This window comes from Aplidium turbinatum, chromosome 2 (assembly GCF_918807975.1).
Source record: "Aplidium turbinatum chromosome 2, kaAplTurb1.1, whole genome shotgun sequence".
Classification (NCBI taxonomy): Eukaryota; Metazoa; Chordata; class Ascidiacea; order Aplousobranchia; family Polyclinidae; genus Aplidium; species Aplidium turbinatum.
In genome coordinates this window covers 11960367-12032455 of record NC_137473.1, presented here as the reverse complement: position 1 = coordinate 12032455, position 72089 = coordinate 11960367, and the positions used below count along the sequence as shown (strand labels likewise).

The 72089-nt window shown below is 38.9% G+C and overlaps 1 protein-coding gene across 1 annotated transcript; it reads right to left on the bottom strand.

Annotated features, from left to right (window-relative positions):
* Positions 1 to 31258: 31258 nt before the first annotated feature.
* On the bottom strand, positions 31259 to 60931 carry LOC145788328 (adhesion G-protein coupled receptor G7-like). Its single transcript, XM_082600106.1, has 13 exons — positions 60841 to 60931; positions 59947 to 60062; positions 58562 to 58729; positions 57970 to 58185; positions 55175 to 55390; positions 52936 to 53070; positions 42938 to 43078; positions 42727 to 42836; positions 41504 to 41714; positions 40783 to 40924; positions 35575 to 35747; positions 35063 to 35233; positions 31259 to 33786 (listed from the first exon to the last, which is right to left on the bottom strand). Exons 1-13 carry the CDS (start codon positions 60929 to 60931, stop codon positions 33592 to 33594), a joined length of 2085 nt encoding a protein of 694 aa, XP_082456232.1. The 3' UTR covers positions 31259 to 33591.
* Positions 60932 to 72089: the final 11158 nt, after the last annotated feature.

Sequence of the window (72089 nt, the reverse complement as noted above, 5' to 3'; positions counted from 1 at the left end):
TGGCAATGGATTCTAGCCAATGTTAATTCGATCACGCATTTGCCCTTTATTTATTTATTTGCCTATTTATTTGTTTTATTTATTGTACCGTACCACAGAAATGTTGTATTTATGTTGATTAATGTTTGAAGCCTTTATCGCTGAACTAAAAATATCTTTTTTGAAGTTTAATCCTTAGCTACTGTTCCCGACAATTATTCACCAAATCAAACGTCATATAAAAACCGATATGGTCTATTGAATCTTATCGTATCACGTCATGGAACTTTTCCTAAAAAATGATGCAATCTTGGCTCATTGTTCCTAGACTGATAAAATATTGCATCAGCCGCTTTGAACTAGGGACGGTACATTACGGGACGCGCAACTCCGTTGTTCCTTCAACATTAGAAGGGTCAATTGCCAATTTGACATTTTTTTTACGCTTTACTGCTGGCTTGCTTTCAACTAAAAACCTTAAGTGACTTTTAAACCAACTTCACTCTTCTTATATAACTCATAAAAAGTAAAATATTTTGTAAATTAAAAAAAAACGTAACCCTTCTAGTGTTGCGGATAAGCCAAAAGCGGATGAGGTTTCGCATCCCTATGATCTACAATCCCTACTTTGAACACCTGTTTGAATGACTTCATAATTGTCTTTCATTATTGCGTCACAGTACTGCGTACGTGAGTTTGAGATATTGCAAATCGTTCTGGTTATTCGTAAAATTGTTTGTTGGAAGTCAGTCGCATATTTAACTGTTTGCTTGGTGCTAGCTAGCTGGACAAATTTTCCGTCTTTTATCTAAGTAATCTGTTCTGTAGTGACAAGTTTTAGTGGTGTACGGCGTTGCATCCAATTTTGACAGCCAGGTGGCTAATTTTACAGAAATACAAACTTGACTAGACGTTTCGAAGGAGTGTTTCTTTTTCGGTCATTACATGCAGACGAACGGATTCGGGAATCTTATGTTACAATTTTCCCACGAAGAGATTATGGTTTACCGCTGTGACCATAAAAAATAAAAGACGTCGCTTGTTAGCTGGTAGGCCAAGAAGAACTTGAAGCAAGAAATATTAAAAGACTTTACTCTGTCTAGTGTTTGGTACTGCAGCAAAAAAAATAAAAGACGAAGTTGTTGGTTGGTAGTCTACAGAAGCAAAAGAAAATTAAAGACTTTTCTTCTCAGTTGGTACTGAAGAACTTCAAGTTAAAAATTAAAGGCGTTTCTTTGTTGGTTCTGAAGAAAAAACAACATTGACATTCATTTGAAGAAAAAAGATTAAAGACAATCGATCTGTGTTTGAAGATTCAAGTGAACGAATCCAAGCAAGTTTTGTGGAACTCTAGGACTTAATATACCCGTACAACTACGGTATTGTGCATTTAAATTCTTTTTGTATTTTTTACGGTCTTTGGAGTTAAGTTTTTTATAACTTAATTTTGTGTGTTTGTGTAACTTAATTTTTTTAATTGTTAAATTTAGCCCCAACATTTAATATGTCTACACTCGGTGGTGACAAGGACTCGACCGCCGTAGACTCGACTGAGTTTAAGCCTGATGATGTTCTTTGCGGTCGGTCAGGCCATTCTGGGGAGGGACCCAGTAACGATGAGGCTAAGTCAGTTCGAGAGGCCCGGCATCCTAGAAGGGATATTTTGACTCAAATTGGGAAACTTTCTGTAGCCCTAGGTTCTTTGAGTGATAAGCAGGAACTGTTAATTTTTAGATCTAAGTTCTCTACTTTGGAAGAGGATTTACGGCATTTCCATGCACTTTTGACTAAAATTTTTAACTCTGCAATCTTGGCAGAACTTCGTGATAGGGTAGATCCCGAATTTAACTCGTTAAAAAATAACTTTGAACAAAAAGTAAGTGAGTTCTCAGAAATGTTCTCAGATATGCTGACATACATCCTGAGGATAGCGCCTCAAATGTAAGCACTAACAGGGGCGTCCAACCCGTGGCCCGCGGGCCACATGTGGCCCGCGAGAAGATTCTGAGTGGCCCGCGTGATATTTTTTGAAATGACATATATTATATAATCAACTCAATCGCCAACGTAATTTATGGCAAACTTACATTCCGATAAATTGGCATTTATTGTTTGCTTTTTTTCTCTATTACTCTATATTCCCTAGTGCGTGGGGTGCGAAACTGTTCAAGTTAATTTTATTGTATCACAATGCACATTGTTACGCATCACATTTTCCACATTGTTACGTCCACCCTTTTCCACACAATAGTACTGGTGCTTCAAGAGTCAGTCAATCAGCAATATTTCTTGCTTTTTGTGACATCATTATTCGGCAGCACTTACTTGTGCGAGCAAGTTTTTCGTGGATGAACCTAGGGACAGCCGGACAATACATTACGGGACACGCAACTCCGCTGTTCCGGCAACATCAGAAGGGTCAATTGCCAATTTGACATTTTTTACGCTTTGCTGCTGGCTTGCTTTCAACTAAAACCTTAAACCACTTTAAAACCAACTTCACTCTTCTTATATAACCCATAAAATGTACAAACACATTTCTGAGATTAGAGTTTGGGTGTGAGGGTTTTAATTAAAAATTATCAGACAGTCATTTTTAAGATTACAAATTAGCAGTAAATACTCAAGTGGCCCGCGCAACTATTCGTAAACTACATGTGGCCCTTTGGCCAAAAAGGTTGGACACCCCTGCACTAGGATGTCTACGAGTTTGTCTCGGATAGTGGCACAAATTAACCTACAGCTAAGACGAGAGGAGCTCCAGATACAAGCCGAGGCCGAAGCGAGAGCTGCTGAAGCCATACGAGCTGAAGCCGTACGAGCAGAGGCCGTCGCGAGAGCTGAAGCTGAAGCGAGAGCTGCTGAGGCCACCGCGAGAGCTGAAGCCATACGAGCTGAGGCCGTACGAGCAGAGGCCGTCGCGAGAGCTGAGACCGAAGCAAGAGCTACTGAGGCCGAAGCGAGAGCTGCTGAGTTTGCACTCAAAGACGCACAGTTGAGGGCTGAACAACGTAAAGAGGTAGCTTTGGCTGAATATCGATCAGATGTGGGCTCCCGGCGTAGCTCCAAGAAGGGCTCTTCTAGGCATTCCAGAAGTGAACATCAAACTCGGTTAAATTTACATAACCTTTTCCAGACGCCTGTTTAATCCGTAAGTGGACCAGTACAATCCACATCTATTCAAGCTGTTTCAGGAGGTCTCGGGGCCGCGGCTAAGTGTCTTCCGAAGGCTGTAGGGCCAAGGCCTGTGACTTATAACCAGTGTTGTACGTTGACGCCGTCAATTTGACGGCGTCATTTGACGGCGTCAACTTTTAGTTGACGCTGAGGCTAGCGCCGTCAATTTATTTTTCAGTTGACGGAAGTGATAGCGCCGTCAACTATTTTGCCAATTTTAAGCGTCAAGCGCTAAGCGTCATTTTTTGTTTTCATGGAAAATCTCGTTTCACAATAAGAGTTTCACAATGTATTTTGACCAGCGCGACTCATCCGAATTACCAGTTTTTGCGTTGGTTGGAATGGCTCCCTGGAATACAAGCGGAAGAAGTTCGCCAAATGGTGATCACCCATGTATTGAGAACGAGGGATCAGAGACTGCAAGCGAAAAATCCATGAATGGTTTCGCGGACGTTGAAGATACTTTATTTCAAGAGCTCTATGCCCCTGAAAAGAGCGATGTTGGTGCAGTGGACCTCGTTAAAAGATTTATACATGCTAAACCAGTGTTTCCCAAACTTTTTTTTAATAGCGCCCCCCTGGACAACGAATAGAGTATCAAACGCCCCCTTCGACAAAAAAAGTAAAACCAAAGTTATTTTCCATTCATCACAACTTAAAGTCCAACTCTAATGAGACGGATGTGGTTGGTGCAATGCCATCAGCCTCTTGATATTTTCAGTTTGGATAGGAACAATCTTAAGTCTCCCCGTTTAACTATATCTAGATGGTTTCTTTTGTTATCCAGAAGCGTTGTTACGGCACTGAAAGCACGCTCCACCAAGTATGAGCTGGGAAAGGCAATGATAAAAACTTTGACCCGATTCCACACGTGAGGGTATTTTTTTTTTTATTTGGTTCTGTAGTCAGAACGATTGATACGAGATATTCAACTTCGGTTTGAGTGCAAAATCGCTTTGCAATGTTATCAGTTCCTCCTCAAGAATTCCATGTTTGGAAATATCACAGAATGGGTCGATTATCCAGTCATGGATTTCTAACTGGAATACATCCTGGAATCGAACTCCCATTCCTTTGTGTACTTCTTCAAGATGATTGCTGTACGTTTCTACATCAACATCAGATATGCCTTTGTCACCGGTATCAAGTTGATGCAAGCTTGAGAATTGGAAAAATTCTCGTCTAGCTAAATTTCGCTGACGAGCTTATTTCGTTACCCTGAAGGGATAATTTTAATCCATTAAATTCGGAAAATATGTCTGACAAGTAGACAATATCATTTTTCACAACAACCAGGACGTCATTCGCAAGGCCAGGGTCACAACTATTTAGAAATTCCACGGTAGTTTCAAACAGGAAATAAAATCGTGCAAGCCAATTTCTCTTGAAAAACCATCGTACTTCGGTGTGGAGTAGTAAGCGCCCAAAAGCTTCATCATTCTCATTGCACAATCGTTTGAATAAGCGTGTATTCATAGCGTGCGCTTTAATTTTATTCACTGCTTTGATGACAGTCTTCAAAGATAAATTAAGACGAACGCTAGATGACGAAAATACTCTCGGATTGTAAGATCGGATTTGCGTAATCGCAGTGCTTCAAATTGTCATGCGTTACGTTACGACCTCAATTAACTTGTAAGGCAATGCGAAGCGACATTGCCACAATATCTGCCACAGAGCTCTTATACAGTAGTCACCGTCTTCTTTTGTATTTCTTTGAAGCGAAACATGACAAAAAATGCTTTGCCATGATGCCATCCTCTTCTTGTAACTGCCCTGATTTACTCTCAGCGCCCCCCAATCGCCCACTTTATAGCCAGCGCCCCCTTCATGGTCGCAAACGCCCCCAGGGGGGCGCTGGCGCCCACTTTGGGAACCACTGTGCTAAACTATCACAGCACGCTTGGAACAGTGATACCTTTCCGACTAAACGTTTTCAACTTGTTTTGAATACACCACACCAATACCAACCAGCGCTGCTGTGGAACGCATGTTTTCACTTGGAAAGGACAATATGCGCAGGGGCGCCGGAAGCGGGGGGGAGCAGGGGAGCGGATGCCCCCTGCCCTCAAATTTCTGTGGATGGGGAGGGAAGAGGGGGCAATGGTGCCCTTTTAAGGTCATATAAGCTACTGCACACTTTGCAATATAACAATTTATGCTATTCGCTTTTAGCCTAATTATAATGTTCTATTTTTGCCTCAAAATCATATTCACGACACAAAATTCTCCATCACAGTAAGTTATATTACATCATTATAAAATAGCATGATGCCCTTCCGTGCCATTGTTCTTTGTATAGCGGACGCTTGTATCATTATTCGATAATGAGCTGATGGATGAACATTATCGCTATATCTTATCTTAAAACTTAAAAAAAAAATGGCCTTTCAGCAACAAAAGTGCCCTTTTTTCATACTCCTGCCCCTCCAGTCAAAAATCGCTCCGGCGCCCCTGAATATGCGTCCCAAACGCAGCAAATTGTCAGACAAACGTTTTGAAATGCTTGTTTTTCTGCAAGGAAATAACTAAATATATAGGCTGAGCAGCTAATTACAATACAGTGTCAAAACATAATACCTGCTCTTTATTTATAGCTATTGTTAGCCTGAACTTGGTTGAAATATTTCCGTTTTATGAGACGCTGGCAAAAAATAGCGCTACAAATTAGCGCTGACGCTGACGCCGTCAATTTCTTTAAGAGCTTACGCAGTCCTTTACGCCGTAAAGTTTTTAGGCAATTCGCGCTGACGCTGACGCCGTCAAATTATTTCAATGACGCGTACAACACTGCTTATAACCTAACTCCTCCCCCAGAGCGTACTGGTCACGGGGCCGCTATCAGAAGTAATCTTTTGCCCCTTCACAGTTTTCTGCGCCGCTAGTTTTTGATCGCCCAGGTACACGTAATTTGGGTGGCTTCGAGAGGCGTAACGCGTCTCCTGATTTTAACGTGTGTGAGGATCTTGATCGAGCTGTGCATGTGACTGAGCCCCCTCAGCCCCTTAAGGGATATAGTTTGTCTTCTCCCGCTAAATCGAGTTCTCAACAACAGGATTGCTTTTTTGAATCCAAAATAGTAGGACGTTTTTCGATAAGGCGGCCTTGATTGGTTACGATGGTAATAATATGCCATTTATCTTCTTTAAAAATCGTGTTACGGCCTTAGTGGCAGCTTCACCCTTTAAAGGGACTCGTTTGACTTTGTTACAAGCAGATTGTGTTAGAACAGCTGCGCAAACGATTGCTAATTTGGTTTCTGACACTCCTGGCTTGTCAGAGGAAGACAGGATAGAAATGTCGTTAGCTCGCTTGCCCAGCGTTTTGGAGTTCGTGGAGGTCTTTTCGCCGAACCGGAAATTAGAAAGTATCGCTATGGTAGCAAATTGACTTCGACCTATTCCAGTGATTTGAAAGAGTTTAAAGATGAATTGTCGCAGTGTCTGCTTTACGCGCAAGCTTATGGTCAGCGTGATAAAACGTTTTGTTTTGGATTTGGCTAAGCGACTCCCGTTTGACGCTAAGCAGCGTTATCTTGACTTTTTAGGTGATCAGTATGGTGGTACTGATGAGCCTACTTTTCAGAGTTTGTTTGAATTTGTAGTACGGGAGGAAACGCGCAAGTCGACTGATTTTAGCATTATGCTAATGGGCGATTCTGGTGAGTCGCAGCATTTTAAAAAGTTTGGCAAAGGAAAATTGCCTTCATGTCCGGTTAGGCAGACGTCGGTAAAACCCCATGATAATGTGATTTCAGAGAGTTCGCAGTACTCGACTGCTGTTGGCGCACCGCGCGGTGGTGTGGCCAGACGTAGAGACATACCGGCATGTTTTTATTGTTCGTCACGTGGTCAAGTTGAATATCATTTTTTGTCTAATTGTAAAGAATTTTTGCGCTTGGCACCTAAAGATCGGAGAGATGTCATTGTGAAAGCTGGCAAATGCTTGAATTGTTTGCGCCAGCATATGGTTAGGGATTGCGTTCATGCAAACAACTGTCGTAAGTGTGGACTTAAAAACGATAGGAAACACTATTTTCTTCTGCATAATTTTTATGTGACGTCACGTGATTCTCTGGATTCGATTGGCAAAGATGATGCTGATGCCAGAGTTCCTGTGCGTAATGTTAAGATTGGAAATGTTAAAGCAGCTTTTAACCGCGTTACTGCTGCTCGTGTTTTGAATCCAATGACTGGCAAATCGAAGTTGGTGTATTGTCAGCATGATCCTGGTTCGCAGTTGACTTTTGTTTCGAGTGATTTGGTGGGCGAGCTTGGCGTTAAACCGTATGACAAAGCGTCGTTTAAAATGAATACTCTGGCTGGTCAGAAACCTACTTGTGCTAACCTTGTTAAACTCAACATTCAGTCGTTAGAGACGAATGAACTGTTTTGTGATATAACTTCGGTGGTTAACCCAGCTTGGGCTGACGATGTTAAAACTTTACCACATAAGCAGGATTTAAGTAGTTTCCGTCATTTTCATGACGTGAATATGTTTCATTTGAATGATTGTAGTACTGTAGATGTACTGATTGGAAACAACAACGCTTATTTGATGTGTGCTAAAGAAGAGCGTGTTGGTAAAAATCGTAGTGAACCACATGCTTTGCTCACTCCTCTCGGTTGGTTGGCTTGTGGTGGTAAGTCAACCTTAGTTGAAAGCGTTGCTAAAGTGTGCAGAGTGCAGATGTCTTCAGAGTCGGATGTCATCTCTAGCTTTCAGCGTAAAGTTGAGTCTCGTGATATGGAAATAGCAGACCTGAATAAAGTCATTCAGGATTTGACCTTGCAAAATGAAACCTGTGAATTGTCTCGCAATGATAAGTTGGCTAGAGAACTTGTTGAACCGAATATTGAGTTGAAAGATGGTCGATTTGAGATACCTGTACCGTTGAAGGAAGATATTGATTTACCTAACAATTTTGTGCTGGCGTCAGATAGAGCTGCTGCTTTAAGGAAGAAAGCTTTAAAGTGCCCCTGACAGGTTGGATCCAAGTATAGTAACTTTTTAAAGCATTTCCTAGCGCAGAATTACACTTAGCGAACGTTTTAATCTTAACCTCGTAGCTCGACTGGTTAGGGCGTAATTTAATCAAACGACTGCTCCGCAGCGCCACCACAGGGGAAACTCCATATTTCACTGCTCTGGGACGACTTTGGTGGTATTACGTCATCCTAAGTGGACGTCGTTAGCAACGGATGAAACAAACGCTTCCTAGATGTAATTGGTGGATCACAGTTTGGTCGGAGTTGGTACAAGCGGTTGCTTTTTTCGAAGATTTATTGCTTTTTGCAGTTTAATAAAACTGTACTGGATACGTTCCTACAAAACCTAAAATATCCTTGCAGTGAAAAATGAAGAAATCGTACGAATCATCATTCATATTTAATTCATCATCACTATTCAAAAATAAATAAAAGTTCTCTTTCTCTCTCTCATAATGTGCCTTCAGTTGGCCATTGAAATCCTGTGTAACGGCCTTCTGGATCTGGAAAATTGTTTCGGATTCGCCAAACAATGCATGACGGCATCACAATCCGATTGTTGCTACCGAGAGCATCACCTTGTAGTATACACTCCAACACATGCCTGTAGGCATTTTTACTTGAGTGGTATTAACAAAATCATCTTCAGTGAAGTGAACATATACGACTAGTTTTGTATGGCCCATCCCACTTTCGAACACTTGAAGAAAACTTTGACCATTTTCTTCTCAGTACCTTGTTTTGTGGGAAAGTGGGAAAAGAAAGCACACGGTCTTTGTCACTGACAATGTCACATAAACAGCAATTTGTAGGCATTGCCTCAACCATAAATTAAAGGTACTGTTTGTGAGATACTGTTGTTACACACTGCAAATGGCTTTAGCCAGATTAGGACAAATAAAAAAGTATGAAAATTGTAGCCCTATGAAACTGCAATTTCAATTGAATTGAGATGCTGTTTGATAAAAGTAAACTCAACCTATTTGATCGAAACCTGATAGTAATAATAAGTTCACTTTTTCATTTCGGTAATTCTTAATCTGCACATGCTTTAGACCAACAGAGCCCCACACATTCACATTTTGTAGTAGCCGTACTATACTTTACCAAGTCATCACAGAGAACGAATGTATCCTTCCCGCTTACTGTGACGTCACAGCGGTGTTGCCGTTTTTATTTTCGCAATTGAATGAGTGCCAGATTCGACGATGTCAACGAAAGTTTGCAAGCGTGTAACTTAGTAGCCTGTTAATATTTTTTACGATTTGCTGGTCAGGGAAGTTTGTTAGTGTCATCTTTTTGGTATCTTAGGTAAATTTCGCGAATTTATTTACCTGTCAGAGGCACTTTAAAACAACCTGAACTTCGTGATTTCCTTACCGACACCATGAAAGATCTTAAATCTAATGGCTATATTGAGCGTGCTGGTGAAGCAGAAAATGTAAAAGGATTTCAGTGGTATTTACCATACTTTGTGACGTCACAATTAAAAAAAAGCATTGTTTACGATGGCAAGTCTGAATTTCGAGGAACTTGTGTTAATGATGTAATGTTTTCGTGTCCTGATTTGTTAAACCCTCTGGTAGATCTCTTGGCTAGATTTCGGCTGAGTAGATTTGGTTTCGTGGCCGATATGACCAAGTACTTTTTTCACATTTTGGACTCTTCAATACGTAAGCCCAATTTTATTGAATTGCTTACGTACACAGGCAGTGCCGTTCGGATCGTGAACGAACGCCCTTTGGTACCTTTGAGTGACGACCCTAGGGATTTTACTGTCATCACCCCTGCCTCACTTTTGACCCCATACTTAGACCCATACTGTGCTGTTGGGAAACCACATGATCGTGACCAATTAAGAAGGGATTATCGGTTCAATTTGTCACTTTCTCAGCAGTTTTGGAGTAAATGGATAGATTTTTACTTGCCAGGTCTTCAGGGCCGGAAAAAATGGCTAAAAATGGCCGAGAATTTGGAGCCTGGTCAACTTGTAGTGGTGGGTTCTCTCTAAGACATTGGTAAACGTGGGAAGTATCAACTTGGGAGGGTGCATGAGGTAGTTCCACAAATTAGGAAAGGGAAGCCTGTGGTTCGTAGAGCTAAAGTTGCCGTCTGCAACTATGATGAGAGTACGGGGAAAGTGAAAGTAGACTACGTGTTGAGGGATATTTCGTGCCTCGCCCCCGTAAAGAACACCTAAGTGTTAGGGTTTGAGCCTGGTTTTGTCTGCGGTGGCCGACACTTGTCTGAGCCCAGAACAGTCGGTTATTATCGCAACCATTGTATATAGCGTCATTTTAGCGTGTACCTATGGTATCAATTTCATGTATCGTCGTGTATTATTCTTATTGTTGTTCATTTTTGCATGCCCTTTGTATTTACGTATTAACTTAAACGTGAATGATTCAAACAATTTGTGTATCGTGTGTTTTTATTCATTGGCTCACAATTGTCGTCAATTCTTTTTTAGTTATGCCATGTCAGACTGTCATAACTGGGGGCCGCTATGTTCCCGACAATTATTCACCAAATCAAACGTCATATAAAAACCGATATGGTCTATTGAATCTTATCGTATCACGTCATGGAACTTTTCCTAAAAAATGATGCAATCTTGGCTCATTGTTCCTAGACTGATAAAATATTGCATCAGCCGCTTTGAACACCAGTTTGAATGACTTCATAATTGTCTTTCATTATTGCGTCACAGTACTGCGTACGTGAGTTTGAGATATTGCAAATCATTCTGGTTATTCGTAAAATTGTTTGTTGGAAGTCAGTCGCATATTTAACTGTTTGCTTGGTGCTTGCTAGCTGGACAAATTTTCGTCTTTTATCTAAGTAATCTGTTCTGTAGTGACAAGTTTTAGTGGTGTACGGCGTTGCATCCAATTTCGACAGCCAGGTGGCTAATTTTACAGAAATACAAATTTGAATAGACGTTTCGAAGGAGTGTTTCTTTTTCGGTCATTACATGCAGACGAACGGATTCGGGAATCTTATGTTACAATTTTCCCACGAAGAGATTATGGTTTACCGCTGTGACCAGCTACTTCGCGTAGCCTACTAGTAGAAGCTTTAAACTCTTCACCCATTGTGTGAACACATAAACAAATTACATGATACCTAATAACAAGGGTTGTCATTTAAAAATTTCAGCATTAAACTTTGTTGTGTCTTGAGCTGTCGTGTCGTTGTTGGTAAGCATTGCCTACACTAGGTGTCGCTAAATAGATACATGACTTTGCGTCACGGTAGGCACTTTGACATAGGACAGTTTTCCTTGCGAATCAGCTGATTTCAGTCATGCGATTCAGCAGGTAATTTTCTGGGTAACGACTAGAACATCACACAACCACGGCGAAAGAGAAAATTGAAAAAAGAAACTAATCGGGAAATAGTTAAAACATCGCACTTTCGAGTTTTTTGGCTTTTTTCAATTTTCTCGTTCGCCTGAGTTGTGTGATGTTCTAGTCGTTACCGATTTTCTGACCGATTTACTCAAGGGTTTTTGATACAAAGAAAATTAAGTAAATGTATCGCCACAAGCAGCGTGGCCTAACGGGTTAAGGTTAGGGCAAGGAAATAGTCATTTCAATTGCGTGGGTTCGATTCCCACCGTCTGGCTTCTACTAATGTTCTTTTTTCTTTTGCAACTGAACTGAGTGCAAGAAGTATCTTAATGACTGTAATCAATTGAGTTTATAAGGAAAATTGTCCTACCTTTCTTAACCAGTAGCTGGTTTGCACGGAAAACTGTCCTATGTTAAAGAGCCTAGGCTACCTTGCGTCACTGCAGCACATGAAAGTTAAATCTTGTTTTTCATTTTGTTTTTCCTAGTTTAATGACGTTTTCCCAGTGTTTGATTCAATAAAACACTGCACAACATTTAGACAGACTATCATGACACGCAAAAGCAACCTGACCCGCGCCAGACTATGGCCGTTACACTTGAAATATTGGAACTTTTTTAAGCTCTTTGTTCATGGAAAAATTGATTCAGAAATCAAGTTAAAAATCACAAGAAATCATTTAGTTGTGGCAACTCGATTAGTGGTTGCAAACCTACCATTAAATTCGCAAGCTGTTTTACGTTACGGTGCATAAAATGTTTAAAATCGGTCTACACAATACCGTACACGGAAGCCCATTATACAGATTTTTGATTGCTCTGCACTTGAAAACATTGCCATCAGCAAATTGTCCCAAGAACCACATTGGTCATTGGACAACATGTTTGCACAATCTGGATTGTTTGGCGCAGCGTCAGCGCGAATTGCCTAAAAACTTTACGGCGTAAAGGACTGCGTAAGCTCTTAAAGAAATTGACGGCGTCAGCGTCAGCGCTAATTTGTAGCGCTATTTTTTGCCAGCGTCTCATAAAACGGAAATATTTCAACCAAGTGTAGGCTAACAATAGCTATAAATAAAGAGCAGGTCTTATGTTTTGACACTGTATTGTAATTAGCTGCTCAGCCTATATATTTAGTTATTTCCTTGCAGAAAAACAAGCATTTCAAAACGTTTGTCTGACAATTTGCTGCGTTTGGGACGCATATTCAGGGGCGCCGGAGCGATTTTTGACTGGAGGGGCAGGAGTATGAAAAAAAGGCACTTTTGTTGCTGAAAGGCCATTTTTTTTTAAGTTTTAAGATAAGATATAGCGATAATGCTCATCCATCAACTCATTATCGAATAATGATACAAGCGTCCGCTATACAAAGAACAATGGCACGGAAGGGCATCATGCTATTTTATAATGATGTAATATAACTTACTGTGATGGAGAATTTTGTGTCGTGAATATGATTTTGAGGCAAAAATAGAACATTATAATTAGGCTAAAAGCGAATAGCATAAATTGTTATATTGCAAAGTGTGCAGTAGCTTATATGACCTTAAAAGGGCACCATTGCCCCCTCTTCCCTCCCCATCCACAGAAATTTGAGGGCAGGGGGCATCCGCTCCCCTGCTCCCCCCCGCTTCCGGCGCCCCTGCGCATATTGTCCTTTCCAAGTGAAAACATGCGTTCCACAGCAGCGCTGGTTGGTATTGGTGTGGTGTATTCAAAACAAGTTGAAAACGTTTAGTCGGAAAGGTATCACTGTTCCAAGCGTGCTGTGATAGTTTAGCACAGTGGTTCCCAAAGTGGGCGCCAGCGCCCCCCTGGGGGCGTTTGCGACCATGAAGGGGGCGCTGGCTATAAAGTGGGCGATTGGGGGGCGCTGAGAGTAAATCAGGGCAGTTACAAGAAGAGGATGGCATCATGGCAAAGCATTTTTTGTCATGTTTTGCTTCAAAGAAATACAAAAGAAGACGGTGACTACTGTATAAGAGCTCTGTGGCAGATATTGTGGCAATGTCGCTTCGCATTGCCTTACAAGTTAATTGAGGTCGTAACGTAACGCATGACAATTTGAAGCACTGCGATTACGCAAATCCGATCTTACAATCCGAGAGTATTTTCGTCATCTAGCGTTCGTCTTAATTTATCTTTGAAGACTGTCATCAAAGCAGTGAATAAAATTAAAGCGCACGCTCTGAATACACGCTTATTCAAACGATTGTGCAATGAGAATGATGAAGCTTTTGGGCGCTTACTACTCCACACCGAAGTACGATGGTTTTTCAAGAGAAATTGGCTTGCACGATTTTATTTCCTGTTTGAAACTACCGTGGAATTTCTAAATAGTTGTGACCCTGGCCTTGCGAATGACGTCCTGGTTGTTGTGAAAAATGATATTGCCTACTTGTCAGACATATTTTCCGAATTTAATGGATTAAAATTATCCCTTCAGGGTAACGAAATAAGCTCGTCAGCGAAATTTAGCTAGACGAGAATTTTTCCAATTCTCAAGCTTGCATCAACTTGATACCGGTGACAAAGGCATATCTGATGTTGATGTAGAAACGTACAGCAATCATCTTGAAAAAGTACACAAAGGAATGGGAGTTCGATTCCAGGATGTATTCCAGTTAGAAATCCATGACTGGATAATCGACCCATTCTGTGATATTTCCAAACATGGAATTCTTGAGGAGGAACTGATAACATTGCAAAGCGATTTTGCACTCAAACCGAAGTTGAATATCTCGTATCAATCGTTCTGACTACAGAACCAGAACCAAACTGTAGAAGCGATTTATATCTATGTTTTGAACGCATAGGGCAAACTAAATTTGAGCATAGTAATTTTTTAAAGCCTGCGCTTCGTGATAAAATTGCGCAGCATCGTACTTACTGCTCATGGATAAAAAAGAATATAATGTTCTATTTTAACTTTCAGTGGGATGCTTTAAATGTTCGTGTTTCTATAATGAATAAAATGGTTTGTTCAGAGTTCAAATGATTAATTAGTGGTTAACTAATTTGACGTTTGGCATCTTTGTCTGGAATTTCTTTGCCGATAAAATCGTTCAGATGAAAACCACATTTTGGAATGTCCTAAATTAAAACGTTTCTGAATCCAAATAACCTCAATGCTTCCACCGTGTAACAATTCAAAGTTCTCAACATGAAGACATAATCACAGTTTGTATTTTAATTGGAATTACAGTGTGATAGTATAGGCCTACTATGTATACCTGTATACAGGTTTCCAACAAACTAAATATGATCCTGTACAAAGCACGATTTAACAGGCGTTCATAAATCACCATAACTTACTGTAAGATGCTTTGATCTAAGTAAGAAATTTCAAGTGCGTCTGTTTATTGCCGCTTTCACTGAATATAATGCCAAAAAATGATGTTAAATGGAAAACTCATCTCTACAAAAGAGATTGCAAATGCTACACGGTTTGCAAAACTTTGTGTTCAAATAGTCAAGTTGAAGCTTAATTATTAGATTGTCGAGCAACTTTTCCAGTTGTTAGAGTTTTAGCATTCTAGCTGAAAATCTTATTTTCTAAAGCAAGGGTCCTCAACAATGGGTAAACCTAATGATTTTATTTATGAGGAAGTTAAATTTACTATACAGCAGGAAAATAAGCTGCATAAAAATATCCAAATTCAAAAATATCTGGTGGGGTAAGTTATTTTTAAATCCTAGGAGATGGGTAAAAGAGAGAATAAGTTGAGAACCTATTTTCCAAAGTAGCCTAATATTTTTGATATTGGGAAGTATATTTATCAGTGTAGCGTACTGCATGAAAGCAATCTAAACATGTGAAGTAATATGACGTAAAATCTAGGTTAAGAAAATTTTGCCTGTAATTTTGACTAATTCAAAAAAAAATCGACCGAGTTTGAATTCACCAATTATTAAACATGAATAAAATTATTATTGATCTAAATCTAATGCATCGAAAATACTATCACTAATAACAAAAGTGAGAAAAAACTTTAAATTTAATAAAAGTCTGTTGTTTTGACACTTGAAATTTCACATTTTATTGCGCTCGAGCCCGAGCATCAACCTTGCGTACAAGTGCACTTAGTGTAGTCATCTAAGCTCAAAAAAAGGGCCAACCCGGAAAAAATTCGTAACTTAACAAATTTGGTACCAAAAGAAGCGCAATTTTATGTAGATCATCATATCCAAAATCCTCTTCAATCGGCTTTGAGCAAATGGAATGGGGGGCATTTGAAATTTGCGTCTCGCGCCCCCTAACGGAAATGAACTATAATCATCTTTTCTAATACTTCCATACTGATTTCTGACTTGTTTTTTCAAATATTGCAATCTGTACCTTTGTGAGAACATTTTGGTAAAAAAAATTGGATGTGACGTCATAAGAATTATTGGAATATCGTAATTACTCTTCAATATTCCGTGCTATCAGAGAACTTAAGTTTCACTTAGGGGAAGGTGGGGCAGGACGGGACACTTAACTTTAATCGATGTTTTGCAGAATTCTATTTTATCAATATCGGTAACTTTGGTATCATATTATTTCTATTGCACACCACTACCAACCAGCAAGATACAAAGACTCAGTTAGTATCGCATGACCTTATAATTAACAAAAACAAAAAAAATTAATTTGTCCCATCTTGCCCCAAACCTGGGGCAGGACGGGACGCGTATTGTTCATATGAGGAATCACCTGTAAAACCACAAATCTACTGATAATATCTTGTAATTTCAAAAATGACTTGCATTTACAGCACACGTAATTACATCAGGGCAAAATGACAGACTACTTTTTTCCATAAAAATTACATACAAAATTGCCACGCCCATTATAAGCAGAACAGATGTCCCATCCTGCCCCAAGCAGCTCTGTCCCGTTTTGCCCCAATGACTGACATTTTGAAATTTTCTGTTTGTTTATTATATATGCAACTCACATCTAAAAAGTCAAATACCCCAAAAAGCACTTTTATTACTGTATCTCCAGACCACGTATCATCTTCCAGATTTTTCTGAAATCATGCTAAAATGTGAAAAGTTTTGATAAGATTTCTTATAGCAACTAGCCTCTAATCAGTTATCTTGTTGCCACGACCACGTTTTTTCTCTGAACATCTCTTTTTTTTGCAAGTCATCGAGAATCATGGTGTCCTTTAACATCTAAATGGGTAGAGGACGCTAAAGCTAATACTTTTAAAAATATCCACGGTGTCCCGTCCTGCCCCACGTCCCATCTTGCCCCACCTTCCCCTATGTATAACTCTAGAAAAGAACATTGACCTTCTTTGGGAAATGTCGTTTACTTTTTCTGATGTTACCAGACCAAACTGGTCGGGATTTATGCAGACGCATCGCAAAGGTACCTACCCAGGAAAGTGTGACGTTACCCTTCTACCTATTATCAATTTAAATCCAAATGATCACAACTGTATTTACTCAACATTATCATTTGTGATTGACTAGTCGAGGAAAGCCAACACGGGAACACCATGCATCACCTTCGACCAGCCGTTGTGGTTGAAAGCAGTAGAAATAATAACAGAAAAGTTCCTGAAGACTCTTTGCCGTCTTGGAGGGTTCCACACTTTGATAAGTTACTTAGGAGGCATTGGTAATACAATGAAAGGATCCGGTATTGTAAAATGCTTGCAAGTGGTTTATGGTGAAAATGCGGTTCAACGCATGATTTCAGGCAAGGCGATAGCGAGAGCAGCAAGAGGCCATTTTCTCTTACAAAGTGCTCTTCAATTAACAATCATTGGCAGACTCCTACAAGAAAAGATCATATCGGAAGACGATTTGAAAAACCTGAAGGCCATCTACCACAATCTTATCAATGATGAGATCCCATCTGATGAAATCAACAACTGTGAAGTATTGGAGAAGTTAAACAGTGCTATGGAACAGATGATGAGTAGACTTGGTGCTCTTTCCCGTACAGCCAAGCTTTGGGTACAATATATCCGCTGTATCAACACCGTTAAATTATTCATTGCTGCGGAAAGGACTGGTAACTGGCAAAATCATCTAGCTGCTACTGTACAAATGTTGAATTTATTTGCTGCAGCAGGTCATATCAACTACGCAAAGAGTGCCAGACTTTATCTGCAAATGATGAATGACCTCCCATCAACATTCCCAGATTTGCATGAACAGTTCACGCTCAACGGATATCATGTTGTCCGACGAGGCGCTCAATTTTGAAACGGAATTTGGACTGATCTGTCGATTGAACAAGTGTTGATGCGCTTACTGAAGACACGTGGTGGCTTAACCCGTGGAAGAGGGATGACAGAAAATGTAGTGCTGACCTGGGTAGGCCTACACACGATGCATGTTTGCGCTTCAATACATGACGCTATGACAACATTAACTGGGAACACACATAAAACAAGCAATCAACATTCAGAATTAGGAACAAACCGTATGAAGCGAGACAATGATGATTTAGTGAAGATTCGATCTTGGATTGAAAGCCATAACCCCTTCTATGAAAGTGCGCCTGTACTAAGAAATATTCCAACAGGAGTTACAGGAACAGAAGGAGATGGAATCAATTGTGATGATGCAGAAAGTGTTGGTGAAGCAATCCAGCATCAACTAGACGGTGTTTCGTATTCAGAAGCAAAAATTAAGAAGAGAGATCAGATCAAGACGCTAAGAAGCACTAGAGATTGGTGTAAGAATCGACAAGGAGAAAGTGCATGTTGACCCATTGCTCCTATTGTTCAGGTTGCTTGTGTTGATTGAGAGGGAAGAGGATATACAAAGTTATTTCCAGTATGAGCTGACAGCTGTTCCTACCTCGCTGTTTCAGAATTCGATGATGCGAAAATCAAGCAAAGCAAAACTGGGACAGGCTTTAAAGAAAGATGTCACATCTTCCACCTACGTATGGGATCAATCATTTCATATACTTGATGGAGGTGCTCTGCTGCATAAAGTAAAGTGGCTCAAAAATCGTCCATATCGGTCAATTTTGTATCAATACACAAAGTATGTAAACAAGAAATATGGACGATCGTGTATAGTTTTTGATGGATATGATAATGGTCCCTACGTAAAAGATCATGAACACAAACGAAGAACAGAGAAAATGAGTGCCTTTGTAAGTTTGGCTAACTTAGAAATGATCCCAACATTCAACCAAGAAGTATTTTTGAAGAACGAGCAGAGTAAATCACAGTTCATATCTTTCCTATCAGACGAGCTGCGGAGAGAAGGTCATAATGTTCGAAACAGTTTGGGAGATGCGGACACTCAAATCGTTTCAGCAGCATTGGAGTATGCAGAAGATAACAACAAAGATGTGGTTGTAGTAGCGGCTGACACTGATATTCTAGTGTTGTTGATGTTTCACTGGAAAAATGATATGCATCTCTACATGCTTTCTGATGCTAGCAACAAAGTTGACAAAGAAATCTGAAAAATTAAAGATTTGGTCAAATCAACTGGAGATGTCATTACAAGTCATATTTTGTTCATCCATGCTTGGTCGGATTGCGATACTACGTGTGCATTGTTTGGACAAGGTAACCTACAATTTGTTTTTGGCAACTAGGAACTTTCATGATAAACTTGGTTTTACTTGCTTGAATGATGTAAATGTTACTTTACGAAATATTGTATTTAGATAAGCCTTATCGTATTCTTTTTAATATAATTGTACACGATGAACATATTCGGAATTGCCTTCGTTCTTTACTAAGTTTTCGGTTAAGCTATGCCCAGGCTACTTATATCTATAATCTTTTATGTCAGGAAAAACTAGTAGCCTACCCTGAAGAAGTTTGGGACAAGGGAGGTGCTCCAAAAAACTGCTAAAGTATTCGAAGACGAAACAGCCACTGCCGAGGAAGTAGAACAAAAGGACTTAAATTGTTAATGTTTAGGTAACTTAAAAAGTTACATTAGTATTATAACGATAATGTCAAGTTCCTACCACAAAATCATCAATAAAAGTTTAAGTAGTGTGTTCAGTTTTAATATACAATTTTTATCTTTTTAGCTATGGTGGGAAAGAAAACTGGGCGCTACCATCAGTTTATGAAGACAGCAGCAACATCTAAAACGACAATCAAGCCACAGTCTCTCGCTCCAAACAAAAATGCTGCAAAGTATCATTTTCTTCGAATCCATCTGCAGGTGATTGAATGGAAAACACTGATGAGCGTTGAACTAAATCCGCTCGATTGGGGCTGGAAATTATCCAATCGGAGTTACGATCCTATTTTGACAGATTTGAGTACGGCTCCTGATAAGATTCTTCGCTTTGTACGATGTAACTGTAACGTCACTAAGAAAAGTCCTTGCAGTACCAACGTTTGCAGCTGCAAGTGGCACGGGCTACCATGTGTTTCTGCGTGTGGTAATTGCAATGGAGTGGATTGTGAAAATTATGACAAAGACGAAGTTTCATCAGACGAAGACAGCGTTGGAAGTGACGAGGAAGCGGATAGAAACATATTTGATGTTGAAAAATAAATATCAGATTCAAATTTGGTCAAAATTATTCAAAATCTAGTTTTTTGAAGCGTTGGTTGCAAAAAAAAGCGATTTACAAGTCAGGAAAAGAAATCATGAAAACAAAACTTTTGAAACAATTTTAATTAATTTCAAAGGCCTTCTACTGATATGATATGTTTGGTTTGACATGTAGATTATTGTTCATAAGCATTTGCAAAGATTGATATTGAATTTTACTATTTACCTTATAACAGTGATATTCGTGATCGTCCATGAAACATTCCTTTTAACCAGTGCATTATGACGCCATTGCTACTGCAAGTATTACAATTTTTCATTGATTTTCTAAATGCTCTGAAAGGTTTACTAAAGTAAGTGAACACAAAACAATATGCACAAACCAACGATTGCATTCACTGGAAATTCTCGATTGTCAACATTTACATTTTCTGCACTAGATGGCGCAACATGTGTTTTAAGTAGCCCACCACTCCCCATTAAACTTATTGTATTCAACAAAGTAAAAAACAAAAAGAAAAAGTGGCTTTACTGGGAGTATTCTTGCATTCCATTCATCTACTAGTATTGAAGAGTAATTACGATATTTCAATTATTCTTGTGACGTCATCATGACGTCACATCCAAAATTTTTTACCAAAATGTTCTCACAAAGGTACAGATTGCGATATTTGAAAAAACAAATCAGAAATCAGTATGAAAGTATTAGAAAAGATTATTATAGTTCATTTCCGTTAAGGGGCGCTAGACGCAAATTTCAAACACCCCCCATTCCATTTGCTCAAAGCCGATTGAAGAGGATTTTGGATATGATGATCTACATAAAATTGCGCATTTTTTGGTACCAAATTTGTTAAGTTACGAATTTTTTCCGGGTCAAATCCTAATATGATTGCACTAACTAGCCTTGGTCTACAGCTCAGCCGAATATGCCTCAGCTGTGTGGAACCGCAGCAGACACACAAAAAAAATGGATGTATGCATTAACGACACCTTGCGCATCATTACTGGCTGTCTCCGCCCCACACCTACTGCTTATCTGCCAACTTTGGCTGACATTGCTACTGTTCATGTCCGTAGGGAAGAAGCCTCTCACAAACTGGCTTTGTGGCAAATTTTCAAAAAAAAATTCAAAATTAAGTTTGTTAAGTTCCGACCATTTACACACATGACTTTTAGATGACTTAAATACACACATGACTTTTAGATGACTTAAATACACACATGACTTTTAGATGACTTTTAGCATTGACTTTTAGATGCATGTTGCAATTACTAATACTAGCTAACTTTAAACCCTTGACCATTTCGTTCAAAGATCTATCAAACAAAACCACTATTCAACAACACAACACAGTTCAATGGGATTATTTATCACACCATACCGTGCAAAGCAGCACAAATGCGCAAGTCTGTTTTGGCCAAATCATCTTGGTCATCTCGAATCAAGCCGTTCACAACGCCTTTCAGTCTGCCAATAAAGCGCTCGATTGTTGTTGTTGATCGTACGCCAAAACACTGATGGAGATGAAAAACATACAATGCATGGAGCCATCTTACTTTCTTCGGAGAAAAAATCACGTAAGTTGCTACGCTTCAAAAGCGTCTGCTCGATATCAACGTTTCTTGGAAAACTTTTCTATCTTGCCGCATCAGCAGCAAAAGGCGGAGCTTCAGCGTAAGAACTTAAAGCAACGTTTTTAGGGCTCAACCATTGGGATGCATGCTTAACGAAATGTTCAGAACAGCGTTGAATACTGGTTCATCAACAAATTTATATGCAAGTAATAAATCTCTTGTAAACAGTACAATTGAGGGACCTTCAGCAGCGGAAGGTTTAAGATGGATGACTAAAAATGCTTGCAAATAAACACATATAATGAAAGAAACGTTGAAGTTTAAGGGTTGACGTTGAAGTTTAGGGATATCCTAAGGCCCAACACATTACCCAAAAATCAGCATTCTTAAGTGACCACTTGCTGTTGTTATCCAACGCGCATGGGACACGCTTTCTTGACGATAAAAAAGTAGGGGTTTCAAATTTCCTGGAACATCCATCACTAAATGAGCTGCCAGAGCAAGAAGACACATATGGTCGCTCCGAAAAGATTAATCTTTAGCTTCTTTCTTGTGCTCAGAAAACCATAAGATCTTGGCTTTTAAATGATTTGCAGCTATAGCTGTGATGGAAACTTTACAGTCTTGTCGGATTTTCAGATGTTGGGGCTTAAGTTTTGGTATTTTTTTAATTATGTTGATCAAACCATCATCTTCGTATGCATTAGGGCCTTTCAATTTGCCTCCCAAAAAGCTTTTTGCGTGTGTAAAATAAATATCATTTACATGGAAGAGACATTCAAGAGTGTGCACCAGTACTACACTAGCTAGCCTACTACCACTGTACTAAATTGTCAAACAAGGTGGCTCAGCTAAACAATCGAAATAAAAGCATCAATGTAGCAAAACCCAAGCAAAAATCCAAACTGCCTTGTTTCTCATTTTTTTGTCCAAAATGAGCAAAAACATGTTTTTTTCAAAATAACCCCTTTTCTGTTGCAGTTAGCGTTTCATATTGTATTGACAAAAAACAGGAAATCGTCCCTTCCGGCCATTTTGGCGCAAGTTCCAACGCTCTAGCTCTTACCACATTCGTGATAAGGCCAAAACAGCAAAAATCCGCTAGCTGGCACATCAAGATGACGTCATAATAACATCATTTTTGAAATCAGTGACGAAAATCCAGTCAGAATTTGACCCGAAACTAATTTTCCTGAAAAGTCGCCTAAAATTGGAACACCCTAATGTACACAAGCCTCTAAGCTCCATTTAATGGTTTCTGAAACTAAAAGGGCAGGTTTGGTCGCCGGCTTTCGCAAGCCAACCCTTCTCCACACACAATCGTATTTCAAATTTTTTTGACTAGAAATGACTAAGCTCTACATCTAGGCTATTGGAGAATCAGTGCATATAAATAAAACTGCAGATTCTATTTGAATAAGACCTTCTGATGATCCGTTAGGTGAAACAATTTGTAAAAGCTTCAGATAGTAATAACTATATTTGATTTAAATACAACTGCAAATATGTTTCAGGGCCGGGCTTGCGTTGTTCTTACCCGAGTGAACGCAAAAACACGACATTAATAACAGATTTCTTAAATACACGAATTTTCTATTTTTGCTGCCGCAAAGAAACTCTGGCAGGCCGGGCATCGCTTGGTCGCCCGAAAAATTAGAGGTCAGAGGCCTGTATGTATAGGCTAGTTGTATACTAGGGTGTTTCATTTGCTCCCTTTATTTGAATTTTGATCTGTCCCTAAGTTAATTCTGTTCCATTTGGGAAAAAAATAACCTGGAAATAATTTTTAATTTCATGGCCCCCCGTTTACCCCCCCCACCGCGACTCCGAAATTTCTGCCTACTCCAATCGCCATAACTCAAAAACCACTTTAGATAGACATGGGTTGTTGGGTATCAAAGTTATTGCCATACCCCACTTTAATTCAAAAATGCTGTCAAAATAATAATCTGAGCAAAAAAAATTTTTTTTTCATTTTTGCACAACATAAGAAAAGCAGTTGGCATGAATATTGAATAGCCAAACATACGATGTGAACAACCAAACATAAGTGGCAGCAACTGACACAACACCAAAATTAATCACATGACACAATATTATCAAAAACCATCTATGAAGTAATAGGACATCACAATAAGTAATAGCACAGCAGGGGCTCACACAACCTCCATTAAGCAGGCAGCAACGTGGTGTGTTGTGCTTAGCGCATTGGTCTTCGCACCAAAGAGTGTTTACATTAATTTCAGCTACTGAAACCACTGCGTTGTTGTTTTCTTGTGCAAGAAAGGTCAAAATGATTGCCTCCATCCAGTAATGGGTAGTTAAAATAAATTCCAGTCATACTAATGTAAGTCACTGGAAACAGTGTATTACAGGCAACTCCAAAGCGAGTGCTGCAAAAATTGCCTATTATGTGCTGTGCTTCAATGATGTTTTTCCGTCCTGGAGGATAAAAATTCAATGACGACAATACAAGTGGGACATGAATAGTAACACAGCAACAGCTAATGCTGATTAAGTAGGACATGGATAGGATACTAAGGCCCGTATTTTAAGATCCAACTTGAGTTCAAACTGAAACTCAAATTTGGCTTGGTCCATGTATTTGGTATACCATAACCCAAGTCCAACTTTCTGATGTATTCAGCAGCATGTATCAAGATAGTCTGCAGCGTCCCTTGTAGTCTGCCTGTAGACACCATAGTATAATGGAAGTCACTCTGTCTCGAATTTTTAATGATCTAAAATTTCAAATTACCAAGTCTCCTGATGTTACGCTGTACTGCTCAGCATAGTTTCCAGAGGGGTGATTAATTACTCTGTCATATTTTCCTGGAAAATTCACTGCAAAATTCAATAACCTTCAAAAACCCAGGAGCTTTGCATAAAGCCAGATGGACGGCAAAGCTGATTTACTCCATTAAGATATATCTTCTGGGAAAGTACATTGGAGAACTTCCACTTGGCACTGTTACTACCACTCAACAAACCTCAAAGATAAGAGGCTTTGTCAACTTCGTCACTTATGTCATGTGTATTCTCAGTGGTGCTTGACATGTCCATCGCCCACTGATGCTCCATGGAACGATCTAAAGTTTTACAAGATGCTGTTCACTTACAGCAACATCAATAACTGTATTGCTCTGAAGGCATTAAAGAGACACCTTTGGTACTTGACAGAGGAAATTATTTCTCTTTCTTTATTCAGAGAACACACCCCTGTTGAAGAAACTTGGTTTATTGCTGATCGAATGCTACAATGCATTGATACATAGCTACATACACACTCAGCCATCCCAAAACAGCGACATGGATCTGGGTTTGAAAAACCAAAATTTCCAAAGTGTTGTGGATTTGTTTTTGAAAAACAAATCCACAACACTTTGGGCCATCAACAAGGATTGGTGATTTAGTTGGACAAGATTCATGCTATTTTATCAACTTGTTAAACCTGAACCATAAATTTTTGCACCTGTCTGTTAATAAATGGCATGATAACAGCATCTTAAACGAAAACCTGGTAAATGTCCTAGGAAGCAATGTAATTAATGACTGTGCTGAAAGGTATATAAAATTAAGCTCAGACTTCTTGGGATCTTCTCACAGCGAAGAACATTAGGCCTACCAAGACACCCTGCAAGTGGCAGAAAAACACAGAAAGTGTCAACCATTCCTTCGCAAAAGAAGCACCCACTGTTGATGATGCCCAACTGCCTCTTTGACGATTATATGCATGCATCATCAATCATGATAATATGTCAACCAACTGGCTTGGATACTAATCGTTCTTGCAGTTTTTGAAAAAATGTAACTATTTGCAGGATTATAGATAACTTAAGCCCGTATTCTAAGATCCAACTTGCGTTCAAGCTGAAACTCAAGTTTGACTTGGTCCATGCATTTGGTATACCATAACCCAAGTCCAACTTGTGTTCCAGCTTGAACTCAAGTTGGGTCTCAGAATACGGGCCTTAGTATCCTATCCATGTCCTACTTAATGAGCGTTAGCTGTTGCTGTGTTACTATTCATGTCCCACTTGTATTGTCGTCATTGAATTTTTATCCTCCAGGACGGAAAAACATCATTGAAGCACAGCCCATAGTAGGCAATTTTTGCAGCACTCGCTTTGGAGTTGCCTGTAATACACTGTTTCCAGTGACTTACATTAGTATGACTGGAATTTATTTTAACTACCCATTACTGGATGGAGGCAATCATTTTGACCTTTCTTGCACAAGAAAACAGCAACGCAGTGATTTCAGTAGCTGAAATTAATGTAAACACTCTTTGGTGCGAAGACCAATGCGCTAAGCACAACACACCACGTTGCTGCCTGCTTAATGGAGGTTGTGTGAGCCCCTGCTGTGCTATTACTTATTGTGATGTCCTATTACTTCATAGATGGTTTTTGATAATATTGTGTCATGTGATTAATTTTGGTGTTGTGTCAGTTGCTGCCACTTATGTTTGGTTGTTCACATCGTATGTTTGGCTATTCAATATTCATGCCAACTGCTTTTCTTATGTTGTGCAAAAATGAAAAAAAAATTTTTTTGCTCAGATTATTATTTTGACAGCATTTTTGAATTAAAGTGGGGTATGGCAATAACTTTGATACCCAACAACCCATGTCTATCTAAAGTGGTTTTTGAGTTATGGCGATTGGAGTAGGCAGAAATTTCGGAGTCGCGGTGGGGGGGGGTAAACGGGGGGCCATGAAATTAAAAATTATTTCCAGGTTATTTTTTTCCCAAATGGAACAGAATTAACTTAGGGACAGATCAAAATTCAAATAAAGGGAGCAAATGAAACACCCTATTGTATACATATGTAAAATTGAACATGGTTTAGACTTCAGAGACAGTTACAACATCACTTGACGCCCTGGAAGAGTTTTCAAAATCGTGAATTGATGGGAGAATAAAGAAACTAACGTAGTTAGAAATATTACAATAACCTCTGATAGAAGATAAAGTTCACATTTGCCTGTACAACATTTAAAGCTATAACACGTCAAAAAAAAAAAAAAAAACATGTGAAGAATTGCGTTGCAAGTCTCCGGATTCAGAATGCAATACTGTAACAGCAAAGATCCACCACGTAACGTATAGAAGAGTTGAATAAAAATAACAGGCAGTAATACATCGTGTTCGCACAAGGTAGACGGAATTAAAGGGGACCTGAAATGAAAAATTAAAATTTTTTTGGTGATTCTTTAGTGTTTAAGTATTATATTTTTCGAAAATTTTTTTTGATATGCCTTTTTGTTTGGGAGATATAACCAAATGAAAATTGGCCACCTTATGGCGCTATGTGTCTTGTGACGTCATCGGCGGGCAACCAAGTAAACAGCTTCATGCCTTTGCCTCAGAAACGTCGCATAGGTCATTGTATATTGAGTAATAGAAGATCAGCATAAACAAGATGTCGTTGTTTTCTCCCTTTTAATTGCTATTCGATCCAAACGCCCGATCGTACTCACAGACCTGTACCTAGGTCGATCGAGTTTTGTGGGTAGCCTACTGTATTGACAGTGGCTTTCACATATCTTGAAAAATCAAGGACAGAAGAAACAGCTTCAGGGGTGAGCAGATGTCTGGACTTGGTGCCTTGTAGCTCTGCCTGTAGATCACGTTGGTAATCGCTGGCCAGAAAATTATTGCTGCACACACGGCAGTGCTTGTTTACAGGTGGGTTTTTGAGTTTCATCGCTGAGATCCATTTTTTCAGCTTGTCGTCATTATTCAGAGGTAAACGATGAAAGGATACCCCTTTGACGATTCCCCGGTTAGTACAACCTGGAGCCATACAAGAAGCCACCATTTTAACGGCGTAAAAACTCCCTTAGCCAAAATTGTTCGCTGTTTCGGTAGCCTACGCGATTTGTTCCTTGTGTTTCCACGCAAAACAATAGACCTTGGATGCGGGTTTGCCAGCCAATGACGTCATCAAAAATTTTGACCAATCAGAATCATTCAATTCAAAAAAGGTTTTTTAGGTTTTTTAATTAATGGTAACACAAAAAATAAAAAAATTGTTGAAAAACGTTTTATTTCAGAAAGATCTACAAATACAAAAGCCATGTATTTTCGTTGCAGTGCACCTTTAACAGCATGTAGATATTAAACTTTTGTCAAAATGCTGGGCCAATAGTTAAACTAGACCGTCAACAATAAGGTAGCTCGATTAACAACACCGTCTGATGACGTTGAATTAATGCAAATAATGACAAATTTTGCTTGCTGGGCTGGGCGGCAAAATCACACCAAAGACCTTTCAATTACAAGTTGATCGCTCTCTCACAACTTCTAACGGCGAAACATTCGTTAGTATTTCCAAACAAACTTTACCGGACCAGTTACATCGGTGCCCAGTCAGCAAAATTGGTCTTTCAACGTTTGAAGACGTTGAATTTATGTAAAATTAAATCAGAAGCTGGCGGAATATCATATCATATATCCGAGTGTTTTTTGCGAAGCAAAATGTGTACTTTTTAAAGTTAAGTATAAAATATGAAGATTTGATAAAAGAAATGCAAGGGGTTATTAACACCTTGCAGGGTTTGCGTAAAAAACACTACAGCCAGTAAATCAGTCATTTTTTCGATGCTTCTTAGTCGTGTGAGCCTCTTGGGCCAAGGATCTATCTTCTTACTACCCCAGATTGGCGACGTTAGGGTTAGACTACACTGGAAGGCTACTAGAGATCAGCCAGTTTTTGGTTTCATCATCCAAGACACGCAGAACTTCAACTTCATCAGGTTGCTTGGATTGTACTATCGTTGATGATGCAGTCTGTTCCTCAGCATCACATTTACAAAACGAAAAGGCCATTCCCGATTGATGGATGATTGAGCGGAAAGCCCGACACCCGTACAAAGACGGTTGTACATTGTGAAGAAACGTCAATGCAGTGAATGTAAAAAATGACTGATTTGCTGAATAGGTCTAGACCAGTGGTTCTTAACCTTTTGCCTTGTCAGCACAACCTTGAAATTCCCAACCCGTTCTTGCACCCCCTCCTAGGATTGGATGAAAAGTAATGAAAAGAAATGAAATGTAAATCTCATAGACGCCTAAAGTTCGAAATTTTTGTTAAAACTTGGTAAAACAACTTTGGTTCTTACCTCATATTATAACAAACCTTGATAATTCAGCATCCCCGCACCGCCTAGGCACAGGTCTCGCACCTCTTAGTGGTGCGTGCACTCCTGGTTAAGAACCCCTGGTTTAGACTCTGGAGACAGAATGAAATAAAAAGATGTTTAAGGAAGGAAAAGTTCCAAGTGCAGCAAGTTTAAGCAAGGAAAAGTTCCAGTGCAGTGAATTGTGTAGGAAGGATCAGGAAATGGTGGCCGACTTGCTTTGCGCCTCAAACTTCACTTCATTTCATTTAGCAAGTAGGAGAAAAGTCCCGCAATAACTATGACTCGAATGGCTAAATAAAACAAAAAATAAATGTTATGACAGAACTTTAGGCTTGTCATATGTGACTCAATGCCAGGAAATATTCACACTTGATATAAACCGACAGCACAAGCTACTTAGCGATCTGCACAAAGTCGGAATAGCATTTCACAGACTAGGCAATCCCATGACTTGACCTAATCGCTATTTTGGGATGTGACTCAGCCTACTGTAAACAACATTATCGGGTAGGCTGCACAATTGACGTAGCAAACGCAGTTCCAACCACATAAACTTATAATTAAGAGCATGTGTTAATGTGTTATGCCTCAAATACTACGTAAAACACCGCTTATCTAACTTAGGGTCAGTGGAATATCGGGACGACTCGCTTTACTGATTTTTCTTGCAATATTGACAGCTGGAGGGTCACTGCGAAATTTAAAAATTGGCAGAACTGCAAAAAGTTTTGTTTGCTTTTACGCAAATTTATTTTTAACAAATAAAAAGCTATATTTTGCGCGAGGTTTAGGATGCTAGAACATCGAAACAACCTTGCTACAGCAGTGTGAGGTTAACTACTGTTACCACTGTAGCGCGAAATCTATTGCTGCATTATTATGACTAGTATAGCATTACGTAAGTATGATATCACACATTTTCATACGTTTATTTTGGCAATAAACACTTTGTACACTCGTAGACAGGTCAAACATGATGCACCTGAGTATGCGACATATGGCAGTAGACCTCAAGCTGTAGTTGCACCAAATTTTGTCATAAGACTATGACCCTCCAGTTGTCCACCTTCTTTTTGAGTGAGCTTTTTGCTGTGTCTTTCTTTACCGAAAACATTAGGTTCCTTGCTCCCTCATTAATATAGGCTACTGTAATCTAAATCCTCAACCCTTCTTAAGCATAAGACAAATTATGAAGACAACTACTAAATGCGAATTAAAAATTAGTGCAAAAAACGTGTGCAGCAATGATTGGCGAAGAAAAGACTTTGGAATGGTATTCAGTGGTCGTCAGTTGTCATGCGATATTGCCCAAGTGCCTACGAGATTAATACAATCTCGACCAGTGATACCAGACAGGTTGGCTGGAAACAATTGTCTAACCAAAGTAAGCAGAACAGTTGTTTGGGAAATTGTGCCCGAGAAACTGCACTTGAGCAGTGTTTGAAATCTTACATCACACCATAAACGCAGGGGCGTTGACAAGGGGTTCTAGGTGATACTTTTGGACCCGGTCCCAGAATAGTTGAGGGGCCCGGATATAAAAGATTCCCCGTGACTTCAAATATTATCAAGATCTTAATATAATCAGATCTAAAGGAATTGCCATCAGAGGTTAATACAGCCACTTCAGCCGTCAGATGGTAAAGTACGGGCCCCCTTCCCGGTAGGCTTCCGGCCAACTTCAGCTTTCTGGTGGTAAAATAGCCACTTCAACCACCAAACAGTAAAACAAAAATTTAGCTTAGTCTAGTTACTAGTATGTAAAAACAGAATATATATATATAGTACTTAGGATGTCATGTTTTTGACTGTTTGAGCGTAGACATTACATTTATCGATACAATACATTGTAATAAAATCTTTTTTTTTGTATTAGGAACTAGCAAAGCATCCGTGATCCCTCTTAGAAATGGTTGGTCAATGGTCAGGCAACAAATTTCATATGTAGTACTGGCAAACGCTTCGAAGAAACAAATTTTGGTTTCTAAACAATAAGCTTAGTCTGCTTTGCAGGATAAATGACTAGTGTTTAGTCTACCGTATAGTGATTTCCCTAACCACGAATATTTAGTGAAATAACCCAAAACACGTATTTCAAAATAAACAGGCTAATGTTTGGTTAAACTCAAAAATTGAAATGGCACAGGTGAGAAGATGCTATCCCTATTTCTGCACTAAAAATTAGACCAAAACAGCTTTTCAAACCAAATCAAACTGAAAACTTTCTGACCGTCTGCACTAACTTTGCTGTAAATTCTCTTCTGGTGAGCCTAAAATGACCAGTGAAACATCAATGGAATCAAGACGTAATACTCTAGCGCCATGTGACAAACAAAAGTTCAAAAAAGCAACCGCTAGGTAGAGATAGTAAGTTTTGTGGTTCAGGAAGTTTTAAAATTGCGCAAGATTTGTTAAACGACCATGCTTTTGATATATCGGGTTTGATCGAGCAAAGAATAACAAAAAGCTCTACATCTGAAAAGACTGACACTACAAACAAAAGCAAGCTACTGCATTACAGGCTACCAGCAGCGCTAAGATTGTGATAAGTGCATGGTATGTAGAAAATTTTTAATGCCTTTGATAATATATCAATACAATTTTGGTAGAGAGGTGACTTTCTTTAACCAAAATATTAATAGCCTATAATAATATATGATATTCCTCTTAATTTTATACTTTGAACGGCATGTGTCATCCTCATTTTAACAGTACATCAATAAAATTTTGTGCACAACCTTTATATTCATAACATTGTCGATGAAGGGGACCCAAAATAAATTGGTACAGGGCCCGAGAAATCCTGTCAACGGCCCTGCATAAACATTGCAACAAACTTCTACCTTACAATAATTTAAGCAAAGTATAAAACTTGACTCTACTTACAATACATCAGATTTGCACTTCCGCCTGAAATGAATACAGTTACGGTCAACAGTCATCACAATATCGCATTGCTCGCAATATCACAACCTTATTTTATATTTAGAATGTTGTCTAGCTGCTTTATTCATAATGAAACAAGCGCATTTTTGCGTTTATTTATGCATCTATTTAAGAAGAAAAATAGCTGGCAAAGCGGCTTCATTGTTGAGACTATAAGAAATAGATCTAAAATAAGATGTTGCTTGAAAAATCATAAACTCTGAGTACAGGAAACATGCGCAAATTCTTAAAATAAATTAAACAACAAACATTCTTCTCAACGTGGTTTTTCTAAAGTTGAAATTGAAGATTGATAAGAGACTGAATAATTTGTTTTGTCTTGTACAAAAGTAGAAGACAAACGTGTCGCAACATTTGTTAATTTTATAATCACCTTGAATATCATGTCAAGTATCAGCCGACCAAGCAATGCTTGTTGCTTCAAGAAAACCTCAAAAACGTCAACCCAGTCTTTGTGTTAATAGATTATTACGTTACTTTTACAGACATAAAACTTGCGTTTATTTGAATTCATATCTTTCTTTCCACGGAGTTGGTGGTCCATCGGCTTGTACAAAAAACAATTACATTTTAGCAATCCATTATTCTTTCCCAAAAACAAGTTTAAATAATTGCTGTCAGTTTTTAGATAAGAAACTGGGTTTGCAAGGGCCTGACTCATAAAAAGGCACCAAAGTATTCTGTAGTTTGTTGCTTCAGAAACGCTATTTTTAACTTTTACTTCTGTAAAAAACAATTTTATGTCTTGTGGGCTGAAAATTAATCGGCGTTTTTCATCATCCATTTAAACGTTGGCATAGCATGGCTAACGTTAATTCAACGTCTAAATATCATTTATCTGAATGTGACTGTAAATACTGGTTAAAGCGGGCGATCACAACTCTAATTTGAACATTAGAAGCAGAAGAACGGCGTTTAAGTAAAATGGATATATTGCCACTGCGCTGGCTGAACTGTTCAAGTTACAGTGCAAATGAAAGACATATTTCATTGAATGCCAGGCTCGCTATAAACTTACCGCAAAAGTAAAACAATATTTACAAAACAATTTTAACTAGCGATGATGGCTTTGCAAGTTACTGTAATCAATCAATAAAATGCTAATTGAAGAAAATACTACTTCTCAGAGCAATACAACGATTAAGCAAAAATGTAATGGAAAAAAGTGTTGGTCTTTGTGGCAGTGCAATCAAGGACATATGCCATTGCCATGCTACCCCAGTGACAGTTGAAGTTGCTACGTGTTATACTCTGTGGAGTTCTGCCAACTTTTCTTGGTTCAATGGGGTGTTGGTATTAAAGGGGTGTACTGTACTTTTGCATTTAGAATTTATTTTCATCTTGGACACGTTAGTGAGAAAAACAATAAGGCAAGATTAAAATTGTTTCAAACGTAATTTTGTAATCTTGCACAAGAATATGGCTTGGAAAGTAACAGCATCTTTAAATCTTCTATACTTCATTGTAATGCCGCACAGGCAGAGCAAATAGTTTTTCTTTGCATATTCTCTGTCTTTCTCAGTTTCTTTGTCATTTCATCTTTCTGTTAAATTGAACTTTTAACTGCATCAGGGCATCCTTTTCTATGCCATTAGTCACTAATTCTGTGGCAGCGGTTTTCATCGTTGCATGACTATACTGTATTTGGCATTCACTGAACCATGCAAAATATCTGTGCAAATACTTTCCTTTTTTTTCTGAAAAAGGTGGTGAGCCACAACGTTTACACAACGTTATAGTTTAATGACTTGTAAGAAATCCTTTCTCTGCCAGATGTGCCTGTATTGTGAAAATAAATTTATATTGAAACAGGGATGATTTTAAATATTGTTTGCAATGTATTGAAATAATTTTTCAGAAGAATATGTTTCTTGGGTTATGGCCTTGTTAGGGCTTGAAACAAAGTTTGATAAACTGTTCTTAAGCCCAAGCGGATTATATTGCGGTACTTGATTTGTTTTTAGAGTAAGAGACATTTTTGTTTTCGGTTGTTTTTGCTTGATTATTTAGTTCCATTACAGAAAACTTCGAAGATCCATCCCTGCTGGAGAAGACGCTCATCAGTGGATGGAACCAAAACTCAAACATATCACGTCGTCTGATGCAAATCAAATAGAAAACAAGGATTCCCTGAAGCAACAAAAAGATTAACTTTGTAGATGTGATGTTTTTAACATGAAGCCTACTGTGAAGAAGGGGGCGTTCTTCCCGGCTATCCTACTGCATAGCTATCCTACTACTAAGCCTACTGCATTAGGCTAGGTGCGACATGCATGATTATGTAGGTTAGTCTTCTGTACAAGTGTACAAGCAATACAAGCATAAATTGATAGGAAAATAAAATTGATTGACAATAAAAAATTGTTCGAATTTAATATAAGTTTGTCCCTGTATCAAAGGAGAGGTTTTCAAATTAAGCATGACTACGCCTTAGTGCATCGTTGCCATTGTCCATGGGCATCTTTCACCACAAGAAAGTAAAATACTATATTATTCGAAGAATAGCCTGAAGAAAATGCTCATCATATTCTCGTACATTTTACTTGTTGTTATAACACTGTAGTAGGCTACACGATTTACATGACAACCGCAATGTGCCATTATTGCTTATTTTACTTAGGTACGATAAAAATTTAGGTTACAACTTCTATTCAAAAAATACAAAGGCTGTATTGAATTTATATAAAATATAAAACTTAATGAAGTTAAAATATTGTACGATTTAATGCAAAATTATCATTAAAGCCACAATTGGTCTGTGTTCTTTGTAATCATCAACCACCACTGAAAGCATGCTAACTCGCAAACTTTACATATTATCACAACGATCGATGAAATAGCAATATCCAGTCGCAAGCGGTGTTTGGAATTTTGGGTTTATTAATATTGCAGTTATGTTGAAGCCAAACACCAAACACCTATCTGTTGTATCATTCTTAGTACAGTATAAAGAGATGCTTGCAATCGTAAGCTATACATCATACTGATTGTAGAATAGCCATATCCAGCATTGCTACACGGCTATTGTCATCGCGTACTGGTGTACTATACCTCTGGTAGTGGCTGTTATCACTGTGAGAGTTGGTTGTTTAAAGAAAAACGCCACACTTTGCACATTGGTAAGTAGGCTACTGTATGTGTTTTTGTATCATCACTGCATGCAACTTTGTCCTTGCTAATTTTGTCACCAACCATCACTGACGCATCGCAAGTTAAGCATTTTCTTCTTGAATGAGTCACACCGAAAAAGGTTTGAGAATTTTTGAATCAAATCAAACAGTCTAACAAAGTGTCATTTCACGTTGACTGCAACAGCCTGCAGTAAATCTATGGCAGCAAAAAAAAACAAAAAAGTTGCTTCTTAAGGTACGTGTCTCAAGACAACCTCCAACAACAAATTACTCACTTGGAGTGACGTAAAAAGTACAAAGATCCAGCTGAAAATTTTCTGAAATGTTGGTTCCGGTGTGATGAGTAGAAATAAGCCAACAATCCAGGAGAGACCAAGTGTGATAGACATGGTAACAACCATAAAGAGCTGCTTTGCCTTACTTTTCTTCAATGCCGTTGACCTTATCTGGACGATTAAGGAAGATCAAAATCTAACTTTCAACAAGATAACTTATTCAAGTATTCAAGCATTGTCAGTTTTCAAATCAGAAAGAACACATTTTGTCTTCTTTTTACAAATGAAGATCAATTAATATCTTGATAAACATTTTTCGACTGGAAACATTTTTTCGTTTTGACTACTAAAATACCAAGCTGTAAATATTTAGACTCTGGTTCTCTTACACAGAAAATAAATATTACCGTAGTTAAAAAAGTTATAGGGCTAAAGTTTGGTATATAGGCCTATACGAAAAATATAGATAAGCCTAAATTTGAGCCACATTCAGTTACGTTGTGGTAACATACTTCCAATCGCTTAAAAATGACTTTCTTCGCAATGACAATCACCACGATCAAATTATTTGCCATAATAATACAAATAATAGCAAGGAACGATGATAAAAGAGTTGTTCTATCCAACCAACACATATTATCAGCCACATAGTAAGACCTCCATCGCACGGGTGTTAAAGTTCCAGCTATAAAGTAGACAATCAATTTAGTCAAGCTGCAATGAACAAAACAAGATTAAACTAAACCAATTGACGAAAACGGTAATTTGACTGTACGCTTGCAATTGAACTATTATCTTCATTTTGCGGTTCAGGCAAGGGGAGATACAGTGCTGTGTGAAGGGGGGCCAAGGGGCCAACCATCGCAAGGGGACTACAGATAACATACTTTTATGTTTCGCTAACAATATGTTTTCTGTGCTGTTTTAAACTTTAATTCTGATAGGAGTGTGGTTTGGTCAATCATTTTTTGGAAATTGTTTGGTGCAGACATGGGCGCCGATCGCTCTCTAAAATTGGTGGGGACATTTACTAGGAAAGGTAGCAAGGGGAGACGAGCAAAGCGAGCTAGAAAGATCGGGAGTCTGTTCTGACAAACAAACAAATACAGTAGGTACAAGTCTAATGCGATGCATATATATTTGAATAATTGTCAGTGTCAGCATTGGACAGCAGACGTCCAAACACTCGGCAGCGAGTCTCCGGCGAATTAAAAACGAAGTCCTTGGAGAGGTCATGGAGGTTGATCGAATTCAAAACTTGTCCACATTGCAGACCATTGCATGATTTAGCCGTTTCTGTGTCATGGTAGATCTGTAGATCTTAACCAAGTTTTGATACGTCGCAAAGTTGAAAATGATCGTTCAGTTGAACACGAGCTGGCTGGTGAAATGAGCAAAAGTCGCTCAAAAAGTTTTACTTGCGGAAACCTTTGCCGAACAGCGGATGGCATCTTCTTGAATATCATTCAAAAACCTTCCACCGACTTTTCATTGCACTGCTTTCGAAAGAAGCATAGTTCTTGTGCAGCATAGTTCTGTGTGAGAGAACTCAGGATAATCGTCTACCACAGGCAGTGTTGTACGCGTCAATGAAATAAATTGACGGCGTCAGCGCAAATTGCCTAAAAACTTTACGGTGTACAGTACTGCGTCAGCTCGTAAAGAAATTGACGGCGTCAGCGCTAATTTTTAGCGCTATTTTAGCCAGGGTCTCACAAAACGGAAGTATTTCAACCAAGTGTAGGCTAACAATATTTATAAATAAAGAACAGGTTTTATGTTTTGAGACTGTATTGTAGTAATTAGCTGCTTTAGCTTATTAGTTATTTCTTTATAGAAGCACAAGCATTTCAAAACGTTTGGGACGCATAGTGTCCTTTCCAAGCGAAAATATGCGTTCCACAGCAGCGCTGAATGGTATTGGTGTGTTGTATTTCAAAAACAAGTCTTGAAATCGTTTACTCGGAAAGGTAGCCTATCACTGTTCCAAGCGTGCTGTGATGGCTTACCATATAGGCTATAAATCTTATTTTAACGAAGTCCACTGTACCAACATCGCTCTTTTCAAGGGCATAGAGCTCTTGAAATAAAGTTTCTTCAACCTCCGCGATGATATTCATTGATTTTTCGCTTTCTCTCTCTGATCCCTCGTTGTCGATACTGCTCACGATATGAGTGATCACCATTTGGCGAACTTCTTCCGCTTGTATTCCAAGGAGCCATTCCAACCAACGTGAAAGCGGGTAATTCGGATGAGTCGCGCTGGCTAGAATACATTGTGAAACTCTCATTGTGAAACGAGATTTTCCGTGAAAACGAAAAATGACACATAGCGCTTGACGCTTAAAATCGGCAAAATAGTTGACGGCGCTATCACTTCCGTCAACTAAAAAATAAACTGACGGCGCTAGCCTCAGCGTCAGCAAAAAGTTGACGCCGTCACATTGGCAAAAAATCGTCAACTCTTCAAATCCAAAATTTTGGAGTCAAATTGGCCGCATCAACGCACAACACTGACCACAGGTCATTGCAGCTTTTTACTAAAGAGTGGTTCCGTTCTTGTAGAATTTTGTAGTGCTCAAAATCGGTCGACTTGAAATAGTCAGTAAAATTTTGCTGCGCGCTGTCAATGACTGCGAAATACTCTGACCGATATTTCGTCTCTGGTGTTTGAAGTTGAGGAGGTTGACCATGGTCATGTCTTTGCTAAAGACGATTTGGGATCTTTTTGGGACGTGACAGTCTCAATGACTTAGGTTGTAATCCTCCATTAGCTTCTCAGCATTTGCAAAGACACAATAAAATTGTTCTTCACTGCGTAAATGGCGAAGTTCAGCACTACAAAGTTCAGCACCTTCAAGCATGCCAGCCACAGTCACCGTGACACCTTACAAGGCTTTGTTAACACGTAACTCTAGCATTCTGCACTGTTTGGCCCTGGCGTAGCCCAGTGTTGTACGTTGACGGCGTCAACTTTTTGTTGACGCTGAGGCTAGCGTCGTCAGTTTATTTTTTAGTTGACGGAAGTGATAGCGCCGTCAACTATTTTGCCGATTTTAAGCGTCAAGCGCTATGTGTCATTTTTTGTTTTCATGGAAAATCTCGTTTCACAATGAGAGTTTCATTATGTATTCTGGCCAGCGCGACTCATCCGAATTACCCGCTTTCGCGTTGGTTGGAATGGCTACTTGGAATACAAGCGGAAGAAGTTTGCCAAATGGTGATCAGCTGATCACTCATATCGTGAGCAGTATCGAGAACGAGGGATCAGAAAGAGAAAGCGAAAAATCAATGAATGTCATCGCAGAGGTTGAAGATACTTTATTTCAAGAGCTCCATGCCCCTGAAAAGAGCGATGTTGGTGCAGTGGACCTCATCAAAAGATTTATATATGCTAAGCCATCACAGCACGCTTGGAACAGTGATCCTTTTCCGAGTAAACATTTTCAAGACTTGTTTTTGAAATACAACACACCAGTAGCCTACCATTCACCGCTGCTGTGGAATGCATGTTTTCACTTGGAAAGGACATTATGCGTCCCAAACGCAGCAGATTGTCAGACAAACGTTTTGAAATGCTTGTGTTTCTACAAGGAAATAACTAAGAAGCTAAGCAGCTAATTACAATACAGTCTCAAAACAAAACCTGCTCTTTATTATAGCCACTGTTAGCCTAAACGTGGTTGCAATACTTCCGTTTTGTGAGACCCTGGCTAAAATAGCGCTAGACATTAGCGCTGACGCTGACGCCGTCAATTTCTTTAAGAGCTGACGCAGTACTGTACGCCGTAAAGTTTTCAGGCAATTTGCGCTGACGCTGACGCCGTCAATTTATTTCATTGACGCGTACAACACTGGCGTAGCCCAAACAAATACAATTTGGGAGATGCACTAGGGTTTCCTCACATAATAAATCATTTCTACTACGGTCGAGGTTTCCTCGCATAAAACAAAAATGTTGTCTCCCTCTTTTCAGTAGATTTTAAACGTCTGACTAATAAAATTGTGACCTTCGGCTAATATTTCCTCTGTTATAAAAATCATGTAAAAAGATGGTGGGGACATGTAAAAAGATGGTGGGGATATGTCCCCGCTGTCCGATAGGGATCGGCGCCCATGGGTGCAGAGTCACTTGTAGTAAACTACTGACTGAAATGGAACGATCATGTGTTGGTAATGTTAGCAAGACAGATGATGGCACAGCGTTAGTTAGTGGTTTTAGTATGCATGTTCTTTGCTCTCAGTGTTCTCTAGTATTTTTTTTCGATCAGTGATCAGTGGTGTTAGAAGTGTGGTTGCGGTTGTCAGTTAATGTTTTTTCAGTTTATTGTCTTTCGGTTCTTCATTTGATGTTTGTGGTTCGGTACAATGTTAGTAGTTAGTTTTAGAATGTATGTTCTTTGCTTTGAGTTTTCTTTAGGTTTATTGTGCATGAGCTTACAATGGAGTGGTTGAAACCTACTTAACAAAATAGCCTAATAACCACTTGGTAAAAGTGTTGAAATGTTCTTTTTGTTAAAGCCAATTTTTGTTGCCCCTCCAAAGTGTTTTGCTCTGTTACGCCTAAGTATTTAAAAAAAATAGGTTAGTAAAATTTCGAATAACTGTAATTTTAGGGAAAAGTCGTTTTCAAATGGAGCTAAGCAAATTAAATCTCGTAATTTGTCAATTTTCGTCCGATTAAAAAAAAAGATAAGTTAATTTAATGAGCATGCCAAATTTTCATGCTAGCTTTTACTGTGTGATGTACCTTCTGGGTTGAATGACCCCTATGTTCATGACCATTGCTAGTATTTTTTATTAAAAATCTTGCTTTTGGTTTTCATTCCAAGCAAAGGACGTGTGGCTATGACACAACAAACCTTTGTTCGCTATCACTTAGCCAAGCCTACATTTGTACATTTGTGCTGTTTTTCAAACTGGCCAGGGAGTCTAATGAAATAAACCACCTTTTCACATCGATGCAGTGAAAATACACACTATATTATCAGAGATCTTGCCTGTAGGAGGCTCAAATTTATTTTGTCCCCTGGACCAATAAAGGGCTTAACACAGCTATGGGGGGATATCATATTATTACCTTTCTTTTAAAATTTTCAAATTATAATACGATTTAAGTTGTTTTTTGAAAAACGGAAACGTTGTGCTTTTTTTAACCAACAGTTAAGAGATTTTAGATGTTGTTTTAAGATTGCAGTAAAGGTGTATAATATAAAGCTAGTAGGCTAAATTAATTTAACAGTTTTAGTAAGTCTTGTTCATGCAGAGGTTGACTTGGAAATTACTACTCAGTTACATAACTATGCAAATCAAGCGCTATTTTTAACCAAGGTTGTTGAATCGTGGAGTCGGAAAGATTTTGACGTGTCCAGAGTCAGAGTTGTCAATACAAAACAATTAACAATACAGTAATATTTTTGTTTAAAATCATTCTTCAAAACATTGTGTCTTGTTCTTCGTATTGCATTTTAAAACTTTACCAAAAAATAAAAGTATATGTTAATGTTAGGGTTAGTTTTTGTGTACATCGTCGTTTCAGTTTCGATCACAACTTAAATGAAAAATAAATAAAACTTCTAGAAAACACTGCAGCTGGAGAAGGCCGGTTATAAATCAGGCAAGCGGAGTCGTATATTTTTCACCCGACTCCACAGCCCTGCTTTTAACTAACCCTACCAAACCTTAAAGACAATGCCATAAAATAATTTATAACAACTTACGATCAGCACAAAATTGTTTATTTTTAGAGGGGTCAAAATGCCCAAACGTAAGTGCAGCAGAAACTGCAATGATTAGAGCAGGAATTCCATATGCGGCAACACCTGCCTTTATCATGTAATGTTCAGAAGATCCGGGAAACACCTAAATCAGCAAAAACAAGTAGTAGTGAAACTTCACATCGGCAAATTAATTGACACACAACAATCTGCAAACGAATACTACAAGATCAAACAGCAATGATATTATTTTCTGTCTGTGCGATGGAACAACGTAGCCTACTCACTACTACTGAGATGCATTTCTGTTCAGTCGTACGGTACCAAAAGAATTGAAAAGGTTGCAGGTATGTGACACTTCAATTGCATATTGTAACTAGAACTTATATAAAGTGTTAGAACTTAAGCTTAGAACTTATAAAAAGTGTTATATTAGAGCTATACTTTTATGAAAACGTTTTTTTGTTTTGTTTTTATCACAGTAGGCCTACGGTATTAAAAGGTAAGTTAATTACTGGATCATTTCGTGATAAAGGTCTAGGCCTACATTAGACAAGTTTTTATAACAACGTACATCAACTGCTAATTTTTGTTATACATAAAATGATACTGATTTCCATGTAAGGCAAGTATTAACCTTTTTTGGTCTTAACAGGAAAGAACATCTTGCTTTGTGTAACACCAAAGTAAGCTAGTGACTAACCATGCTAAATAGTACACTCACCATGACCAAAGACCTGTATAGCTTCCAGCTGTACAAGGTCATCCAAATGAAGCTCACAAGAAAGGTGTAGTGAAGTAATACTGTCACAACAGCACAAGATGTGAAGTTTTGAACAGCATTGTCAAGTCCGGCCAGAAATATCACGTATGCTACGATAAGGTTGGAGAAAATGTGGATCTGAATCTTTGTCGCTATATGTGACCTTAGTTTTCTGCAAATTGTAAAATATTGTTTTAACGCAGAAGGTAACCCAATAATAGACCTACTGCAATAGAAGCACCCGAAATATATGGTCTAAAAACTACAAATTACAGCAATAGAATTGTTTTGGTAATCAATTTTGTTGATAAAGTTGTGCATTGGGTTGTAATGATTAGAAAATTTGCAATAGAAGTACCCAAAATATATGTGGTCCAAAAACTGCAAATTAGGCTACAGCAATAGAATTGTTTTAATAATCAATTTTGTTAATAAGCTGTGCATTGGTTTATAATGATTAGAAAATTAGTGTGAAACTTCATGCTTTAGATAAAACTATTTTGATAGATGGATACTTCTTCTGAATGCACAGAACGTGTAAAAAGATTTGATGCAATGTTGAGCTGAATTCACTGTAGGCCTGTGCAATAGCCGAGACTCCTGCCTGCTCAAAATTGATTTTGTCTCCCTCGGAATAAGATCTTCTAAAGCCTTCGAGAGTTAAACTTCACCTCAAAAAGGTTTTTTTTCAAACGCTTGGTCTCTTCGAAGTAAAACAACTCCCGCGTCACTGACTGGTAACAGTAGAATTCTAATGTTGTTAAAAATTACATCAATGTTTTCCCTATAATAGAGTTTCTTTCAACACGCTCTTTACAAAAAGTAGTGTGAATAATTATTGATGTTACAAAAATATATTTTTCTTTTTTTATTTGTGAAAAATTGCGTATAATTTTACAGTGTTCTTGGAGCAGTGTTTCTCAAATCAATTTTGCTACGGTCTAAAATTCAATGTTTTTTTTTGAAAATTACCTTCGCAGCCCTCATGCAATCTTGCCATGCTTTTAGCTTCTGTACAATTCCTATGCAATCAAAAGTTTTGCAGCCCGAATTCAATTCCTCAATGGCTCAATTTTGAATTGATAACCACACAGCCAATGAGTTAAGAACCACTGTCTTAGAAGAATAGCTAGTAACGATTTACTTTTAACAAGTAACTACTAGTAACGACTCAAACGACTTACTTGTTCAACGAATAAAGAATCACAGTTGCCGTGAGTGCAATAACTGTCAGTATGCAGCCGACTTTGCCAAAAATGTTCAGTACTATGTCAGCAGGCTTTTCGTAAATGTTCTGCAGAAAATGGAATTGGTCTGTGGTCTGCTGTAGATGGACCGTAAAGAGATACCAGGCCAGACAAATGTATTTCGTTTAGCAACCACAAGTGCACTTACCAAAAGTAGAGCAAAGTTGGTGGTATGTTCAAACTTGCACACTGGAGGTTTGCCATCAGAAAGGATTACACACGAATCTTTGTCAGACCAACTTGATGTGTTGAAATCCCAAAAAACACACCTTTTATCTTGTTGTTCATTCTAAAAAAAAAACTGTATTTCAACTGTGGTAACATGCTGTAGGTGAGAGTTGTGAAGCCAGACAAAGAACATTCGACTCGGTTATTACAGAAGCTCTTACTGATGTTCGAAAGGAGGGGGGTTCGACACCGCTCCAGAGCGCGCGGCTGTGTCTCGCAAAGACACTTGGCAATTGACATGCCAAAATAATAAGAGCAGCTGACTCAAAAACTATGCATCCCTTCGCTGCTTCCTGTTGTATTGCATCTGTGATTGCAGTGTAGGCCTACTGTATGTTGTCGCAATGGGTAGAAAATAAGACATGATTATTATTACTCGGAGCTCAATCGAAACACTTCATAATGCTGTACATGAAAAAGTAGTGTTTGTCGTAAACACTTCTTAAGTAAATTTATGACGTTTACGTCTTCAAATATGTATGGGATTGACCAGCAATAAAATAGCAGGAAGTATTGAATGTAACTGCAGACACCATTTCGGTTTATTGGCCTTGTCAGGCGCAGTACACGATAGTAAACATCAGTAAAGGCCTTGCCATTCTCCGCGTAAAACTACGTAAAAACTCAATAAACAAACAACAAAACTCTCCAAAATTATACTACTATCAGTTATTGTCAAACTCCCAATTACAATCCGACTACAACGTAGAGGTCAATAACAGGTACGCTGCCCTCTGTGACTCAACTATGAGTCAAGAAAGCTCGGACGACTTGTCTTCAAAATGGACAGCTCTTTTGTACTGCCATCACAGCATCGGTCGAAGTAGTTATATTGCACAAAGCAAAAGCTGCCAATCAAGAATAGATAATAATAATAATAATAATAAGAACATTTATATAGCGCCACATCCACAGTCAAACTATGCTCCTGGGCGCTGTACATGACAATGGTGATAATTAATACGGTAATTTCAGTCATAATGTTCATTGAAGTAGAACGTCTTCAAGCGAGTTTTGAATTCATTTAAATTTTCTGCTTCTTTCACACAAATAGGCAAACAGTTCCAGCAACTGGCAGCAACAACTGGGAAGGTACGATTTCCATATTGTGTCTTATATGAAGGATGACTGACGAAGTTCTAAAGCTCATAGATAAGAGAAGAGATTCAAAGAAAGATCTAAGAAATTTCAACTCACTAAATAAGGAAATCAAAATTCGATGTAAGCAACTGACAGAACTATGGTAGAATCAACAATGTGACGAGGTTGAGCGTAGAACAACCATTGCTCACATCCAAGTGAAGAAGATGCAAAAGAACTCTGTGCACTCTTGCATAGGCTGAATCAAAACCAAGAATGGTAACATCTTGCTGGAGAAAGATGATATCCTGAAGATATGGGCCGAATATATCTGGAATTTGTTCGACGATGCTCGTGGAAGCAAACCAGCGTTATCGATAGAGATGGATGGTCCACCGACCTTAGAAAGTGAAATACGTCATGCTATAAACAGAGCTAAATTGAAAAAAGCTCCAGGATCTGACGCTGTGCATGCAGAAACCCTTAAGGCTTTAGACGATTTTGGTATAAAAAAGTTGTCTAAAATCGCGAATGAATTTATGACAAAAGAAATATTCCGAAAGACTTTTTAAAATCGATCGTCATCACATTACCAAAGAAGTCCGGGCTATTGATTCCTAACTACATCGCACAATCATTCTAATGAGTCATGTCATCAAACATTTTCTGACCGTTTTACTCCATCGACTACGCAGATGTATCAATCCCGATATCTCAAATGTGCCATGCGGGTTTGTGAAAGACAAAGGAACTAGAAACACCACATTAGTAGTAAGTAATACCGCATCTCGGACCCCCATGCCCCATGCTGTGACGTCAAAAAAGAAACAAACCAAAAACCACTCATGCATGACAATGAATTGTTATTTGTTTCTATCATGACGTCAAGGTGTTGACATCACAAAAGGTGTTGAAGCGGAACAGTCTCACTTTTGCCCCATGCTGTGACGTCAAAAAAGAAATAAACCAAAAACCACTCATGCATGACAATGAATTGTTGTTTGTTTTTATGATGATGCTAAGGTGTTGACGTCACAAAAGGTGTTGAAGCGGAACAGTCCCACTTTTAGTGTAAATTCACCCGCCAAAATTGAAATGTATACAAAGAAATTAAAATTCAAATGTATCAAGAATAAATAAAGAAATTAGAGTATAGTTCAAGATCCAGGGTTGCCAGATGTATGGTAAACATGTTCCACATAAGTGTTCAAGTTTGACAAGAAGCACTCATGTGTGACAATGAATTATTGTTTGTTTCTATGATGACGTCAAGGTGTTCAAACTTCAGAGTTGCCAGATGTATGGTAAACATGTTCCACATGAGTGTTCAAGTGTGACAAGAACCACTCATGTGTGACAATGAATTGTTGTTTGTTTCTATGATGACGTCAAGGTGTTCAAACTCCAGGGTTGCCAGATGTATGGTAAACATGCTCCACATGATTGTTCAAGTGTGACAAGAACCACTCACGTGTGACAATGAATTGTTGTTTGTTTCTATGATTTGTTTTGCACTTGTTTCTTTTCACCTGCATCATTTCAGCTTTTTGTGCTTTGCGATAAAATTGCTAACTTGTTTTTTTTTCCTTAAAGAAACTTATTTCTTTTCACCTGCATCATTTTAGCTTTTTGTGCTTTGCGATAAAATGAAATTGCTAACTTGTATTTTATTTTTTATTGAATAAATTTCGAAAAAAAACTTGTTCCTTTTCACCTGCATCATTTTAGCTTTTTGCGCTTTGCAATAAAATAAAATTGCTAACTTGTATCTTTTTTCTTTTTTTATTGAACAAATTTCGCTTTTTATCTGCATCATTTTAGCTTTTTGCGCTTTGCAATAAAATAAAATTGCTAACTTGTATTTTTTTTCCTTTTTTATTGAACAAATTTCGAAAAGAAACTTGTTTCTTTTCACCTGCATCATTTTAGCTTTTTGTGCTTTGCAATAAAATAAAATTGCTATAACTTGTATTTTTTTCTTTTTTATAGAACAAATTTCGCTTTGCACCTGCATCATTTTAGCTTTTTGCGCTTTGCGATAAAATAAAATTGACAACTTGTATTTTTGTTTTGTTTTTTTCTTATTAGGCAACAACAACAATATAATTTTAAGTGCAAAGGTAGAATAAAAAAAATGCATTGAAAGGTGAAGCAGGAAGAATTTTTTTTTTCTAATTTCATACCCAAAGAAGAAAAAAAAGTTGAGATAAAAATGAAGCAATGGTGTAATAGACATGCATAGGCTACATAACAAAAAAAACAAACAAAACAACGAAAAAAAGAACAACATGAAATTGAGGTAAAAATGCAACAACTGTGTAATAGACACAAATACATAATAAAAAACAAAAAAAAAACAACTAAACAAATGTACAAATTAAATTTTTATTCTATAATGCTGGCGTACAAAGTCTTCAATAGCACGATCGTTTGCATTAAGATTTGAATGAAAATTTGAGACAATCGCCTTCATGGATACATCGCGACAGCGTTTTAATAGAAAATACATGCAATAGTGACCACAGACAAGCGACAAAGGTCCTTGAATTGTGGTGTGGTTCCAAATCCAATCGATCGAGTGGAGATGCATGAAATCGATAAATTCACGCTGGTAGGGTCGGATACCAAAAGAATCGAAAAATTCGCCTTGCTCGTGACCATTCAAATAAACAGCAACCCAGTGTTCACCCGGTTGATCGCTTTCGTCGGTGTTGAAGACAAAGGCGGCAGGGGGAGATACGTCTTGGGGCAACATGTCTCTCGCGTACACACCCTTGAAAATCAGCTTTAGACAAGAGTCGTTGAATAAAATCCTTGAAATCTGGTCCGAGTTCATGCCAAATAGTCGAATATGACACTTTTGTTGCGATCAATTTCTAGAAGATTGTCGTGCTCTGCATAGACGATGACGTTGATAATAGTTTGCTGTAAGGCTGTCGCAAAGTGAATTTCCAATCGCAAGTTGCCATGCTTTATTAATTCGAAATGACTTGCCCCCGAACCAAGGTCCGGTGTCAAATCAAATGCAAACAGGGTATATTCGCCTGGATATTCTGCTCTGGAGATATCATTGCCTTTGTCTGCGTATTATTGACTTGTTCCTGTAAATAGGGAGAGGTAGCTGCGTATATACTTTTGAAATTTGAAATCAAACGGATTTCTAGCCGACAGACCGTTGAAAGAAGCATTGTCCACCATGCCGATCACCACTCTTCTTGGTAACTGACCGAGAAAGAGATTTTCTTTGGTGACGGTGAGATTGCCTCTTGGCACGGTAAAAGCTTTTGTTTCTACACGGCGGATTGGATACTTGGCTGTTCCAGACTGGAGCGCCTTGATGTGGGCGATTCTTACAGGGTCACTGGGTTTGACCTTTCTACAGAATAAAACCACTTCTTGCAGTTTGACCTTTCCTTCCCCATGAGACAAAACGCGTCAGAGGCTCTATTCAATTTGAGTTTCATCTCGACTCCGTTGAGTAAATATCGATTCTGAAAGGTCATATCCAGATGCAATTTCCCGATCATGTCCACCGATCGACTTTCTCGGGTCAACGCCTTGCGTCGATTGAAGCCTACATTTGCATCAGCGAGCGTATCAAACTTATCCTTGGAGTCCTTGTACCATAAGTTTGCAGAGAGCTGTGAAGATTTTGCAGGTCCTCCGAAACTGAGGAGAGTCTCCAAGTAGGCTCTGTAGGGAAACGTGTGATTCGATTGGGAAATCTGGCTGTTGTTTAGGCTTAAGTTGATCTGTGACCACAGACTGTGCAACCAATTGCAAACCGGAGCAACGGCATCGTCTGCTTCTAAATTTGTGCCGTCGTTTTTGACCACTTTAGCACGAACGTAGAGTAAGGTGTTGCCAAATCGATGTAGTAGTCACCTTCCTCGACAATCAAAAATTCGACAGGACCGCTGTCGGTGAGAGTAGATTACGGGCGATGTTCCACGTAATGTCGTAATGTCCACTTTCCAAACTGGTTTGGGTAGGCGGAACAGCAAACAAATCCAGCTCGGTTTTCAACCCTTCACAAGACTTTTCATGAATCAAGCTAGCCATCGAAAATGTTTTCTGATACGACTGCTTTCCGTCTACGTTTTTTCAAACTGTTGGATTTTTTGATTTTCTTTCGCCTTTTGGCAGGCGGAGATGAGAAAAAGGTCTCGTGTGGTGGGATTTGATGGACCGGGGCTGCGACGCGTTTCATTAAATTGACACCAGCCTGCTTCGATCTTTGTAAAGCTGCTTCTTTTGCACTTTTTCCAGATAACACATCTGAAGCAAAATGTGCACCTGACCTGAGAACTTCTTTTCCAACCGTCTTTGCTCCTGACTTGATCAAAGGCAAGATTGCTTTTCCGAGGCTAAAAAATATACTCCCCAAACCATAACCGTTTTGATATTGGGCACCGGAAAAAAAATGCCTGGTGAACCGTGACCAACCTGGGAGATGTAGTAGTTTTCGTAGGCTCTTGCGTTGCAACAGAACGCGGGCTTGTGAGGCATTATAGTTGATGAAGAAGTCTTTTCCGAAAGTGAAGCGTGACCACTACGTTTCCCGTCTCAAATTGAACTGGCTTGCCCTGATCGTCTCGCAACGATATATGTACCGTGTCGAAGTTTTTCAGTTGAACGGTGTGATAATGCACTTTCTCACTTCTTCGATAAATGTAATCACCATCTTTTCCTTAACTATACCCAGCAAAGGAGCTAAGGTGTCGCCAACCACCCGGGGTTCTACCACATCGCAATACAAGTACATGGCATAAAAACCTTGGTGTATACTGTATATGTACGTGGCGTCTTGCTTCATATTCACCGCTTTTAAAACGCTTTCTATGGAACTCCAACAATCCAGCAAGTCCTTCACCCATCGTGATGTGGGCGCCGCTTTTGACCAACAAATTGATAAGCCCTGTGTAAGGATTGTAATACAAGTGTAATGACAATTGTGTTCCAATTGTAGCCTACGCTTTAATTTCATTTCCAAGTATTGAAGGATGGCTGGAGGATTAGGGTAGTGACCAGAATCCAAGGCCACGACAATGTCAATTACACCGTCTACATAGCGCAACCAATTATTGACCGAGTTGAAGATGTTCCTCCAGGAGTGTGGATATTGGATTTCGGCGATACCAACCTCCCAATCTCCTTCCAAGTTGATCTCATTCGGTAGTCTGACCACATAATCCGTCAAGGTGTTGGAGGCGAAAAATTTCATGGAACTGTTACTCGGCAGGGTTAGGTAAAACATTTTTCTTTGGATATTTTATTTTGGGTTGGGGCATAACCAACTCTAAACAATTGGAAAGCAACACGATCCAAAGTTTGTGCGGATCCTCTTCTAAAGTCAGATTGTAGAGACTGAACGATATCACAATCAAAATGACAACCATTTGAAAAAAATAGACTATTTCACTTCTGGGAACGTTTTTTCCACACATTTTCCACTCAGCCATAACGCACAACACTCGCTTCATCAATCCAGCAATTGAACTTGTCCGGGTAACCGAGCCACTTTACAAGGATCTGTTTCTTTCGATTTTTTTTTCTCTTCCCTAGAATCGCTTCTACCTTGTAGATGTCGTGATCAAATCTGTTTGAAATTGTTTTGCGATGCAACCGACCACCACAAGACTAGTAAAATCAATCGTGCTGGCGCCATGTTATCTTCTTTTTGAGACTAGGAAAAGAGCGAGTATCACCCAACTCTTCTTGTAACTCTTTCAAACCGGTCGGTTGAAAGTTTTTGGATTTATGAACAACAGCCGAAATCAAATGTTTTATATTAGAGTTAGGAATCGCCTGTCCATGAATAGTAAGTTCGCCTGATTTGTTCCTACCGAGAGAAGAATTGTTTTTCATGAAGTCCACAAGACCACGACTTTTTTCCGAGGTAGGGTTTTGCAACTCCTGCCAATATGTCATCCTCAGTAAAATGTCGTTTCTCTTCAAGAACAATCTTTGTTTGAGTGTCGACATATTTTTCACGATAAACAATGTACTGCTGCAAGATTTGATCGTAAAGTTTCACTTTTTCACTCGTGGTCAGATCAGAACGAGAAAGAATGTCATTCATTTTGGAGTCCAACTCACTCATCGCGTTCAGCAAAGGAGGTTTTTGCATGTTCTTTTCTCGCATCGATGTTAGAAGGCGTGGTTCCACAAGGCTCATCTTTTTGACACTCTCCATTTTGTTATTTTGAAGCCAAAGTGCCGATCAACCCAGCGATCGCAGGAACAACGGCGGATAGGAGAGCTCCCAGAAAGCCTCCGTGTTGATTAATCTGTCGTTTTGTAGTAAGACTGGTCTTCTTTTTGGCCAGCTCACGCAAAGGTTTCTTGTATTTAAGCAGATTTGCCTTTTGCTTTGAAGAGATGGGGACGTTGCCCTTCAACACGTTGTAGCAGCAATCACAAACACACTTAATCAATTCGTTATCTGCTGACTTTATAACCCCCTTAGCAACATTAGGATTCGCTTTGGAAAGAAGTTCATCAAGGAATGGGGATGTATACAAAATTGGTTTCTCCTGGAAAGATGTCAGTTCGCAATCAAAATTTTTCCGGGGTGCTTTGTTTAAAATCCAACAGTAAATAACCGAAAGGCTTAGATGTTGGGTCTGCAAAAGCTTCTTGAAGAACACCCGTTTGCCTCGGATAAGCTAGCTTTGCCAAATGAAGTATCTGGGAGTTGTCTCTAGGGTTTTTAAACACCACAAAATAATGTGCGTTGAGACTGATCGTCCAGTGTTCTACTCTAATTTCTTTGTTTATTCTTTATGCATTTGAATTTTTGGCTGGGAAATTTACACAAAATGGGACTTCTGGCAACCCTGGAGCTTGAACACCTTGACGTCATCATAGAAAAAAACAACAATTCATTGTCACATGTGAGTGGTTCTTGTCACACTTGAACACTCATGTGGAACATGTTTACCATACATCTGACAACCCTGGAACTTAAATCATGCTCTAATTTCTTTGTTTATTCTTTATACATTTCAATTTTTGGCGGGTGAAGTTAGACAAAAAGTGGGACTTCTGGCAACCCTAGAGCTTAAACACCTTGACGTCATCATAGAAACAAACAACAATTCGTTGTCACATGTGAGTGGTTCTTGTCACACTTGAACACTCATGTGGAACATGTTTACCATACATCTGGCAACCCTGAAGCTTGAACACCTTGACGTCATCATAGAAACAAACAACAATTCATTGTCACACATGAGTGGTTCTTGTCACACTTGAACACTCATGTGGAACATGTTTACCATACATCTGGCAACACTGGAGCTTGAATCATCCTCTAATTTCTTTGTTTATTCTTTATACATTTGAATTTTGGCGGGTGAATTTACACAGAAAGTGGGACTTCAGGCAACCCTGGAGCTTGAACACCTTGACGTCATCATAGAAACAAACAACATCATTGTCATGCATGAGTGGTTTTTGGTTTGTTTCTTTTTTGACGTCACAGCATGGGGCATGGGGGTCCGAGATGCGGTATTACTTACTACTCACATTTTTAATCAGGACACTTGGAGAGGTCGATAGAACACAGGGAAACCTGTACTTCTGCTTTCTGGACTTCAGTAAAGTTTTGAACCGTGTTAGACATGTATTCTTGATGCCCTTCTGTTTCTTTGTCTGATTACTTTTGTTTGAACTTTGCTATTACCAAGTAAATGTCACATTGTAACGGCTCATTTTGCCAATATAATATCGGCAAAAAGTTTCACTATGAGGATATCACAAATATGCTTATACACCTACTTCTTTACAACGAAACTTTTTATACTCGCCTACATTGCAGATTTTTTTTTGTAGACCAGTTGACTGCAGTCGTTGTGACTCTTCTGGGGGTCGGCCAGAGAGTTGATTCTTGCTTTGAACTTTGATAATGAAGAGAAAAAGTGGTGGTGGGGGTGAAATCGAGCCCAGTACCTCGTCGAGGTTGCTGCCTTCCTAACTCTGGACCGCTGGGCTACACTGACGACGGCTAAAAGTTCTCTCTAGTTTCTGTAAGATGTTTCAAGAGCGCTTACAATATCACGAGCATGTAGCACTTCGTCTGCAGCGGCGGCCTGCGGGTTGCATATACGCCTACGATTACAACTAAACGGGACGCTATTAACTGAATACCAGCATTGTCTACGTGACTTAAAAAAAAGCCTTTAACAATATGTTTATATTTCTAAGCTGTTTTAGTAATATCTAGTGTATCGTTTTTTTGTTTTGTTTTTGTTTTGTTTTGTTTTTGTTAGTCTTGCAAGGACTGGTGCGTTGCGTACCACCAAGAATTTGGACTAATGATATTGAAGACTGGTCAGGACTTAATTACAAAACTGCAGTAAAAACATCTCACAACAGAGAAACTTGGCGTCTCATTGCCTCTAACTCTCGACGAGAGGAAGGAACTTAATGATGATGATGATAAAATGTTAAAAGAAAAAAATCACCAACTTATTTTTCTCTTTTTTTTTTCAATTTTTTTAAAAATTCTAATAAGGTGTTGCGACCGCGCCGTATTTTAAACTGATTGTCCTGTTTTAGTATCATGCACGTTATAACGTGCGCGCTTTGTCGCTTCTACATTTCTAGACCTCTGCTATATTTGACATATATTGTTTTTTCGTTGTGATGGCCAGAAATGAAAACAAACTGAACTGAACTTTTCTTATTACTTAAAATTCTTAAGTAGCTTAACTCGAGTATATTTTTAATCTTTACTTATTACTCAAGTAAACAAAATTGCTTTACTTGAATCCAGGCTTAGCCCTAATATTGAAAGAAACATTATTCTGTAATTGATTCATTGTTTTCGCTTACCACAGTAGCAATGTCCTCGGTTTTCCTGGTGCCGTCGATTTGGCCGTATTTTGAAGTTTCATTTCTAAATGCGATTTTTATCGAATCCTTTAATTTATCCAATGTGGCGTTGGTCTCTATTTTGACGGATAAAATCTGGTAAACATAAGAAATATTTGGTGCATGACGTTTTGATAATGTAGTTTAAATTATAAAGCTTTGGTAGAGAGTTTGCTTTGTTGAACCATAGACAGACAAAACAAAGTAACTTTAGCTGGTTCATGTTTTATTACTAAGAGATATAACATATCAAAAATATCAACTCAAATGTTTTCGACACGTACGTAAGATTTAAGTAATTCCTGATGAGGACACACGCACGTATCTCACCAAATAGTCAGCTCACAGCTTTATTCTATACTCCACAAGCATCCAACAGTGCCACCGACGCCATTTTTAAATAAAACAAGCTATTACTGTCAAACTGTTGCAGTTATGCTCTTGCCTAGTCATAATAAATAAGACTATAGGCTACCTATTCACAGCGGCATCGCTAAATATTTGATAAAAATGATGAACAATGTTTTCCTCTTTATGCAAAACAATAAAAAATTTCTTAAAATTTGACATATTTTTCTCAAGCTCCCAGTGGTAGCTAGGGGCGGATCCAGTAACTGCCTTAGAAGGGGAGGGTGATTTCATCAGAACGCAATGATATAGAAGTCTACATGTACAATGTACATCAATCCTATCATGAAAATACACCGTGAATAAAGTTACTTTCGTTCACTTTAAAGGTGAACAATCGCCTCCCTGCATCCGATAATGATTGTAATTGAAATATCGTTGGCCACGTGGCTTTATCTTAAAACCGTTAACCATATCTTAATACGAGCTTATTTCGTACGCGAAAAGCACTTCACAGGCTATCTTAGCCCTGTGCTAATTAATCGCTCATAACGGGAGCTATGAAAATCACAGAGCCAAACTATTTTACAAGATGATAGCCATGTGTATTGTGCGTATAGAAATTAATTTTTTAACCAACAAATTTATTGAAATAAATTGTTGGAGATGAAAAGACTTCAGAAAGTCAGTTTTTATTCTACTTTCCCGAAAATAGCTTCAAAATTGAAATTTTTGAATTATCACATAAAGTAATGCTAAACTAAACAAAAAAATACTTTTTCTCATAAATATAAGGCATTTTTACATTTCAAAGTTATTGCACTAACATTTATATTGCACTTGCATTAAATTATACATATCTAGAATTGCAGGAAAATGTCTAGCCACCTGAGACGAAATACTTATTGTGAAGGGCAGGAAGGTAGAAAAATGACCAGTTAGGTTTAGAAAATTTGCAAAGAATGAAAACTAAAAGTCAAGAAATTTCACATTTCTAGCATATTTCCTTCTATGAAATATTTCACTACTAGAGTGGGGCGTCCTCATAAAACCCCGTGTCGCTACAGATAGGGTTAAAGTGTAAAATCAAAATGCAATGCCGTGAAACCGGAGGTTGGACACAGCGGAAGACTGGGTACTGTTGAAGGATTTCCCTACGTGACTGGAGTGAGAGAATCCCATAGCCTATACGGTGTTGAAAGCAGGAACGAACGTCAATGTCCTTTTAGGCGCAATGATTGCATTGCCAAATTGCTGTATGTTCAGTGACCTATGCATATGCAGCAGAACATTGTGATCGCCTGTGGCAGTGCAATATGCCGTATTTGCATTTCTTATGCTGCTGATCTGTGGTTAAAGGTTCAACAAAAATGTTGAATTGTTTTCTTTCAAAACTATTTAGTCGTTCCTGGAACACTATAGCCCTTTTACGGAACTCCTAAGAGTTCCGTGGAATTCACTTTTAAATCCCTGGATTAATGAACTAAAATGCAGACAATAATCATGGCGACCTATTACAAACCGCAAGTATGAAAAACCTTTACGATCAGTCCAGAGTCAAAGCCGTTTTTGATCACAGCAAGTTTTTGTATGGCTGCAATAATCTCTTTTGTTACAATTACGATATTTAATGTACCTAACTGTACGTATTATCCCCACTGAGGTAAATGGAAATTTGTGAAAGGTAAATTTATAGCAAAATCGATCCAATGAGAAACATACAAGTTGATGAAGTTTTTCCGCCCCTCTGCCTCTATCGGCAGGCTCTGCCCTTGATCCTCAAGCTATTTTTATTAAAGCATAGTAATCTCTAGTTGTCGTAAATTCTATGCTAAAACTGAATACTTCTTACCGAGCTAACGGTATCGTTTGATTTAAACATGCCATCATTGTAGTATACCATGAAAGTGACTTTCAGGTGATTCGGCCTGCTACTGCCGCTCAGAGCTTTGGCAACAGTGCTTTTAGGAATGGTAACTGTGAAAGGTACCACATCAATCTTGACTGCTGAAGGCTGTATAGGAAAGTATAATTCTTCTACTGTTTCTGGATTGGTACTTCCTGTAACCTAAACATGCAAATAAATAAGCTTGGTTCAAGTAAAACATACAGTAATGAATTAGCGAAATGACTAAATTATCTCAAAAGTTCACATTTTTGCATGCTCAGTTGGATAAAATACTTCGTTGTTTTTTGCTTCCAACCTTCAATGCGAAAAGAAACCTGTTGATAATAATGAGTTGGATAAACAAACATTTGTTTCTGTAACAAATGTGATACACTTCATGCACGCTGTAGGCTATATTAAAGGGCACAAATAGCCTACTGGTTGTATTATTATTTTCTATTTACTGTTTCTTTTGGAATTTTACTAATAAAATTTCGCTTGAAATTTGGATTTGCTTTGTTTCGGTGAATTCCAAATTGTTGTTCAAATTTGATATTTTAATTAAAAGAATGTCATACCGTTATAGCTTGGATAACTGCTAAAGAATTTCAAGAGATCACAACTATTTCATCTAAGTAGGCTATGTAAAAATAATATAATCATATAGCTCCTAAAACGAATCATTTATTAATGTAAGTGCACATTTTACAAAACATAATTTCAGTTTCAATCTCATTTTACGAAAATTCAGGTTCCCGTCCATCAACATTTATTTCATCCTCATTTAACGAATTGGCGGGTTCTTTTCACGTCATATTCTGTCATACTTGTTGGGCATGTCATCTCTGTCGACCTTTGTCACTTCTCAACTATCTTTTGCGCACCCTCCTCAGCACGCCTAAGCAGTTCTGGGCAGTTGATTGATACGTGCATTAATGCGTTCAGGGTGACATTCTGGCCATGCGGTTGCCAGAGGAATTGACAACGCAATGCAGTTATATTTTTCAGAATATGTTATCTCGAGCAATTTGCCGCAGACTTCACCAGCATCTTGGTTTGATTTTGAATTTTTTATTCTCGGACTGACAAAACCTTGATAGGATATTTCTGGTGGTTTCGCATACTTGTAGAGGCTTTCGACGCAGGGCCGATTACCGAGATTGACAGAGTGAAGTTTTCCGATTGCTAAAATGTTTTTGCCGGGATTATGCCATTCACTGGGTGCCACTGAATGGAGAGCTGTCCTTAAAATGCGTTGCTCAAGCGCACACCTCGAGAGTTGAACCAGCGCCGCTTGATCTTGAAGATTCTTCGAATAAAGTCACCCGCTAACCAAGTGAAAAATCGGAGTGGACGGCATCTTGATCGAGTTCAAATTCTGTGATTACAGTTTAATCTTTTTAACTTTGAAAATCATTTAGTAGGCTACCTGCAAATTTTTTTTTCAGCATAAGCAACGTCAAACTTGTTGAAGGGCAGCTGGAGATTATGATTCGCATAACGCTGGGACAGGTAGGCATCAAGAAGAATTTCTTTAATATCAAAGATCCGAAAAGCAAAGGGTAGGCTACCTCAAGCTCGGGAAAACGGTCTTCAAAATTATGGAACAGTTCCTCACAAAGTGAAATGGGCCAACATCATCTTCGAAAAACTGATTTTGCAAGTTAAGCAAGATTTTTGAAATGTTTTCCCACTTAACTTTCAAGCTGCAGTGTTTAAAGCGTGACCTGGTCTGAATCGGCAGTTCGCTCAATCTCGTTCTGACGCAATGAAAGTGAGTTGAGAAATGTTTGTGAGAAATGTTAAAGCTACCCTTTTTGAAAGAGAACACATATCTTGTTGGGATGTTTCAAAATAATATTCAGGAGGGAAAGAGAGAAAAGTAAGCGTTTCAGACGAAATGAATAACACTATAACTATACTCTGTAATCCATCTTTTCGGAAGCAAAATAATGGGTTGTAGCCCATCAGCAGAGAATTCTTCCTTCATTGCAGTTACGCTTTACCATGAGACAGTCAAGTAGTTAACGGCAGGCATCGACTAATTTTCGTTCATATGAATCAATTTTATCTGCTTACACTTCTTTGCGTTATGCCATTTTTAAAGACGATACTGACAAGTAGGCTACTTTCACGTTTGCAATGCTGTATGTGTTGCAGACATCTAAACGGAACGAAAAAAAAATCAAAAAACGAATTTTTGTATTTTGTCAGAAATTTTAGTCATTTAAGGTATTTTCAAAAATAAATACAAAAAATTTGTAAACATATTTCTAAAGACTGTTGAAAATGCAATAAGTTTCATGTGTTGATTTTTTTTCTGGCAGTCACCGTTTTCAAAAAACAGCAATTTAAAATCACAGCCTTGCTCAAGCTAAATTTTGAAAAATGCATCAAAAAAGCGTGGCAGTTAAACGGGCAATGCATAGCCGTGCATTGTGTAAGTGATCAGGTTTTGTGCAGTCACTTTCTATTATGAGGGGTTTAGCGTCATATCGCATGTAGGCTAATAGCGACAGGTTTGCTTAATTCAAATCAATACCGAGTGGACAGCGATCTCGCTTACAAGACTAACTGCTAATTCTTTGCTGTTGTCACAGAAGTAGACTGTATTTTGAGGGATGGTTTCGCTTCCTTAAAAAACTTGAAAAAACCTTGCCTGGTAGCAGCTACTAGTTGTGGAAAAGCGATTAAAAACTGAAATTAATTCCAAAGTCAACTTTCAAACTGCTGTAGTTATGATGTCGTTTTGTACTCACTTCAACGTAAAGAAAGTCAGCATTAAAAGTTTGGTTTTCTCCGGTGTATTCAATATATTCACTAAAGTTTTCTAAAGCCAAAACTGCAGTCCTTCCTGGGTGATCTTCAGCTGCGATTTCTCTATCTTCAGTGACGTTCACGCTTTTTTCAGAATTAGAGAGTTGTACGCTCAAATTTGACATTATTTGAACGATGTGAGGAAAAACTTGGGCAACCTAAATGTATCAAAATAATAATACCCTACTTCCCAGACAGCGTCTTTACCAGATCGGGGCCAGATAAAGTAGCTGTCTGGGTTGATAAATGTTTTCTTACAAATTGCGAAAACTTTGCCATCAGTCAACAACATCAATTTATTAAGATAAAACAATTAAAGAAGCGTAATTGATCTGTCATTGAATGAGTTATTCCTCATGATTTTGAGTTACTAATTTAATCCGTTTCTGACAAACCAAAAAAACCTACGAGAATAGAACATACAAAAAGCAGTAAGTTGTATAGCTCTTACTTTTAACCATCAAAAAAGATAACAATGAGTATTCTCAAGGAAGCAAAATGTAAACCGTGATAAAGCCTTTAGGCTGCACTCACCACTTCCGTGCGATTATCATAGCTTTTTACCAAATGGCTGAAGTCGTACAAGAATTGTGACACTGTTTTAATTTCATTAGGTGATAAGTCGTCGTTTTGTGACACCAATACTTCCGTCATTCCCAAAGCCTTGATGTATTGATTGCTGTCGAAGTTTTGATAATTATCCTGACAAATAAGTTAATGTTGCTATTATTTAGTCTCTGGTTGAATCAAATATTATTCTTTTTTGATGCGAACATGATGCATTTTATTATTTCTCCTGTTTGGAACATGAGCAATTAACAATGGCCAAAACAAGCTTAGTGCAGACACCAGCGTTGACAGGAGGACGTCCAGGGATACCTTTGGACCGGGGACCGGAAGCTTTTGAGATGTCTAGAAATCTAAAATGGAGCATATAAATGCCTTGTACCTGAAACCACGGTACCAAAAAAAGATTCCCACCTCAAAACCAAACTTCTCGAAAAGACCCTTTGAAACCTTATTTGTTTTGTTTTCACGGAGCCCAGAAGTTTGCTTAACGGCCCAGTATGCATCAATTACTTTATGAACAGTTTGATTCAGGTGTTGTCATATTTAGTTTACTGGCTCGCTAGACAAGTCTAGAGTATTTGAGCGCCAAAAATACAGTAAAATTCAGTCTTGTATTCAATAACTTACGTAAATACGTAGCCAATAGTTGATACGATGTAATGTTCAGATTTTAAAACTACCATTAGCCTATATACAGTAGTAGGCCTACACTTTGCTATGGCCAGATAATAGAAAAATACACTTTGACCAATGATAAAGTGTTTTTAGCGACTTATGTTTTAAGGCCGAATCCTGACCAAACATGAAAATTCGTATGAAGCCCTAAATCAATATAATATTTGGCAAAGTAACGTGGCGTAAGCAAATAGCTACAAAACACGATCTGTAAAATGAACATCCTGAAATGACGTACAAGTTGTATACTGAAATAATCCTTTTTAATGTTTGATTTATCAGTTGTATGGATGCAATGGAAAAGTTCGGCATTTATTGTCCATGTATGAAAGCTCTTATGGGTGCGTCTATTATGACGAAAAGCTACCAATTGGATACCAGTCTAAGGACAATAATTCGAGCTGACTGATGTTCGCATTCGCAAACAAGTAAAAACGGTTGCTTAGATACCAAATGCAATAGCAATAAGAACTGGCAGAAAATATCGAAAGGAACTGATATGTTGGTTTACTTTCCATAAAAGAACCCCATGAAGGTAGGCCCTACAGTTGCAGTTAGGCCACCCTAGAATTGGGGATTGTATTTTAAAAATGCTTGAACCTACGAGGTTGAACCTAATTAACTAATTACGAGGTTGAACCTAGTACTTAAATAGTAAAACTTTACGCACATACCAAAACATCGCTGATAGTCACATTACAAGGAACTTCTACAAGTGTTGTATAATCGAAGAAGTGGGTGCCGTTTTTATCAGGAGAGCATCGAATCGAAGCAGTTGATGACACATTATCTAAATAAAAAAAGACAATGCGTTTGGGTTCATGATTGCAACACAGGTAAAAGTATTTAAATCTTGTTTTGACATTAAAGATAAATTTATAGTAAAGTGTTAAGTAAAAAAAATGAAACTTTAGCCTATTGAAATCATGTACCGGAAAAGTAGGCCGAAGCCTAATGACGGAATCACTGTTATTCTTGTCTAAACTATCTCGAAACACCAACAACAATGCAAAACTGGCAGTAAGCAGACAAACCAAGTTGTGAGGTAAAAAAACGCCTTCCAAAATACAAACTAAACTAAGTAATTAAAACTGGGGCCCCGTTGTTAAATACACTATAGCCAGTAGTGTAAGTATCACCATATCAAAAATATGGCAAGCGAAGTGTATTTAAGTGTTCTTTTTCTGACAATGACAGTATTTTCAGGTACCTCATTATACACAGTAGCTTGTGACCATATGTAAAGTATTTTGAAATATGAAAGCAATTCAATGACAAGACAGAAACAATCACCCACAAATAATACAAAAGAAACTTGGAATAAATAAACTCACAAAACTGACGTTCTGTGACTAGTGTTCTTTTAATTAGTTTATTTTTCGTTTCTTGTGATTGTTAGGCCTACTGTATGTTTGAATTTGATAAACGCTTTACAAAAGATATTGATAGTGTATTTTAGTTCAATGAGGTCAGCATGTTTTAAATGAATGACAACTTTTCGAAGGCATTTGTAGCCTAAAAATATTTAATTTAAAAAGAAAACTTTTGAGATAATTGCCAAGTCCCACTTTCACCGCATCGATATGTTGACTGTACAGTGGAACCATTGACTGGAGTTCCTGGAAAAGTATATACTCCAATCTTTTCTCCAGGGCACATTTCTAGAAATAAATTTTGTTGCAGGTAAATCATGTTCGTGAATCTTCTCTACCTCACTTTTCGGTCTGTGTAGGCTTGTAAATTTTGCCAATAATGTTTCTTTCTCCAGCTGGTGTTTTTCCGAACCAAAGACCCAGAAAACCAATTTTGTTGTATATTAGTTCAGAGGTTGAACCAATGACAAAAAGTGATTTGCTGATTTGAAACAAAGGGATTGCTGTTTCCAATGTGCAAACATTTTGATAAAAGTAATCAAGTTTTGGCCACAGCTTTCTGGTCCACTTAGGCTACTCTGGTCAATCGACTCACGTTGCAAATAACTTATCGACATTATTGGGTAGGCTCACACTGAAGTTGTTTTGTGTAAAATCTTACTTGTGAAAAAGTCGAAGTAAAAACAAAAAATGAAGTAGGCCTAAGTTATATTTACAAAGTATTATATTCTTGAATCAACAACAGTTTCAAAAAAAAGTTTGAACAGGTTTCATGTAATAGAAACTATACTTGATATCATCGCGAAGGATCAAATGGCTGTAAAAATCACTTCGAGCAATTGTTTGTTATGATTTTGATTTTTCATCATGCAAACCAAGATGAACCTCAATATACATATTTTTATGCCAAACGACAAAAATCCTTTCTCCTTTTAGTTTTATGAGTTTTATAAAAATCGTTTTTCCTTTTTTTTAGTTACTTTTAGGAGACAAGGACAACAATCCGTATAAAAAATAATTCAATTCAACATATTTCCCTTATTTTGTCAGATATATATTTTGTGCAACAATTTTTTAGAAAAATTGCTGAGTATGGTATAGCGTTTGAAATGCAGTCAAAGAATGCAACTTTATGGTTGATGGCGTTATTACAAAAGCCAATCTTTTGTCACGGAAATGTATTCGAAAACAAAAAGGCTCAAAAGCGGCTGACTGATAGATTACGTTACGATACGTTACAAAAGCGAGACATTGATTTCAGATTCTTTCAACCAAACAAACAACTTTGCTCCAAATGACATAAACATCCAAATTTATTGAGAAAATGATATATGCCTACACCTTTTTGAGGTAAGCTTTTGTGAAAATAAGCTTTTGAAGATCAATATTTGAAAACAAAGTTTGAAGTTATTGAGTTGGTCCTAATAGTGTTTCTGCTGAGATATATCAAAACTTTTCAATCCTCGTAGCGAAAAAATAATTTTGTAATCTCTCAAGCAACTGCAAAATTACCATTTAGGTAAAGATTCATTGCTGACAATACGGTATGTGCAATGTTTGTCAAAGCAGAACAATTTAGCTACGCGTGTTTTTCCACAAAAGCAGAGCAGTTTATACAGACGATGTCAAGTTCGTTTCAGTATCCTTCAATCTCTCGTTTTTATAAAAAACATTTTAACAACATCCATAAATATGTATATAAATATAAGTGTACCGGTACATGCAGAAGTTTATTGGCGGGTCAAGAACTCACTCCTTGTTGCTTTCCAACAAGACATTAACAAAAAACTTCCCACATCAATTTGTTTGTTTTATGAGATAGACTGAGTTTTGTCAAGAATTTTTCCACTGCTTCTTGTTATACGTTAGAAACAAAATGTATTGGCCACAGAAAACAATGTAAAATTACATCTTTTTCAGCATGGCTTATCGTATACTTACTCTCTGATATAATTTCAAAGAAACCCAGATGTAATTAAAAGATTAATCAAAGCAACTCAAAACTCGAGTTTGCAAACAAAAGGCGGAATCAATACGGTTGAATGCTTTACAACAAAGCCAACTCATGAGATATCTGCGTCGCAGTTCCACGCACGACGGCGCTCAGTAATCCTATTAATCCGTATAATTTAAAAACAAAAGAACTAGCTAGTAGCAGGCTAAATATCCGAGTATGTTATGAAAATCACGTCATATCTCTAAAACTATATAGACCATAGCAATGTCAATAAAAGCGGAATAAATACTTGAATAATTTTTAGGAAAAGTCAAAAAATTTCAAAGGTGTGGATTGCATAGTTCTTTAGTGATATTGCTTTGAAAAGCGCCAAGTCCCATACGAGCCAAAATGCACAAATGCCAAAATGGACTTCAATTTTTGATCAATTAAAACAGTGGTTCTCAACCTTTTTGTCTTGGTGGACCCCTTTTGGTGCCTTCGAAGCGTTCGCGGACCCCTAAAAATTCTACTTGAAATTTTGGTATATTGCGTCTCCTTATGGAATTATAATATTATGTTACTACATAAGCAGTGGCCGAGTGGTTAGCGCGTTGGGATCGCTGTCGAGAGCCTGCATGTTCGACTCCAGCCACCCGCACTTGCTGTTGTTTCTCTGGGCAAGAAACTTTACGATAATTGCCTCTACCAGTGATCGATTTCGAGTGATGGGTAGTACCAAATTTAAGTCATAAATAGAGTAGACAACCGGAAACAGACATTGCCGTCGGCTGCAGCGTGGTTCAGGTGTACGTCGGAAGGCGTACACCGATGCATAGCGCTCAAGCCCGCTTTCCCGCAATGCAGGATAAAGATATGACAAATAAACAAAAAACATAGCCTACTTGGAAGAATTTGCTAAATTCGCAACGCTTTTGACGATTGATGAGATGGACTTATGTTATGAGCTAGGCTATATGTTGACACACAGGATCAAACATCAGTAATCTATATACTGATTTAAATGTTTTTTCTATAAATTTTATCAAAAGTTAATAGAATACTTGCAACCGTTACAAAGAATTTTTCCCTTTTTTCATTTGTAATCAATATTAATTCGTTATAATTGCAGTCATTGCAAAACTGTGAGTGGTTATTGACTGCTGACTAACTGTGAGTGGTGATAGAGATGCAAACGTTAGTCACCAGTCTAAGTTAATCATATCAACAACCTGCTGTCTCAAAAGAATTAAGTTGAACATAGCCAACATAGCTTTATTAAAAAGGTTTAAGTCAGTTAGATGATATTTTTAGTTCTAACCAAACCAAACCTTTGTGCCATGTCCTTTGCAATTTCAAACGACGCACCAATGCGTTGCGACTTACAATTTGAGAATCACTGTAGGCTAGTACATAAACAAACCACAAAAAATGTTTAAATTTCATAATTTATCAATCATGCCGAAAACTCGGAAACTTTCGCGGACCCCCTGAAATCGCTTCACGGACCCCTTGGGGTCCGCGGACCCCCGGTTGAGAACCACTGAATTAAAAGTACGGTATAACTTTGTTTTCTGAACAAAAAACGTGATATAGTTGAGTTTAGATATACTGTAGGCTATAACCTAAATTTTGGTTCAGGTTTTTTGCACGAGAATTTTGTAATCAATGAGCAGAAACCCTCGTGATCATGGCGAAGTGTCAATCTTGTAACTTATAGATTATGCGCTTTTTGGATAGTTTCTGCTTATTTCTGCTTCTACAAGCTAAACCCCAACTGCTCACTGTGGGAAAAGATGTTGAAGAACAATGTAAAAGAGATAAAAATATAGATATTTGCAATACTCGAGACGTTTTGTTGCACTTTGTGAAAGTATGGACTCGCACCATTTCGAACTATTTTTTTTATACAAAAGTGAAAAGGCTGTGGAGAAGACGTGTTCTTTTTACGACTTTAGGACTCAGAAAAGAAGCAAAACAGTTCTTGCAATAAACCAACTATTCACTCATTAAACTTATTTTGGATGAAATGTGTATGATAGAGCTCCCATACTTAATAGGAATATTTTGTCATTTGAGCGAGCTTATCATGACTCTACGGGTATTTTGCATCAATGTTTTCATGTTGAGAAGCAAAACAGATTCTTTAAAAAGAAGTTATCTCTCCAGATGTTTCCAAAGTAGGCTACCATAAACAGATGATTTATAGCAACCCGATAGGATTGAATTGCATAATTCAAAAATACTACATCAATCTCACAAATTAACAAAATATTTAATTCGAACGTTTTAGCACAAATTACATTCGTGCTAAATTACGTTTGTTTCATGGTGTACAGTGAAGTGCATTTCATTGATTTCTTAAAGTTGTTACCCCTTACTATCTTGTCTTAGGTTGTCTTACAGTACCTAGCTCAGTGCAGATTGTAATTAATTTTATTTATTTATTATTATTATTAGGAGCCACATTAAGGTTGAAGGAAAACTTTACAGGCCGCATAAAAAATGAATGTCAGCTTATTTGCGAATAAAAAAATATTTTCAGCTAGTAAAGAAGATACACACACACCAACTAAATAGCAAAACAATTTATGGATTTTTCCTTTTGGGTATTGTCAAGCCCGCAACCAGGGGGGGGCATTGGGGGCATTTGCCCCCCCCGAAATTTTTTGAAAAAATTTGCAGCGTTCTATGCAGTATGAAATGTAGCCTACTATGAATAGACGTACGTCGTACACGTACAGCCATACTGTAGAGTGTAGACCATAGGCGTAGCCAGGGGGGGGGGGGGGCGAAAGGGCCATGGCCCCCCCAAATTTTCAAAGCTTGAATTCCGAAGTTGAGCGCTTTGTTGAAAATATAATAAAATTTGTAGAAATTTATAACGTTTTCCAAGACATCTGGCTATGAACACCACAAGGACTTGTTTTAGAATTTAGACACACAGAAAGACACCAATAAATTTTGCAAATTGTAAATCGCGCAAAATTTACTCGATTTACGTTTCTTTTAACTAATTTGTGGAAGCAATTTCAGAATGGCTTAGCCTACTCTGCTGGGTTTTTGTGTAGCTGAGTTTTTGGTGTTCTCTAATTTTATCCGCAGATTTTGCCCGTTCGTGTGTAAGAGCTACCTTTAATAAGTTAATAGCTGTTTATCTGCTAATAAATTTCATACAAATATTATCCTAAAAGTGTTTCCAGAAAGCGGTATAATCCATTATTTGAGTGTAATTTTGCAAAAAATTTCCGGGGGAGCATGCCCCCGGACCCCCCTAGAATACGCGTGCGTTCGGCACGCTCTCACCCCCACCAGTTTCATTGCTTCCCCTTGCTCAACCCACCAGGATACGCCACTGCACATCAGGTGGCGATGTCTTAAATCAAACACTTTGTCGTTCTCTTCAATTCATCAAATATTTGGCCCCTCCAATTTTTTTTTCCTGGCTACGCCACTGGTGTAGACTATCGAAACCGAAAGTAGGCTACGCTGGTTGGAAGCCATGCTAACGATTTTGTTTGTGGACATTAACATAAAAATGTCACAATGCATCATTTTAATGTTTGTTCTTTGATAAAAATTAAATGCCTCCCCCGAAAATATTTGCTGGTTGCGGGCCTGGGTATTGTCAATTTCTACTTAAAATTCGGTGATCGACCGACGTAAACAGGTACCCAGGGTTTCATCAACCATTCTGTCCAGTGTATCGTTTTTCAATCACTTTATAATTAAGAAGGTGTTTTCGCAAATGTGAGCTATGTGCTATCGAACATGGAGCACATTTGCAGTGCAAAGTTTTTGAAATAAATTCTTTCGGAACGGATATGACTTGCAAGCACAACACCAGACACTGTGGCTGAGCAATGAGCATTGTTATTGGCAAAAATGCCTTTTTCCCAAATACTGTACAATTCAACTCTGCTTTTTTTCACACTTACGTTATTAATAAATTTCTTCACTCGACTAAATAGATAAGTAAGCAGCTGACTTACAACTGAATTCGAAAGTTTGTGCCAGTGACAATAAGCAAAAATTAATGCAAGTCTGTGTCGTCACGAGCTGTAAAAAGAAGTTGTTACCCCTGAATGTACTTTGAGTCTTTGATGTTGTGCGAGGTTGCGTTTAATGAAATGCATTTGTGTAAAACGCAGGAAGGTGTATTATAACACCTGTGGATTTTCCTCTGAAAAATCCGACATGCAGGAAGTGTTCGCGGGCCACACAAAAAGCTGCAAACGGACCGCATACCAGGGTTTACAGTAGATAAATTAAGTTATTTCTTGACAAGAGCACAAAGTCTTACCGAAAACGTTCGGATTTAATATGTTGTTATTTGTTATCAACCGTTTCTTTATATATTGTTATATATCAACACTTGAAAGAAATTTTGATCATTATTTCTCCGACCAGGAAGATTCTTCGAAAAAAATAGAAATCCTGATGTGCTGGAATGAAAAGAGAACAGATTCTGAATCAGTGAGAAAAATACTTCTAAAGTGGCAGTCGCGTTTTAGTTTAAAAAATAAAGTGAAATTTTGTTGACCAGTGTTATGTCTCATTGACATTGATTCACTAGTAGGCATCCTTCCATCTTTTCAGATGATGGTAGCACTCTGGGTACGGCAGCTTCTCATGTGGCTCTGAAGTCCAATCCTGGCGTGGCAGTCTCGTGCACAGTTTGGACATATGAAATCAGAGGAGTTCTGAGGCTGCTGTCTCTCTTTTCTTCTTTGTCTTCTTTGCTCTAGTTGCTTTCTCCGCCTCGACTGACCCTTTGCTAGACCCGCACTGACTTCTTAGCGCCATCTGTTGCGGTTTGCTGCGATCAGTTCCCAGCTGGCAGGGTCTATGTCAGTTAGCTTCAGGTCTTGTTTGCAAACATCTCTGTAACGCAGTGCAGGTCTTCCTACTGGGAGTTTCCCTGTGGCAAGTTCTCTGTACAGAATGTCCTTTGGAATGCGCCCATCCTTCATTCTGGATACATGCCCCGGCCAGCGTAGACGTCGCTGGTAGAGGAGAAGGTGCATGCTCAAGGACCAAGAACGTTCCAGAACAGTGGTGTTGGATACTTTGTCCTTCCAGGAAATACCAAGAATGCGCCTCAAGCAACGAAGGTGAAAGCTTTCAAGGCGGTTTTCTTGTCTGGCATAAGTGGTCCAGGACTCACTACCGTACAGTAGAGTACTAAGAACACACGCACGGTACACTTTGAGTTTTGTGTTAAGTGTCAAAAGATTATTGTCCCACACTCTCGTCCCGAGTTGAGTCATCACTCCTGCAGCCCTGGCTATCCGTCTGTCGATGATTTCCTTATCTAAGGACAGGTTGCTGATGACCGTTGAACCAAGGTAGGTGAAGTGGTCTGTCACTGCGAGCACTTCTGGTCCTATGGTGATGACAGGTGGCTTGGGGACATCTTGGCCCATGGCTACTGTTTTCTTGATGCAGATGGTCAGTGCGAATTCCCTACAGGCGTGTGCAAACTGGTTGAGCAACTGCTGCAGCTCGTGCTCGACGTGTGCTGACAGTGCTGCGTCGTCGGAAAACAACAGTTCTCTGATCAGCACTGTACGAACCTTTTTCTTGGCTCTCAGTTGGGCCAGGTTGAACAGTTTCCCATCACTGCGGGTGTGTAGGTGGACTCCTTGTGTGGAGTGACCAAATGCAGAGTTCAGCAACAGAGAGAAGAAAATCCCAAACAAAGTCGGCGCAAGGACACATCCTTGTTTCACACCAGACCTAATTGCGAAGGGTTCAGAGGTCTCCCCGTCGTAGCTGACCACACCCTGCATGTCCTTGTGGAAGGAGATGATGATGCTAAGCAGCTGCTGTGGGGGACAGCCAATCTTCTGCAGTAGCTGAAACAAGCCTCTCCTGCTGACAAGGTCAAAAGCCTTCGTCAGGCCAATAAAGGCTATGTATAACGGCCTCTGCTGCTCACGGCACTTCTCTTGAAGCTGTCGTACGGAGAAAATCATGTCTGTTGTGCACCTCTGGGCGCGGAACCCGCACTGAGATTCAGGGTAGACCCTGTTGGCCAATACATGAAGGCGCCTAAGGACCACTTTGGCAAAGACACCCCACTATGCTAAGCAGAGAGATGCCTCTGTAGCTGTTGCAATCAGTGCGATCCCCCCTGTTCTTGTACAGAGTAATGATCTTGGAGTTGCGCATGGACTGCGGGACTTGGCCCTCTTTCCAACAAAGACGCAGTAGCTCATGCAGTGGTTTTAGCAGGACAAGTTTCCCACACTTTATGACCTCAGCTAGAATGTTATCCTCTCCCGGTGCTTTCCCACTTTGCATAGAGTCAATGGCTGTACTCAGTTCTTCTAAAGTAGGTTCTGCATCAAGCTCTGCAATAACAGGTAAATCTTCAATGTTGTCTAGCACGTCTTGAGAGACTGAGTTTTCTGTTGAATATAGTCCCAGGTAATGTTCCACCCAGCGTGCCATCTGCTTGTCCTTGTATGTAAGGATCTCGCCAGTCGGATGCTTTAAGTGGGGCACACTTTTTGATTGGTTTTCCTGTTGCTTGTTTGATGCCCTCATACATTTTTCTTGTTGCTACTGTGTGATGCAAACTGGATACGTTCTGACAGCAGAAGCCAGTGGTTGTTGGCACAGCGGCGTGAGGTTTGCTGAGCTTTGTGTCGGGCGGCTTTTAGGGCTTGTAGGTTCTGACTGTTCGGGTTTTGTTTGTAGCTGAGCAGTGCTTTACGTTTCAGGTCGATATTAGGTTCCAACATAGAGATGTGTGCTTCAAACCAGTCTGTGTTCTTTCGTTCATTCTCTCTATATGTCTGGACGGGTGCACGGTGGATGGTCTTACTCAGTGACTCTCACATGTGTTCTGCGTCCTGAGTCTGGACAGTGTTCAGGCTTTCTTCAAGACGTTCAAAGAACTTCTGGTTTTGTTTGGAAGGGAGGTTTTTCTGACATCGATTTTTGGCTGGCCTTTCTTCTTGATGTGATGCAGCCTCTTGAGCCTTATTGATATCCTTGAGGTAACAAGAGAGTGGTCAGTGTCGCAGTCTGCACTGTGGTATGATCTTGTGTTGCAGACACTGTTTAAAGAGGTGCGTGGTGTGATGACTAGATCCAACTGGTGCCATCGTTGTGATCTGGGGTGTCGCCAGGTTGCTTTATGGATAGCTTTGTTTTGGAAGAAAGTGTTTGTTACACAAAGGTTGTGGTAACAGGCAAGCTCGAGGAGCCTTTGCCCGTTATCGTTCATTTTGCCAATCCCACGGTGACCCAGCACAGTCTGCCAAGACTCATTGTCTGCACCACCCTGGCGTTGAAGTCCTCCAAGACGAAGATGTGCTCTGATGCTGGGATTTCCTGAACAGCCTTGTCTAATTGCTCATAGAACTGATCCTTGGCTTCAGGTGTGGCCTGCAGTGTTGGCGCATACACACACACGAGGTTTGCAGGACCTTCATGCGTGGAAAAGCGCACTGTAAGGATTCTTTCTGTGCCTCCCATAGGGGGTTCTATCATGTGCAGCATGGTATTTCTAACGCCAAAGCCAACCCCATGTTCACTGGTTTCATCCCTTGCTTTCCCTTTCCAGAAGAAGGTATAGGAGTTCTACTTTAGGGACCCACTGTCAGGAAGTCTTGTTTCTTGCAAAGCAGCTATATCAATGTTCAATCTGTAGAGTTCACGATCGATCACTGCAGTCTTACGAAAGTCCTGTATATCTCTTAAGTTGTCGGATAGACCAGTACGCATAGTTCGTACATTCCATCTTGCAATACGAATGGCTGAAGATTTCTGTTTACTTCTGTCATTTCTTACTTTGTTGTCTGGTGTATGGCATACAACCGACCTATCGAGTAAGACTCTATGCTCCACACACCCAATGAAGCAGGTAAGTCGTGACGGGTCAGCACCTAACTGGCCGGGGGCTGCCCGGCTTAAAGCGGGCGGTAGCTGAACCAGTAGGATTTCGAGGATCCTTCCCACTGTCAAAGACAACCCGTGGCGTCTAGCTTTTACGTCAATTTAGCAAAGACTTATTACCCGTAGACTGCTGTCCTCTGGTTTGTTTTTTCGCACCCAGGGATGGGGACGAATGGAGTGGCCTCTCCAGAGTGCTTGCCTGGGCGTCTGTATGGAGGTCTTGCGCTGCCCAAAAACACAACAGGACCCCCTCTCTGCCTCTCCGGCGTGGTCAGCGGAAACGCAAAGCGTGACACTCGGCGACGGTTTGGCTGCAAGAGTTGCCGGAAGGATGTCATAGTTTGACAGTCGACCGCCCCACGTACTCCACTCCGGATTTTCTATCTGGATTGACTCCCGTAGCCTTTTCCAGGACTGGATGTAGCCGCAAGACAGCGGAGGTTTTTGAATCAGGGTTTGCCTTCCCTTAGACGAACTGCCGTTCAAGGCTGACAGGCTCCGTCTGCCCGGCTGTTGTACTGTCTTTTGTCTGACCTGTAACCTGCCCGACATGGTTAAACCTGCCAGGGGCTACGAGCCCCCGTCGGTATAGCCCTCAGGATCCTTGAGGTACTCAATAGGGTGGAGTGAAAAAAGAAAATTTTGATTTTTGCTCTGTAATAGCGATTAAAAGTTGTAGTGTGGCTTGACTATTAAGCTTTGAAAATTTCAGCGTTTTAAAATAAAGTTTTCGTCTGCCGCAAGCAAGTTCAAGATTACAAGGGATGTGCTGATTAAATATCACAATTTGCTTCAGATTTTTTTCCGCAACAAAACCATCGCATGTGACGTCATAGAGGATATTTCTTACGATTCAATTAGTCCATTTAAGCAACATAATCGGAAATATGCAATTCTTAAAAAGGGCCTGAAAAAGCCATTGCAGCGGTTTGTATGTCTGTTGCATTTTAATGAATTACCACTGAGACACTTGATGCATTATCTTGATGGAGTTACATCTGGTCCACTAAGTTTTTCTGGCTCCATTGGTAAAAAACTTGAAGACTGTGACAGTTTACCAGTCACAGAGTTTGAGGCTGTTGATATTCAACTGCCTTCAATTGACGTGAGCTTAAGCACAGACCAGCAGTAGCCTACTGTACTTGTATGGCATCTGTAAAGCAATTAGCTCAGGGCGTTGTGATGCCAAGCTTGCCTATTGTAATCCAAGAAAGATGAATCACTCCAGATGGCTGACAACAACCAATCGCATTTTGAAGCTTTATGTTTCACGAAACAATCCCTGTAAAATCTGAGAGCGTTGGTCTTCTTCATCGTGTATCACACGGCCGTAGCCCAGAGCATCACGCAGGCTCTTGCTCTATCGTTGAACTCGGCCAAATCCTGTGCAGAGCACCTTGCTTTTAGGTCAGGGCATTCGAGTAGATGTTGCATCGTTTGCTCCTGTCCGCATTTGCAACTTGTGCTCCCCATGGAATACCCCCAGTGTCTCATCAAGGTTTTACACCTGCCAATACCAGTTCTTAAGCGGTTGAGGCATCGCCAATACTTCCACGGTTCACGTTTTCTGGGAGGAAGGCTCTCCATGGGTGTGAGCTCC

Excerpts from the sequence above, each read along its gene's own strand:
- LOC145788328 (XM_082600106.1), bottom strand. The coding sequence starts at position 60,931 with ATGTGCCCTGGAGAAAAGATTGGAGTATATACTTTTCCAGGAACTCCA. Across the intron at positions 58,186-58,561 it reads ATGATAATCGCACGGAAGTG|GTTGCCCAAGTTTTTCCTCA; the intron begins GTGAGTGCAGCC and ends TGATACATTTAG. Across the intron at positions 41,715-42,726 it reads ATTCTTTATTCGTTGAACAA|AAAACTAAGGTCACATATAG; the intron begins GTAAGTCGTTTG and ends TACAATTTGCAG.